This window comes from Spermophilus citellus, assembly GCF_964194105.1.
Source record: "Spermophilus citellus genome assembly, chromosome: 1".
NCBI lineage: Eukaryota > Metazoa > Chordata > Mammalia > Rodentia > Sciuridae > Spermophilus > Spermophilus citellus.
The window spans coordinates 195,771,881-195,843,969 of NC_138182.1; positions in this window are offsets into that span (position 1 = coordinate 195,771,881).

The following is a 72,089-nucleotide window of genomic DNA, read 5'->3' on the forward strand; positions in this document are numbered from 1 at the left end:
TTTTTGTAGAATTAGCATAACTTCATCCTTTAAAGTTTGGTAGACATAACCAATGAAGTCGACTAGACTAAAGATTTGGGTGAGGGGGGAGACTATGGAGGAAGTTGTTAACTACTGGATCTATTTCTTTAATAAACATATGGCTGTGCAGTTTATTCTATTTCTTCTAATGTGAAATATTATCTGTTTTCAAGGAATTTGCCAATCTAAGGTTTTTAATTTAGTTGACATCAAGGTTTTTTATCATATTCCCTTATTGTTCTTTTGAAGAATTTGTAATGATGTCAATTCCTATACTTCTGATACTGGTAAATGATACTTATTAATTACTCTCTTTAACCTGATTAGTCAGATTAGAGGTTTACCAATTTTATTGATTCTCTCTAAGATCTAGATTATTATTTGGGCAATTTTAACTTGTACTTTGGGTTTTTAGTTCATTGATTTCTATTCTGATCTTTATTATTTTCTTTCTTCTGCTTATTTTTTCCATATTTTATTTGTGCATTTTATTATACATAATGGTGGGATTTGTTGTTATGTATTCAGACATGCACAGAGTATAACAATGTAATTTCCTCCAATAATATTCCCCACTATTTCCTCATTATTTTGGGTTTTAGTCACTCTTTCTAGTTTTTTAAATATAGAATTTGAGAACTTTCCTTTTTTTAAATAGATATTTAGTCATATAAATCCCTCCCCCCAGTACTGCTCTGGTGGCATTATACAAATTAAAATAATTTTGTTTTATTTCAATTCAAAATATTACCTAAATTACCTTTTATTTCTTCTTTGATCCACAGTTATTTAGAAGTGTCTTATTCAATTTCCACATATTTGGGGATTTTCCAGAGATATTTCTATCGTTCTCTTCTAATTTAATTACACTGTGGTTAGAGAATATCCTTAATATGACTTGAATATTTTATTTTGTGGTCCAGAAACTGGTCTAAATGCCCCCTGTGTATTTGAAAAGAATGTTCTGTTGTTATACAAATGTCAATCAGGTCAGTTTGGTTAACATTGCTTTTCAAATCTTCTGAATACTCAATGGATTTTTGCATCTTGTTCTATCAATTACTGAGAGAATGGTATTAAAATCTCTACTATAACCATGGATTTTTTTTCTATTTTCCCTAGCAGATCTACTAATTTTGTTTCATGTATTTTGAGGCTTTTTTTATTAAGTGAATTAATGTTTAGGATTGTTTTGTCACTTCAACAAATTGAACCCTTTGTTATTATGAAATAATCTTTATCCCTCATAGTGTTTTATAGTTCTGAAGTTTGCTTCACTGGATAGCCATATACGAGTAGAATATTACTAGTTTAGTAGACAGTTGTCACTCAAACTTACCTTTAAGTAGTTTTATCTTGGCATGTCTTTTTCCATACTTCTAAATGAATCCCTGTATGTATTTATAATTAAAATAAGTTTTTTTTGTAAAGATAATTTATTTAGGTCCAACAATTTTTACCTTTTAATCTGGTATTTATGTCATTTGAAGTTAATATGATTATTGGTATGCTTAGATTTATATCTGTCATGTTGCTATTTGTTTTCTATTTATATCCATTCTCTTTTCTTCTTTTCTGCCTTATTATTTTTAGAAATAATTTAATTTATTAAACTAATTTTTTATTATTTCAATTTACCTCAGTTGTATTGAGTTATTTATAACTCTCTTTTGTTATTTCAGAGGTTGTTTTAGGATCTATAGTATGCAATTTTGACTTATCACAGTAGTCTTATTCCATTTGGGGCTGTTTTAACACTATTATAAACTGGATACCTTATAAACAACAGAAGTTTATTTCTTACAGTTCTGAAGATCAAGGTGCTGGCAAGTTTGGTGTTTGGTGAAACCCCATTTTCTGGTTCACACATGGCACCCTCTTGCTTTCTCTGCCTCTTTTGTAAAAGCAGGACCCCACCCCCCCAATTCATGAGGGAAAATCCTTCACAATCATTACCACCCAAAGGCACCATTTTCTAATACTATCAACGTGGTGATTACGATTCATTATATGGGGGTGGGTGGGGTGGGGCAAAAACACTCAGCCCATAGAATACTCCACTTCCAAGTGTCTTCTTCCCACTTTGAATAGAGCATGAGAACCTTATAGCCACACATTTCCTTTTTGCTTCAACTGCTATGAGAAAATCCCACAGATTGGGTGGCTTGACAAACAGATGGTAATTTCTCATGGTTTTGGAGGCTATTAGGTTCAAGATCAAGATGTTGGCAGATTCAGTTCCTGGTCAGGCCCTCTTCCATAGCTGCCTTCTTGCTCCATCCACACATGGTACAGACAGGAACCTATAATGTCGGTTCCTCTTTTTATAAATTGGTAATCCCATCACAGGGAACCCACTCTCATGACCTCGTTTAAACCTAAATGTCTCCCAAGGGCCCACTTGCCAATACCATCACACGGACGACTAAGACTCCACACACAAGGTTGGGGAGACACAAACACTCAGTTCAATACCACTCCCACTTCTTCACCCCCAGTCCTTGTGCCATGGTATTCACACGTTTTGTTTCTTACACGTTGAAAGGTACACACTACATGACTTTAAGTTTTGCTTTAACATTCAGCTATCTTTTAAAGGGATTTAAATAATAAATGAATTTTGTATACTTTTCCAGTTAGTCACAATTTCTGGTGTTCCTCAACCCTTTTTGTACATCTTCATTCCATCGGCTATTATTTTCTTTCTGTCTGAAGACTACCTTTAGATATTTTTTTGGTTGGTGAGTCTGTTGGTGATTCCTTTCAGATCGTGTGTGTCTGAAAACAATATCATGCCCTTGTTTGAAAGACGTTTTCAGTGGCATAAAATTCTAGATTGACAGAGGGGTTTTTTTTCTCCCCAGTACTTTAAAGATATCATGCCTTGTCTGCATTGTTTCCAGTGAGAACTGTGTCGTCTACTTACATAATGTAACTTCTTTTTCTGGTCATTTTTAATATTTTCTTTTTATCATGGATTTTGAGGTATTCAATTATTAAGTTCTTTGATGTTCTTTATGTTTCTTGTGTTTGAGGTTCATTGAGTTTCTTGGATCTATGGAGTGACAGTCTTCATCAAATTTTCAGTCATATTTCCTCAAATACTTTTGTCCTCTCTGCTTCAGAACTTCAATTACACCTATATCAGTCTGCTGTAAATTTTTTCATAGATCCCTAAAGCTCTGCTTATTTTTTTAAAAAAGGAAAGAAACAACTTTTCTCTATTTCATTTTGTACAGTTTCTATGGTTATATCTTCAAGTTCACTAATCCTTTCTTCTGTAATATCTAATGTGCTGATAATTCTATCTAGTATATTTTCCATGTCACACATTGTAACTATAATTTCTAGAAACTTTATTTCAGTCTTTTTATATCTTTTGAACATATGAAAGCAGCTATAACTGTTTTAATATCCTTGCCTGATAATTCTAACATCTGTGCTGGTTCTGCGTCAGTTTGGGTGGATTGATTTTCCTCTTTATTATAGGTCAGATTTTCCTGTTTCTTTACGTGCCAGGTAATTTTTGCTATATGCTAGACCTTGTGAATTTACCTTGTGGGGTGCTGGATATTTCTGTATGCCTATAAATATCCCCAAGCTTTATTCTGAAATGAAGTTATTTGGAAAATTATTTGATTTTTCATATGAGCCGGCTTTTAAAATTTGTTGGACAAAATTAGAGCAATGTTCAATCTAGGAGTATTTATTCCTTAATACTGAGGCAAGATTTTGTGTGTGCTTTTCTCAGTTCCCCATGAATCCTGACATTTTCTGTTCTGGCTTGTAGGAATACACTCTATTCCCAGACTTACATCAACCAGGCACTGGGTGGCTGATACCTCTAATGCTCTTTGAGTTTTTTTTCCCTTGAGTCAGATGGTTTCCTCACATATATTCTCCATTCAGCAATCACTAGAAGCAGACTCAGCTGATATCTGGAATTTTCACTCTGTGTAGTCACCTCCTCTCAAGTATCTCCGTTCAGTGACCCCTAGTCATCTTGATGTCTTTGGACACCTAGTTTTAGTCTTCAACTCAAGTAAACTAACTGGGTTAGTTAGGAGCTCACTGAGTTCCTCTTCCATGTACCACACCCTGCAAACCTCTTAATATATAAACTGGGGTCAAGCCTAGGGCTTACCTCATTTGTTTCCCAGCTCCTAAGGATGCCCACCATTTCTTTTTAGTTGTACCCTGATATTTCTGTTTATTTGACAAATTATCTAGCCTCTCACCATTGGGATTTTGTCTTTGATATCTAGCTAGGCTTCATATAAATCTCATCAAGTTACTTTCTAAATTGATCTAGAATGTATATTATTTCCCTAAGGTCTTTATTTCCTTCCTTTACCACTTAGCTAATGCTTTTCTTCTAATGGGTTCCTCCCTTACATTTGTTACATGTATGTCAACTGGGCTAATTGTTCATAGCACCCGAGCTTTTAAGTTGTAATTGATTTTTTTCATCATTTAAATAAGAAATATATGTTTCAACCATTTATTTGGTTAAGTGCATTATAGCTAATGTCCTTGTTTTATTGACAAGGATATCTAGTGGGTTCAAATACAAAAATTTCAGAATCATATGTAATATAATGATAAACATGGTAAATATAACCAAAGCCAGTACAGTCATGAATTGCTTAACAACAGATATGTTCTGAAAAAAATGTGTCCTGAGGTGATTTCATCATTGTTTAAACATCATAGAGTATATTTACATAAACGTAGAGGGTATCACATACCAAGGCTTTATTGTGTGTGCTGCACAAACACACACAATATAACTGTAGGACCATGAAGAACAAAACAACATGAAATCAATCAAGCACAAGAGAAATAAAGCAATCAAGAGATGTGATAAACACAAGATGTATTATATTAGGTTGCTGCTGATGTAACACAGCATACTAATTTGAAGGGAGTAGTTAAAAAAAAAAAAAGCCTTTAAAAAAAGCCTCGGGGCTGGGGATGTGGCTCAAGCGGTAGCGCGCTCGCCTTGCATGAGTGCGGCCCGGGTTCGATCCTCAGCACCACATACCAACAAAGATGTTGTGTCCGCCGAGTACTAAAAAATAAATATTAAAAAAAATTCTCTCTCTCTCTCTCTCTCTCTCTCTCTCTCTCTCTCTCTCCTCTCTCACTCTCTCTTTAAAAAAAAAAAAGCCTCCCTTTAAATCAGCAAAGGAAACAATCAATAACATGAAGAGAGATCCTCCAGAGTTGGGGAAAATCTTTACACATGCACCTCATATAGAGCGTTAATTTCCAAGATATATAAAGAGCTCAAAAAACTTAACACCAAAAAAAATCATCTAATCAATAAATAGGGAAAGGAACTGAACAGACACTTCACAGAAGAAGAAATACAATTAATCAGTCAAAAAATACATTAAAAAATGTTCAACATCTCTAGTAATTAGAGAAATGCAAATCAAAACTACACTAACATTTCATCTCACTCCAGTCAAAATGACAATCATCAAAAATACAGGCAACAATAAATGTTGGCAAGGATGTGGGGGAAAAGGTATACTCATACATTGGGACTGCAAATTGGTGCAACCATTATGGAGAGTGGTATGGAGATTCCTCAGAAAACTGGGAATGGAACCACCATTTGACCCAGCTATCTCACTTCTCAGTTTATACCCAAAGGACTTAAAATCAGCATACTACAGTGACGCAGCAACATCAATGTTTATAGCAGCTCAACTCACAATAGCTAAACTATGGAACAAACCTAGGTGTTCTTCAACAGATGAATGGATAAAGAAACTATAGTATATATGTACAATGCAATGTTACTCAGTCTTGAAGAAGAATGAAATTATGGCATTTGACAGTAAATGGATGGATCTGGAGAATATCATGCTAAATGAAATAAGTCAATCCCCAAAACCAAAGGCGGAATGTTTTCTCTGATATATTGTTGCTAATCCACAATAAAGGTGGGGGTGGAGGGATTAAGGAAGAATAGAGTTACTTTGGGAGTAAAGGGAATGTAGGGGAGGGGGTAAAGGGGTAGGAAGGATAGTAGAAAGAATTGGACATTATTACCCTATGTGTATATACAACTATACCACCAATGTGATTCTGTATCATGTACAACCAGAAGAATGAGAAGTTATACTCCATTTATGTATGATGTGTCAAAGTGCCTTCTACTGTCGTGTATAACTAATTAGAACAAATTTTTTAAAAAAAATTTAAAGTAAGCCTTTTTTAATAAGTAGGAGTACTCCCTAAAATAATGATAAAAAGTAAAATATAGTAAATACATAAGCCAGTAACAGTCATCTGTTAACATTGCCAAGTATGTGCTGTAGATATATGCAATACTTTTTAAAAAAATTTTTTTAGTTGTTGATGAATCTTTATTTAATTTATTTGTATGTGATGCTGAGAATTGAACCCAGTGCCTCACACATACTAGGCAAGTGCGCTACCACTGAACTACAACCCCAGCCCCAATATGCAATATTTTTGTGACTGACAGCACAGTAGCATTCTGTACAACTGTATCTCCCCAAACACATGAGTAATTCAGTGTGTCAATACATTATACACACTGGACATTGGAAAATGGAGAATGAGGGAAGTGAGGTTTAACCAACAGAGTGGCAATCACATGCCAATAGGAGACCTTCTCTTTTGCTCCACTTACCATTCATACAAGGGAATTGACAAAGAATATTGAATACTCTTAGCTCTGTCTTGTGAAAAAAAGAAAAGTTTGAGTTGTGGATATCTGTAAGATAGAATGGAAAGTAGTGAACTTAAGATTTTGACTGCATAGTCATTTCAGGAAGATTTTTCTATTATTTTATGGAAACATAGCAAAAAAAGTTACCCTTATAACTGCCTTAATTTTGGCATCTCTCCAAGCCTCAATCATTTTTTTTCTTTTTTAAGCAATGGAGTGATGTTCTGTCCCTAGGTTAGCATCTAACAAAAACAAAACATTTCAGTAGTTACAAATCGAAAGTAGAATATAGGTTCTGATTTTTGCCTATTTGATAAATGTTTCTGGTCAAACAAAAACATTTGTTGAATAATCATATTTTAGACATTACCCCTCCAATTGTGCAAACTATTAGAATTTGGATACCATTAATAGTGCTGGCATGAAAAATGGGCAAAATAGAGACTGGAATGAAATCACCTATTACAATAGTGGTTGAAAATCTACTTTTATTCTGACAATGGCTGGAGTGTCCATTTGGAACTTAATGACTTCCCCCAATAGCAGTACAGAGAAGTACATATCCCTATAAAGTCTGCTGTCAACTCATTCAAAAATGGTGGTTGATAACGAAGTTTTTAAAAAGGAAGAGCAGGAAGATAAAATGAAAGTCTGTTTTATTCTGCTGGAAAATTTTAACTGCTTCATATACAAACCATTTCTGACAACCCTGACTCTCACAATGGTAATAACATGCAGATACTGTACTCTTACCAGTAACCACGTGTCTACATTATGCCTAAGACTGTTTACTGTCCTTTAGCCAAAGATTGAATAAAGACTAATAAAATCACAAATAAACTAATACTAACAAAAAAACACTAGGTTTCTTTCTAAAAATAATAGAATATAACAGAAATCTATAATGGACTAGCCATGCCTAAACCCTTGCCTATTTCTTATCTAAGATATTGACTTTGAGAATTGCAGAGTTCAGATTTAACAGTTGTCTAATTTACAACATCTCAGTTCTCAACAATCTAACAGTCAGGTAAGAGATGACGACATGTAACTGGACAATGAGACAGAGGATGAATATAGGCCTCCTCTATCCCTGACTGCCTATATAGACTTTTGTGCCATGGCAAAGATGTAGTTTATTGTTACCTTGAACTCAAAGCCAGTCCTCTGGTTCACACTTCACCAACCCTCAATCCTGCCCTGCAAACTGAAGGAGATGAAATACATTTGTGTGTCTATCTGTTTATAAAGTGCCTAGGGCTCTGGGGTTTCTTTTCCTTGAGTTTAGGAATAAATCCCATGAATAGAAAAGAGTGTAGCAGGAGTTGGGAAGGCCAGAAGATGCTGGGTGGTGCTCAAGCACTATTATTTGAAAAATCTGTCTTTAGAATGATGTGTCTGCCTCGATTCTGACTCCCTTGAACTGAACTGCCTCCCATGAGCTTCTCTATTCTTAGTCTCGATGAATTAATTACCCTAAAACTTCTATATTCTTTCTGGAAAACTCTACCTATCTCCTCCTAATGTCTAAATCTCCCAGGTTTATAGTCTAGGCTCTTACACTTGGATCTCAGACAAACAATAAAAACCATATCCTATGCTTGAATTATACAGAGGAGAATAATTGAGGATGGTAATAGCATTAAAAGAAAAATTTTAGACAAAATGAAATTTAGCAGACTTCATTTGAGCGGAGAATGATTCATGAATCAGACAACACTCAAAACAAGGGGTAATTCAAGAGAGCACAATCCAGCAATCTCACAAGGCAGTATTTAAAGACAGAAAAATGGACTAAGTATAGAAACAACTCGACTGGTTACAGCTGGACATTTGCTTCATACAAACATGGTCTGGTCTGTTGATAGCCAATGATTGGCTGAAATGCAGCTGCTGCAGTTGGCTGACACTCTGATGCTTGTTACAAGAACATACTCTAAGTTAGGTTGCAGTTTGCTATATACAGGGATAGTATCAGGCCAAATTCAGTTCAATTTAACACTGGCTACTTTTTTTTCCCCAAAAAGATTTGAGAATTTAGTGTCCCCCTTAGTCAACTTGCCTCAATGTTCTGAATCTACTGAAGATATATCAAACCTGTTCTCATTTCTCCAAATAGAAGAATTTATTTCTTCTTCTATTTCCCCAGTTGTGTTTCAAACACATTTCATCTTCCAATGGTGCCCAGGACTGACCAGTTAAGTTCCCCAATGCTAACAACAGTGCTCCATTCAGAATAAAAGAGAAAGACACAGCCATCTTTTTTACCAAAAGGAGTCTTAGGAAAAGGACATGAAAAACAAAACTCCAATGACTGTTTTCTGAACTTAAGATTTTATTTATTTCTGTTCCATCACCAAATGACTTCAATTTACTGTACTATTTTAATACAGAAAAAATTAAAACACTGGCATATTTGGCATTTGAATTTATGCTGATTGGCTGGCATATTTTAAAACATCAAATAAGGCAGGCATCAGTGTTTGACAAATTTTTACACAAAATATACTGTAAGTAACAAATGAAAGGAAAAGTGTCAACAAATTTCTTTATAAAATTTAAAAGACAAATGCATAGAATTGCAGTAGGTGTATTAACTCCATGTAGAATTTAGAATGACTTTTGTGGTTTATAATCCTTTTAAGATTCAATCTGGAAAATTGCTTTGGAACAATGAAAACCTGAAATCAAATCATAAAGCAGACTAACGGATAAAGACTGTAATATAAATGGACATATTTTATCCTGCCTCCTCAAAGTGAGAGCAATTTCTGTTCCCTTTATAAGCACAAAGAAGGGCCCACATTAATTTGTCTTATAATAGTCATTATTTTCTTTGCAAATTTTAAAGTTATTTTTAAAACTCTAATCTGATTTTTTTTAATCTTCACTAATACTTACTGATTCAATTTCAGTGTATATATATCACAAAAAGTCAAAATCACCTAGTCATTGGTGGGTATAAAATCATGGGTGATATAAAACAGATGTTGCAAGGACTGGATTGTATGTGGGGGTTTAAGGACATAGACTTTACTTTGAAAAGATCATCTTTGGGTTTGAATATCAGTGTCTGCCAGGGAGAGACTAGATAGAACAAGATCAAAAGCCACATCTTCTTGGTGGACTTTATTCCTTTACTATTTCTGTGCAACTTTTCAGAGCACATTAAAATTCTCTGCCATACTCTCCATGTGACTAGGTTTTAATGTATGGCAGCATGTCCCAAGGGCAGAGCAAATTATGCTACCTGAACCCTTTATCTGCAAGCAGCAATACAACAGGGCGATGTAAAATAGAAGACAGATTTATTTAGACATAAACAATGTAAAAAATATTATTCGATACAAGAAACATAAATCCAATATCCCAATAAATCTAGCTGGCAAGCCTTACCTTATTGCTAAATGATTGCACAAAAGAACAAACTTTCTTTAATGTTTCCATGTTGACAAATGCAATCTGTTCTGTACACAGCTTCCTAACTTTGTCAGGAGCTATAAAGTCCTCTCTTGGGTGCCAATGTTTCTGAGGAAGTTTAGAGGATTTCAGAGTCTATCCTATTGCAGTTTACTGAGGCCCTTCCCATGCTTTTTGTCCTCTGGTGTTTAAGAAAACAGGGACACTATTGGTAGGTAGCATTATAGACTTGTTCATATTTTGTCAACATTACTAATCAGTCATAAAAATTATATGATCTGGTGTGTCTTAAATATTACTGTGCATACAAAGGGTCTTATAAAATGTAGACTCACCTGAGATTCTCCAGGTGTAGCCAATACCATGCATCTATGGACCACATTGTGTTGCAAGGATCTATATGACTTCAGATTCAGAAGAAAAATATAACCCAAATGGTTTGACTTAAATTAAATTTCAACAGATACTTAAGATCATTATGTTGGAACATTTATTAAATTATTTCCACATACCAGGCCTGAGCCAAACAATAGGGATACACTGAAAATGTCATAGTCCTACCCTTATGGAGTTTAGACTGTAGTGGGAAGCCAGAGAATTTATAGAGATCTCACAGTTCAAGCCAGAACTCATGATTTCCTGAATTCTAGTCCACAGTCCTGTGAAGTCTTTACCCCTATGCCACCTTTATAGCTGTCTCATGTCCTACCTATCTTTTCCCATCATTTCAAGCCTTCTATTTCCAGCACCTTCTCCAAATTACATGATAATCCCTCCATTACCAAGACCCACTCAATAATAGCTAATTGTTCTCTGCTAATGGGTATGAATACTATTCTGTAAGTCATGGGGAATCCTTGAAGGGCACTAGTGGGAAGGTGTCACTGAGGAGGTGGAGTTCAATCTGTATGTTGACTGTTATATCAGGATCATCTAGGACATATCTGGCAGTAAGAATTGGATATTGTGTGGTTCCATTTCAAGTTTTCTAAGGAATCTCCATACTGCTTCCAGATTGGTTGTACCAATTTGTAGTCCCACCAGAAATGAATGAGAGTGCCTTTTCCCCCACATCCTCATCAACATTTATGTTGTCTGTATTCTTGATAACTGCCATTCTGACTGGTGTGAGATGAAGTCTTAGAGTAGTTTTGATTTGCATTTCTCTAATTACTAGAGATGTTGAACATTTTTTCATATATTTGTTGATTGAATGTATATCTTCTTCTGAGAAGTATCTGTTCAGCTCCTTAGCCCATTTATTGATTGGGTTGTTTGTTTTTCTGGTGTTAGGTTTTTTGAGTTCTTTATATATCCTAGAGATTAGTGCTCTATCTGTGGCAAAAATCTGTTTCCATTCTGTAGGCTTTTTCATCATGGTATTGATTGTTTCCTTTGCTGAGAAGAAGCTTTTTAGTTTAAGTCCATCCCATTTATTGATTCTTGGTTTTATTTCTTACACTTTAGGAGTCTTGTTAAGGAAGTCTGGGACTAATCTGACATGATGAAGATTTGGGCCTACTTTTTCCTCTATTAGGCGCAGGGTCTTTGGTCTAATTCCTAGGTCCTTGATCTACATTGAGTTGAGTTTTGTGTAGGGTGAGAGGGGCTTATTTTCATTTTACTGCATATGGATTTCCAGTTTCCCCAGGACCATTTGTTAAAGAGGTATCTTTTCTCTAACATATGCTTTTGGCACCTTTGTCTATTATGAGATAACTGTATTTCTGTGGGTTTGTCTCTGTGTCTTCTACTCTGTCCCATTGGTCTAAATGTCTACTTTGGTGCCGATACCATGCCACTTTTGTTACTATAACTTGTAGTATAGTTTAAGTCTGGTAGGACTTAAAATCAGCATACTATTCCCCTCACCTTTATAAGCCACATCAATGTTTATAGCAGCTCAATTCACAATAGCTAAATTGTGGAAGCAACCTAGATGCCCTTCAATAGATGAATGGATAAAGAAACTGTGGTATATATACACAATAGAATATTACTCAGCATTAAAAGAGAATAAAATAATGGCATTTGCAGGTAAATTTATGGAGTTAAAGAATATCATGCTAAGTGAAGTAAGCTATCCTCAAAACCAAAGGCCGAATGTTCCCTCTGATAAGTGGATGCTGATCTTTATAGATCAGCATAAACTACAAGGGGGGATATGGGAAAAATGGAGGAACTTTGATGGGGGAAAGGGGAGGGAGGGGTGAGGATGGGGTATGGGGGTAAGAGAGATGGTGGAATGAGATGGATATCACTACCCTAGGTACATGTATGACTGCACATATGGTGTGACACTACATTGTATACAACCGTAGAAATGTAAAAATCTAAAGTTGTTCTACAATTGTGTACAATGAATCAAAATGCATTCTATTGTTGTATATACCATATTAAAATAAATTTTAAAAATTAAAAAAAATAAGTATGCATTTGTTTTGTTTTTTAAATTAAATTTAATTTTTTTTATTGTAGATAGCTAGCATGCCTTAATTTTATTTGTTTTGAACCTAGTGCTTCATGTGTGCTAAGCAAGTGCTCTGCCACTGAGCTATAGTCCCCAGCCCTTTGAGTATGCATTTGTTGAATGAATGAAGACTTGTATTTTTAGATAGACTGACTCCTCTAAATAAGGAGGCTGGATTGAGTGAAAACAACTATATGTGAGTTAGGGAAAATGGGCTGACCACTGATTCTATACTCTGAGGCTGCCATTGTCATTTAATCTCAGGAAATCCTTTAAATAATTGGAGAGAGTTGTAGTTATAAATGGAACTATCTGTATTTGAATTCAAGACTTGCCAACCCCGGGATTTTTTTTTTTTTTTTTTTTTTTTTGTCCACTACTACTTCACACACACACATTACACGTGTGGTACTCATCATAGTACTATGTAAAACAAATGCATGTTGGATGCAAATATAACATAGCAGCAGAAAGTATAGCAAAATGATTAAACATTCAGGCTTCAGTGTCAGACTGACCTCATTTCAAATTCTGCTTCTGTCATTTAATAGTGAACTTGAGCAAATGAGTAAATCTCTGTGTCCAGTGTCTCTTTTGTAAATGGCACTAACAACACCTACTTCACAGAATTGTTGTGAGAGAAAATGTAAGAAAAAAGTTTAGCATAGTACTTAGCTCATATTCAGTGTTCAATAGTTAGAAATCTTATTGTTTATTATTATTGTTGAGCAACATGCTCAGATTTTTCTTTGAGAGATGTAAATGGAATAATGAAGGAAAATTCCCCATTTCCATTGGGAGGTAGATTTCTCAGAATAAAATGCAGGACAGTTTAATCCGGATGACTTAATGAGGGTCTTACTAAAGAACTATGCCCTGAAAAAGCTTTCTGAACCCATAATCCTTTGTTTTCTCAGCTGAAAAAAGAGGGGAATCATAATACTGACCTGCTTATAAACTTTTTGAAGAATACCAAACTCAGATGTCAAAGATAGTTTGAAAAAATGCAAAGAAACTTATGCATTCTAATAATTATTATTTTCTCTGAGGTCCAGTTCAAAACTACTCTAGTAATTCACTGACTGAACAGTCTTTCTCTATCAGCCACTTGTCAATTGGCACAATTGAAATGCCCCCAAATGGTGTAGGAATACATTTTGGGGCGTTGCCATGGCAACCTACAGACTGCCTTAGCATGCCTTAAATCTGCAAGCCTCAGTTCTGTTACAGTCAAGATAATCAATCACAATATTAGGCCAACTTGAAGTGTAATTCAAACCAATTTCCATTTTTATTGAGTACATCATACTTTATATAATAATTTTTCCTCATAGTACGTCTTTTACCTTATGTAAAAATACAAATAACCTGCTCCATCTGGCAAGTCTTCCACCATTTATATCCAACCATATCTCATAGATAAATATTTATCTCTTAAATATCTCTTTTCCTCCAAAATATTTCCTGAAAGATAACTACCAGACTGAAATTTTGAAATACTGTTAAATATCTCTGAGTATTATTATACAGACCCAGTGGAAAACCTGTCTTACTACCACAATTTTTGCAGGAAACACTGGATAATCATTTGATGATAGTTGCAAATTTCCTTTGAACTCAATTTTTAGTTAACCTGATTGATAGTTTCTATTCGGAGATCTACTTATATAGAGAGAAAACCAAGACAATAAAATATTAAACATATTAACAATGCAGTACAATTAAATTGTTCTGATGAATCACATGACAAAAAGAAAAGAGTATGTACATAGTAGAATGAGTGCTGACAGTCTCTGTCCCATGCAATTAATTTAAAATCACTATTTAACTTCTAGGACAATCTTTCCTTCCTTTAATGAATTATGCTTTTAGAATGCAATTCACTTACTTGCATGTCTCAGTCCACCTTGAACAAACAATGGAGCCCCTGGGGCAGCTATAAGTATATTTGCCTACAGTTTGTGTATTAACTTTAGAATCCTTCCTTTGTCCCCACTGAAAAGTCTGATAATGATAGTTGACAGATTTTCTTTTCTTCTCCTCTTACTCTTAATAAAAAACCAACTAGATTTGATTACCATGGACATTTTCTTAATTGGAGCTACAACAAAAGAATCCTGAATGATACCAAAATGTTTTATATTTTCTTGCTTTAACTGCTTTGGAAAAAAAAACACATTTTTTCTGGAATTCTAGCAAATGAAATTTTTTATTTTGATATTTAAATATTAAGAAATATTATGATATGATCCCATACCTTTTCATTGCTGTATAGTAGTAGGATCTCATAATAGAGATGGGACTTTCTTGGGGGCATTTTGGCAACTTTTATGGACACATTTGGCTGTCACAATGATTGGAAGTGAAGTTGACGTGTACTGGCAGAGGGTAGTGCTGCTAAATTTCCTGCAGTACTTAGGGAATGACAAAAAAGGAAGATTTGGTTCACATCTTGCATGACTTTCAAATGCTCCACCAGAATTTCATGTAGGTAAACAATAACAAAAAAGTATTTATCTAAAAGAAGAGGGGGGGTCAGTATAGCTAAGAAAATTGAAAGAAAGGCTTTAGAGAAGGAGGAATAAGTGCATCTAATAGTTCCTTTGGGTGTGAGTGGGGCGGGGGCGGGGGGGCGGGGATTGCAACTCTCTGGATGAATCAGCTACAACTGATAACTTTTCAAATGTTAAAAGAGAACATTTGGTTGACCCAGCTTTGGCAATGAGAGCTTTTCACAGGGAACCTTGATTGGCAGTTTGTCCAAAGTGTCATATGAGTGTGGGAAGCAAAGTCAGGCACTATTAAGTAAAGAAATGGGTATGAATTATAAAAAGTAAAACAGGCCTATCTGTTGTTTTAAAAAGTTAAAACAACTGTCTCAGGGGCTTCAGCAAGACAAAGAGTATTGGATTGCAGGAGCCCAGGCTTTGGGAAGGTAGCAGGTAACACTAGATGGCATCTGAGAGAGCAGAAGTAAGCAGTGTGCCAGAAGGATGGCCCCAAAATCCCATGCAGTGCACAATGTGACACTTTCTTTAGACCCCCCACAAATCTTCAGGAAATATTATTTACTGACTGGAAGAGGTCCAGAGACATCCAAGTCATTCAAGATCCAGGGCAAATTATCCAGGTACGCAGAGTCTGGAAACAATGTTTGCACAGGAACACTTACATTTAAATTTACAGAAAGGAAAGCTTTGAAATATATGGGCAATATTTCATTTTAGAGATAAGGAAAGAAGTCTTGAGTTTGCATTTGATAGTAGTTCATAATCTTTGAACGAATGTTATGTGTACACAACTCTGATCTTGTTAAGGAAGTCAGGGCCTAATACAACATGATGAAGATTTGGGCCTACTTTTTCTTCTATTAGGTGTAGGATCTTTGATCTGATTCCTAGGTCCTTCATTCACTTTGAGTTGAGTTTTGTGCATGGTGAGAGATAGGGGCTTAATTTCATTTTGCTGCATATGGATTTCCAGTTTTCCCAGGATCATTTGTTGAAGAGGCTATCTTTTTTCCAATATATGTTTTTTGGCACCTTTGTCTACTATGAGATAAGTGTATTTATGTGGGTTTGTCTCTGTGTCCTCTATTCTGTACCATTGGTCTACAAGTCTATTTTGGTGCCAATACCATGCCATTTTTGTTACTCTTGCTCTATAGTATAGTTTAAGGTCTGGAATTGTGATGCCACCTGCTTCACTCTTCTTGCTAAAGATTGCTTTAGCTATTGTGGGTCTCTTATTTTTCCAGATGAATTATTTTTAAGTCTTTATAAGCAAAGGAAATAAGTGCATGAATAGAGAGCCTACAGAATGGGAGAAAATCTTTGCCAGCTACTTCTCTAACAGGTGATTAATATCTAGAACATATAAAGAAATCAAAGAGCTTAACACCAAAACAACAAATATCTCAAAAGAACTAACTAGACATTTATCAAAAGAAGAAATACAAATGACCAACAAATATATGAAAAAGAATGTTAAGTGTTCCTAGCAATCAGGAAAATGCCAATCAAACTACACTGAGATTTTATCTCACTCCAGTTAGAATGGCAATCATCAAGAATACAAATAATAATAAATGCTGATGAGGATGTGAGGTAAAAGGTACACTCATACATTGTTGTGGGACTTCAAATTATTACAACCACTTTGGAAAGTAATATGGAGATTTCTGAAAAGACTAAGAATTGAATCATCTTATGACTGAACTATCCCACTCCTTGATATTTATCCATTAGAACTAAAAGTCATCATACTATAGTGATACAAGCACATGAATATTTATAGTAGCACAATTCACAACAGCCAAGTTATGGAACCAGCCCAGGTGTCCTTCAACAGATGAATGGATAATAAAATGTGGTACATACACACAAAGGAGTTTTACTCAGCCATAAAGAAGGATGAAATTATGGCATTTACTGGTAAATGAATGGAAATGGAGAAAATCATGCTAAGGGAAATAAGTTGGACTCAAAAAGTCAAGGATTGAGTGTTCTCTCTTATATGTGGAAGCTAGAGCAATTAAGGGAAAAAATAGAGTAAGAGGTCCCATTAAAATATAAGGGAATCAATGAAGTAGGGGAAGGGACTAAAGGGAAAGGGAAGAGGGGTAGGAAAAGGGAAGAACTGTGGAATGAAGTTGACCAAATTATTCTATATATATATCATACTGAATTTCACCTGTATGTGTATATCTATCAAGCATCAATTTAAAAAGTGATAAATAAAGAAACAACCAGTAGAGTAGAGAGAAGGAAAAAAAATTTGTGGTAGGAAGGAGGGAAAAAGGCAATACAACAGACTAAAATGGAAACAACATATTCCATGCATGTATGATTAGGTCAAAACAAACCTCACTATTATGTATAGCCATAAAAAATATTTAAAATCTCCTTGTGAATCCCTGAACTATATGTGTGATATCACAAAAGTAAAAGAAAATTTTTTCTGGAGCATTCTCTTAGCCAACAGACTCAACAAATGATTTAAGGTTCTTTTTAGTTCAACCATTCCATAAAATTTGAGCTCTAACATTAAGCTTACATTTGATCAGGGTTGTATTAGTCTTGGCATTTAGAAAACAATGGTTGACTATTTATGTTGGCTATGTGAAATGAAAAAAAAAATTCTGATTGGCTGTTAAGATAATAAGATCTTAGAAACTCTTAAGCATTATTTTTAGCAGCCTAATGCTCTAGTTCTCTAGCAGCCGTGAATCATCCAATGATGTTTACCTTGGGACAAGTTTCTCCAAAGCTAGGCATCATTGAATGGGGCCTGATTATAACAAATTGTCCTCCCTGTTAAAAAGAAATTATCTTTTGAAAGCATGCTAACTCTATCTTATGAAACCTGTAGATATATGAAAAAATTGTTTCATTTCCCTCAAGCACTGAAACTTACTGGATATCATGTATCTTAATTATAAAATGTAAATCACTTCTGTATTAGAACTGTAACCTATCCAGTTAAGACAGTCAGATTATCTGATGATTTTTTAAAAAATATCTGTCATTTTTAAATTGACACATGATGCTTTTACTTATTTATTCTCTGATGAATTTTTAAAATCCAAGTGAATTGTCCATAAAGACAGCCAGGTCTGAGAAAAAAAGTGTCCTCCCTCCTCTTACTCCATATCTATTCTGCTTAGAGTTATCTCCAACCTGATTCTTAGTCTAGCCAGGAGACAAAATCTCAGACCAGAATTGGACCAAATGATATGCTGCTGCACATGAATGGCACTCCCCCACCTATTTACCTTAAGCATTTTTAAAATATTTATTTAAAGGGAGTGGTGGAAGTTCAAAAAGTTGGAGCTGAGGGCAGGCTCAGTCTTTCCTTAATGTCCATAGGCCATTCAACTCCAACTCAAACTTGCATAATCCACTCAGCAAAAGGAAATCTGTCTCGCTGTAGAGACAGTTTCTCAAAGTCTCTATTCCTTAGGCACACTCCTTGATAAGACCTTGATGTTTAAGGGGGAAAAAAAAAAGTAAAGCCCAAAAGGAAACAAGGAGAAACCATGTTATTCTTTTCCTTACTGGTCCTTAAATCCTTTCAATGGGTTTTAGTTCTTTTCCTGTTAATAGGTGAAATTTTAGTTTTTATGTTCACTTGTAAATAATGTTTTAAAAGTCCTTCAGGAACTTCTGTTAAAACATCAATATCAGTAGTTAAAAATGTTAATTCCAATGGAATAGTCAAAACTGCACATTTTCAAATGTAAAGCTTCTCTCTTCCTTCAGATTGGACTCATTACAGCTGAAAATTTATAACAATAAAAAGGATACACGATCGACCTCTACTCTCCAGCTTATACTTCTTGTGGAGGACTCTTTTCCCCTTAGACAGATTCTGACTACCCAGCTTCAGATCATTTGTAAGCAGTTGGTCCCCACTTTTGGGGATCCCAACAACTCTGCAGGCTGTCTGCAAAGACAAAATCCAAAGCAACCACTTGCCCATGCAGCCTTCTCTTATCAGTCATGCCAAGGTGAGCTTTGGGAGACAGCTTCACCACAGCACCCTCATAACCCTGAGGTCTCTACAGGGACCTCATAGCCATGGCTTGATCATTGACTGATTCAAGTCTTGGCTGAAAACATGTGAGTCCTTCCAGAACAAGGGGGAGATAAGAAGCCCCTTGTGAAACACTGCCACCAGGAAGCTTCTTGTCTGCCTTTCCATCTGGAGAGAGACAATCTCAAGATTATTTCTTATCCATCTCCCTAATTTCAGCTGAGCACAGGGCTCTCCCCTTCTCTTAGGATATAGCTATAGGCTTCTGTGTACATCTATAAAACTGCTTGGCTATCACTTAAAACTGGGTACTCACCAGAAGAATGGCTACTACTCCATCACCCCCTATTCTTATTCAGTGTCACCACCCCTAACCATCCTCTGGGACTAGAGTGTGGGGATGACGCCGTGTTGATATTACCGTTACTGTAGTATGAACCCATCTGAAACCCATTGTGCTCATGGTCAGCTTACCAGCTGAATCTCTGAAAGTATGACAAGCCAAGCTAGTGATTTCCCCGGTGGCCTTTTCCCACGGTGATGCTTCTTAGAAATGCCTAATCAATAGCCAGCAGCCAGCAGCCATGATCTCTCATCTTCATATTAATCCAGTCATTGTTCCCTACAAACATCAGGGGCTTAAATCAAGCTTTGGAAGTAATTTTCCTTAAGCTCTTCTTCCTGGAAGTAGAGGTAAATACACTCTACCACTCCAACATGGCTGAGCATGGGAGAGTTGCAACATTCCAATAACATTGCACAGGAAGCACTATCCCAACAGCTTCAACTCAAACCTGTTTTCATTTGCAAATGGATTTTTGCCTAAACCTGCAGAATTGGTTGACCTTCTTTGCATGACAATTTAGCACTTTATTTTGGGAATAGGAGCATAACTTGACATCTATAACCTATTGTGTTATTCTTAACTTTTGAAGCCTCAGCTGAAATGAGGACAAAGAGTTCTAAGCAAACTCTTTGGCTGGTTGATCATCAACCCTAAATAGCCTATTCAATTTTTTTCCTCCCAGTCATAGAACAATCTTCCTGGAAGAAATTCTGATGAATTTGTTATATTATTAGTGAGTCTTTATTACCCTTTACAGAGTGCAATTCTAGGTAATGTTCTAACTGGCCACCAGTAACTTGGCACCTGTGCCAACCATGAACAGGTTGCCATGATGTGTTTTAGACCAATAAGCAGGCAGATTTAATTTAGAGAATTTTTGAGGCCTACTGCTCTCTTGTCAGTTGCCTGTGAAGGCAAGAGTTAAACTTCTGAGCACATAAATCTCAATCACAAAGTTGTTGAGTTTATAACCCTTTTGCTTGCTTTGATTAAACAACTGCATAGTTTGAAAATTGCACAGAGCTTTTTAAAAACTTGAAGCCTTGCGAGATTTCATATATTTTATTTGTCTTCAGCTAAATATGGAGGAACAAATCCTCTAAAGTGTCTGGCCCTGGAGGAATAAAACTATACAACAGCTGCTTTGATATTGGCACCTCTTGTGCCCACTTTTGTTGCTTTCTGTCCCCATCCTGAGCAGCTAAGGCTCATATATATTTTTCCAAAGATCTCCATTCTCATGCCTGAGTTCTGGCTCTGAACTATACTCTTCCTACTTCCTACTAAAATTCAACTATTATGTCTCTCACTTGTTCTGATGAGTATTTGCTCTGAGTTTATAAGGAAAGTTTTGGTTTTCCTTGCTTGTTTTCTCTCTTCTACCCAAACTAAGAAATTCCCACTTTTCCATTTAGATTATTTGGTATTTTTACATTGTGTATTCAAAAAGAGGAGGAGGAGTGGGAGTGGAGGTAACAAATTAAGGAATTTAATTTAAAGCCACAATTGCCCATAGCAATAATGTATTATTAAGTTCCATCATTTTTCAACAATTATACCCTAAGGGTAAAATTTCAGACACTAAAGCAGAATGTAAGAAGCAAACTTTCATATTGAACCAAAAAAGGTATATTCTTTTATTTATTTATTTATTTATTTATTTATTTTTAATTTGTTTTAATTAGTTACATATGACAGTACAATGATCTTGACATATACATTTGAATCAGATGGAATATCATTTCTCATTTTTCTGAGTGTACAGGTTGCAGAATCACATTGGACATGCAGTCACGTATATACACACAACAATAACAATGTCTATTTTATTCTGCTGTCCTTCCATTTCCTCCTTCCCCTCCCCTCCCCTCCCATCACTTCTCTCTACCCAATCTAATGTGACACAATTCTTTTTTTTTCCTCCTCACATCACCATACACGTGTTCTGTATAACGATGAGGGTCTCCTTCCATCTTCCATGCAATTCCCCTTCTCCCTCCCATTCCCTCCCACCTCTCTTCCCTATCTAGAGGTAATTTTCTTCTCATGCTCTTCCTCTCTACCCCATTTTGAGTCACCTCCCTTACATCAGAGAAGACATTCGGCATTTGAAAAAAAGGTATATTCTTACCAATTTTTTCCCTCCACTTAAGACTAGCTTTGCTGAAAAGCTCTCTCATAAGAACTTTCTATAAACCTTTTTATTTATTTGACAAAACATATACTTTTGAATTATCATTCACATTCTAAAATAGATAATGATTACTGAACATCTATGAATTAGCAGGTACAATTCTAGGTATTTAACACACATTGATAGACATTTTAACTCTGATAAAATGATAGTTGGCTTTTCAATGTATTTTCTTCTTCTGGGATAATAATAGATGATTAGCCAAGCACATGGTTTTTCTACTTTGAGAATATTTCTCATCCGACCTTATAGGTAGGTGGCCATATGGCTAAGTTCTTCTCAAGAGAATGTGAACAGAGCGACATCACTTGAATAAATAGTTTTTTGTGGTTTTGTTTGTTTGTTTGTTTTGTTTGCCCTGGACTGTCTCTCTTTTCCTTTTTCCACTGTATGTAATACAGGTGTGTCCATAAGCTGGTTTGGTCATTCACAGAGAATAAGCATCTAGGGAATGGGAAAATCATGCAATGAAGAGTACCTGGGCTCCTGACTCTCTGGAGCAGAAATGTCCATCTTGTGTGAACTGACATAATATTTTTCTCATTCTTGTAACAGTTGATCCTATATTCTAACTGACATCGAAACACAATTCTCCTTCTAAATACTGATATATATACTATATCACTGTTTCACAACAAGGAAATTATAGTTGAGATTAAGTGAAAGTATATTTAAATATAAAAGAAGCTACAGTTAGGAAGTGGGTGAACAGGATTCAAGTTTATATTTAGTTCCAAAAAAAAATCACGTAGTTTTCCACTCTTTGTATATTTCTAATTAATTTCTGTATGCAGCATGACCTAATTTATTTTTCTTAAGTCATAGTATTTTAAAGTATTCTCAAGTTTTATGCCAACATATGTGTATAACACAAATTTACATAAGGAAATAATTTATACACAAATTTTTCTCAATATTTTACATATTTATTATATGATGTGACATAACCCATGTGGTTTTGTTGTAGAATGGTGTCATGAGAACTCATGATTCTCAGACATTTTAGTCTCAGGACTTCTTTATGTGTGAATTTATTGAGCACCCCCTCACTGCACACACTTACCAACTTTGTACAAATATGAGGCTGAAAGGAAATAAATATTTTAACAGTCTTTTCAGATAATTGTGGATATTCGAATTGTGGGATATTCGATCTCACACCAAAACTCAACAAGTGGTTGCTACTTAAAGGGGAGTCGCAATGGAGTTCTGAAACTATATCAGTGGATTCTTGGGATTCTGTTGCATTAAAATGCATTGGTCTATCTTGCACTTTCGTGGGATCTTTAACCCACGTGTCATTTTGTGACCCATGTACTGGTCATTTGGAAAATACTGATCCACTGAAGTATGAAGACACATTTCATTATCTAATTTTAAAAAATCACATATTTATTATCACAACCAATTTCATCAGAAAAGTCTTTTAAGTATTGGGAGGCTGGCAAGCTCAAGGTTCAAATACTTCAAATACGAATTTTCCAAAATGTTAAATTTCACTTGAAAGCTTGAATTTTATCACTGGCAACATGTAGCATAAATTATTCTCCTTCAAGTGATAAGTCCATTTTGTTCAGTTTGGAGACCATGTCTGCCAAATGCCCGAGTCTGAAAAAGGACAGTTTACCTGTTAATTGTTTTTTCAAGCGAAATGGTGTTCTGTGAAAAAAAAACGCTGGCTAGTTCAGCTCAAAATTCAGCCACAGGAGTGTTTTTCCACCAATCATCATACATTGGTGTGCAGCAATAGCACTTTACATACATTCTTGACATTTTGTCACATGGGACACTCAAATGACATATACCAAAGGATTAAGATTTCATAAAATAATTCTTACTACTTCATCAAGGACATTATTAAGTGAAACTGAGGGTTGAGAATATAGCTCAGTGGTAGAGTATTTGCTAGCATGAGTACAGCCCTGGGTTCAATCCCCACCAATACACACACACACACACACACACACACACACACACACACAAAGTCTGACTTAAGTAAAAATTTATAATTTCTTTTATAATGTGAGTGTTTGGTGTTGGAGAGCATACTGACTTAAGCTAGTACAGCTTGGTGTCATTGCTTGAATTCTTACTGAATTGCACATCAGCAAAAACTCAATCATGGTGTAAAACAATGTCTTTGTATTACTACAAAAATAATTTTGACCTCACACAACTCCTAAAAGACTCAGGAACACCTTGAATCTGTGGACCATACTTGAACAATCTCTGCTATAAAACAAACAAAAACATACAAACCCCAGTCAACAAAAAGAAATTAAATCTTTTGTGTATTTTTCTTCAGCACCATGCAAGAAACATATAAGTCAGAACAATGCATCTAAAATCATTTTCCCTTCAACCCAAAGCTTTTCTTCTGTAACAACTAAACTCTGGTACCTTTCTCTCCAACACCCCCTACAAGCTCTTCCCTAAGATCCTTTAGTCCTTCTCCATCTCCATCTTACCTATGTTGTCATGTTACAGACTCAAAACTTGGTCAAACAGGAGAACAAGAAGCAGCAGATCATAACACTATAATACCTGACTTGTCAAAAATGCAAAAGAAAAAAGTTAAATTATATATATATATATATATGTATATATACATATATATATATATAATCAAATACAGTATATATAGCATTATATATATAATATCAAATACTATATGTGTGTATATATTATTAAATATAATATCTATAGCATTATATATAAAATATCAAATATTATATATATATATATATATATATATATATATATATATATATATATCACATTTGTAGTATATATTACAGGAATTCCAGTTGTAACGCCATGTACTGATCATTTGGAAAATATTGGTCCATTGAGATATGAAGACACATTTCATTATCTAATTTTAAAAAATCATATACTTATTATCACAACCAATTTCATCAGAAAAGTCTTTTAAGTATTGGGAGGCTGGCAAGCTCAAGGTTCAAATATATATATTACACACACACACACACACACACACACACACTGCCACATTAAAAAAAAAACTTTTGAGAAGCTGAGAGTTACATACTGTATTGAGTATTAACTGTCCGTACTCAGCATAATCCCCACCCATCCAAACTTTCTTCGTTACCACACTGCCTCATCTAGATTCTTCTAGCACAAGTCATCCCAGGTACTATTTGGGAAACAGAAGAGAGAACAGCCATTATTCTTCCCCAGCACTGGCTGGTAGATGCCAGAGTAAATAGCAAGCATGAAGTTTACAGCTCTTTCTAGGTGAATTTTCTACATTTGGTCTTCAAGCTGCTGTTATCACCAGTTGCTATGGTTCCTGGATTTTCAAATTTCCTCAAAGCCAGCAATATGTTTTCATGAACTTTAATTGTCGCAAAATTGCTTTTTTAAGTTAGTAATTCCCTTTGCATTTGATCATCCCTTCCTGCCACAGTCTAGAGAGGTAAGTGCTTTCCTGGAAAAGTCCTGATAGCCATTTAGTTCCAGAAGTTGTTCTGGGATGCAGACACCCAGGATTTAGTGATCTGACTTTGTTAGATTGAAGAACAATTACAATGTCAGTGCAATATGGAATAGCTGAGTCTGGAAATTAGTGGCAAGTTTATAATCTATTGCTTTCTGGAGTGAAGGGTTTATTGTAGAAAAGACTTAGAAAGAGTATTAACTATTACAATAGGATTTTAAGAGGAAATAAGGACCAAAAGGATGATGGAATGGGTTGTCTGCCTCTAAATAAAAGGTTAGGATTTCACATTCTCTGCTCAAAGAGACAGAGAACTTCTAGGACTTCTCTAAAAATATCTCTTATAGCCATATGGCTAATGTAAAAAGTTTTTTTCATCTTGTACGTTGTATAATTATAACCCAAATGGAATTCACAGACTTGCCAGGTCTCTTATGTAAAAGTTAGGGCATTGATTGGGAATGAGCAAAAATTAGAACAAGGACATTTGGGTGGATTCCAATAACTCTGAGAATCACAAAGTTCTAAATCTCACCGAGCTTCCTCTCTTCCCTCTTTTGGAATTTTTGCCCTTGCATAAAGACCCTGAAACAATTACCTTGCCCATGATATAATCATGATCTACCTCCACCACTTCTTATTGCTCCCAGACTATTAACTAGAGTCAGAGAACAACAGACCCTGAGAGAATAAGTACAGAGTCTAATCCAGGAGGCTATAATGTTTACATTGGAGAATTCAAAGATTTATATTACCAAAACCCAGAAAATATTTTTTAAGAGTGCAAGTTAATGGTTTTAGACATGAGAGGAATTAACATAATTTTGGATATGGCCAAGTGTGTTACTGTGTGCAGTTATCATAGATTCGATATGCAATATTTAGTTTAAGTGCCTGAAAAAACTATTAAGAGAAAATTTTCCAATTGGCTGACTAAAACCAAGGCTCAACAATGGCCTTCATTAAGTGAAATTGACAAAAAGAAGTAAAATTTGTAAAAGAATAAATTCAAAAGATTTTATCTAAAATTGTTGGTGTGTGTCAATCACATATGACCTGCTCATCCATTCTAGACTATGATCCTAAAGACAGCCCAGAAGGCAATTCTATCATAAAGGCATTGAGGAATCACTAGAAGAGGGAGTGCTAGATTCTTGAAAATCTCAGAGGTGTTCTTTTGCAGATTAGATATGGTTGTGCAATATAACACTATTCAGATATGCTACCAGAGTTGGAGAGGCCAGTTGACAGTAGTTGGCGACCATAGACAAGACAGCTCAGATTATTGCACTGGATAACAGGCCAGAGTCCTGATCCAAATGATTTTACTCAGAGAGATCTTTGGCAGTGGCTTTTTTTTTAATCAAAATATTTCTAGGACTAATATCTTCAAAGTCTTAGTTCATTTATAAAATTTTAAATAATGTCCACCTTAAATAGCCACAGTGGAGAATCATGAACTCTCAGTTCTCTAAAATGAGATAGTTAGTAGGATCTCTTAAGAGAAAAAGAGTCTGGTACCGCTTAAGGAAGGACTCTGTGATATTGCAACAAGAACATACTACAAAATTTTCTCCTGGCTTTCTCCAAAAGGAAATACACCAATTTATTAGGGTGACAATACTTTGAGGAAAGGAAAATATCCAGGCATTTCTAGGTTTTTGGTCACTGGCTCTAAAATGAAAATCTTTAGATGGCCCTCTCAATTGTAAATTCTACCAATTTACTTATTTCTTTTTTTTCTTTTTTTTTATTGGTTGTTTGAAACATTACAAAGCTCATGATATATCATCTTTCATACATTTGACTCAATTGGGTTATGAACTCCCATTTTTACCCCAAATACAAATTGCAGAATCACATCGGTTACACACTCACATTTTTACATAATGGCATATTAGTGACTGTTGTATTCTGCTACCTTTCCTATCCCCTACTATCCCCCCTCCCCTCCCCTCCCATCTTCCCTCTCTACCTCATCTGCTGTCATTCAATTCTCTCCCTTGTTTCCCTCCCCCTTTCCCCTCACAACCTCTTATATGTAATTTTGTGTAACATTGAGGGTCTCCTACCATTTCTCTCTCCCTTTCTCTCCCCCGACTCGTCTTTGTTTAATGTTAATCTTTTCCTCCTGCTCTTCCTCCCTGTTCTGTTCTTAGTTGCTCTCTTTATATCAAAGAAGACATTTGGTATTTGTTTTTTAAGGATTGGCTAGCTTCGCTTAGCATAATCTGCTCTAATGCCATCCATTTCCCTCCAAATTCTATGATTTTGTCATTTTTTAGTGTTGCATAATACTCCATTGTGTATAGATGCCACATTTTTTTATCCATTTATCTATTGAAGGGCATCTAGGTTGGTTCCACAGTCTAGCTATTGTGAATTGTGCTGCTATGATCATTGATGTGGCAGTATCCCTATAGTACGCTCTTTTAAGATCCTCAGGGAATAGTCTGAGAAGGGCGATAGCTGGGTCAAATGGTGGATCCATTCCCAGCTTTCCCAGGAATCTCCATACTGCTTTCCAAATTGGCCTCACCAATTTGCAGTCCCACCAGCAGTGTACAAGTGTACCCTTTTCCCCACATCCTCGCCAACACTTATTGTTGTTTGACTTCATAATGGCTGCCAATCTTACTGGAGTGAGATGGTATCTTAGGGTGGTTTTGATTTGCATTTCTCTGATTGCTAGAGATGGTGAGCATTTTTTCATGTACTTGTTGATTGATTGTATGTCCTCCTCTGTGAAGTGTCTGTTCAGGTCCTTGGCCCATTTGTTGATTGGGTTATTTGTTATCTTATTGTTTAATTTTTTGAGTTCTTTGTATATTCTGGATATTAGGGCTCTATCTGAAGTCTGAGGGGTAAAAATTTGTTCCCAGGATGTAGGCTCTCTATTTACCTCTCTTATTGTTTCTCTTGCTGAGAAAAAACTTTTTAGTTTAAGTAAGTCCCATTTGTTTATTCTTGTTATTAACTCTTGTGCTATGGGCGTCCTATTAAGGAATTTGGAGCCCGACCCCACAGTATGTAGATCGTAGCCAACTTTTTCTTCTATCAGATGCAGAGTCTCTGATTTGATATCAAGCTCCTTGATCCATTTTGAGTTAACTTTTGTGCATGGTGAGAGAAAGGGATTCAGTTTCATTTTGTTGCATATGGATTTCCAATTTTCCCAGCACCATTTGTTGAAGATGCTATCCTTCCTCCATTGCATGCTTTTAGCCCCTTTATCAAATATAAGAAAGTTGTAATTTTGTGGATTGGTTTCTGTGTCCTCTATTCTGTACCATTGGTCCACCCACCTGTTTTGGTACCAGTACCATGCTGTTTTTGTTACTATTGCTTTGTAGTACAGTTTGAACTCTGGTATCACTATACCTCCAGATTCACACTTCCTGCTTAGAGTTGCTTTTGCTATTCTGGGCCTTTTGTTTTTCCATATGAATTTCATGATTGCTTTATCTATTTCTACAAGAAATGCCGTTGGGATTTTGATTGGCATGGCATTAAACCTGTAGAAAACTTTGGGTAATATCGCCATTTTGATGATGTTAGTTCTGCCTATCCATGAACAGGGTATATTTTTCCATCTTCTGAGATCTTCTTCTATCTCTCTCTTTAGCCGCGGGGCGGGCTGCGCAGATCAGTCAGCCCGGATCTCTGGTCGCACAGTTGGCTATCAAATTCTACCAATTTAAGTGGAAACTTAAGACTTTCAGAGAGTAAGTGGAATTCTAGCTTGGATCTATTTCCCAATGGATCTATAAAACTTGTCTTGTTATTTTCCCAGTTTCCCCAAAACATGTTTGCTAACTGGCAAATCCTTATTTATAGCCTTTAAGAGAGGGCTATTGTAATGGGAAAGACTAAGAGGAACTCCTAGAATTGCTCCCTTTCTATTTAAGTATTAAATAATAATTTATAATCCTGGGGACTTTCAGAGATTAATAACATCACCAAAAACTTGAAAGTTGCAAGGATGGTGGTTTCTATCACATTTGTACAAATCTCCCCCTAACTGTCTTGTGGCAGAAGAAATATGTGTTTTGGGAAATAACAGTGGATTATTAAACTCAATCAGGTTGTGATACTAATTATACCTACTGACTTTACTACTGCTGTCTTTTTCTAGGGCATATCAATGCATCCTTCAGCATTAGGTATACCACTATTGATCTGGAGATACTTTCTTGTCTATACTTTAATTCATGAAGACCACTTGTTGCCAATGGAAATGCTGTGTTAAATCTCTGAAAAATCCAGATAAGAGAATTATATCCAGACTCTTGGATTTTAGGAGCAAAAATATGCTGTCTTTCATAGTTCTCCTTTTGGGCAATAACTTCCTGAGCACAACTGGATCCACATAGAGACTGAACATGGCCCATTAAACAACCATGATGAACTAGAAGTTATATAATGTCACAGACTTGGGTATGGGCGTCAGAACTGTATAATCAAGTAGAAAAAGCAGTATAAACAAGATCAGGCTCAAATAGACATCAAATATATGAATACGCTACCCAAGCAGGTACTCCTGCAGGTACTCCTGCTGCTTTAGTACCTCTTCTCCCTTTATTTGCACCTGTAGCCCTATGGTCAGCTGACAGAGAAAGAAACAACTTGGTCCTGTTTCTGCCAGTGCACTACCCCAAAATGGAGTGGTATTACATTTCAGTCATATTTGTGGTTGGTCTAGAAGTGCAAATGAAAATGGAATAAGATGGCTATAGAAAGGTGCTATTAAAAGGATGGGAACATTGGAAGTGGTGGTATGTGTCTGTAGTTCCAGTTACTTGGGAGGCAAAAGTGGAAAGATTGCTTGAGTCCAGGAGTTCAATACAGCTTGGACAACATAGTGAGAGCCTGTCTCAAAAAAAAAAAAAAAAATGGGAGGGGGAGACACTTATATTAGTCTTCCTGATGCATATACAAAATAAACAAATTATATTTTATTTATCAGAGGTTAAGATTCCAGCATTATCACCCACTCATCACCACCCCCTTCCATGGCACTAATTCTGGATACCATTTATTCATTAATAGTCACTAATGTTCTCTCACCTGAGGACTTGTCTCAATATGGTTCTTCTAGCTGACATTTATAACCCTACCCATTGATTGACTGGATTTTCCACTAATTATCATTTTCATCCTTTTTTTTGCCTATAAAATTTAACCTATTTCTCCTCCGCATCCTGCTTTTTACACCTATACCCTCTAAACAGAGAGCCTAAAATTCAAATGCTAAGAGATTACACAAGTGACCCAAATGAATGACAAAGGCTTAATGGTTGCATTTTTAATTACATAATATTATTTTTACTTCTTTAAATAAATATGCTCTCATTTTTTCTAAAACATGATCCTTTGGATGCTTCTTTTCCTACTTCTGATACAGACATGGGCACAAAAATATTTCTCTAGTATATTTTGAACTATGTAAATGGCCATTAAGATGCATCCTCAGCTGTCAGCAACAAAGAAGAACTGTTAAGGACTATGGCAACTGAAAATCTCATACCCCCTTAAAATGAAGAAGCTGCCACTCCGTGCCAGGTGACTGCGGAATGAGGGACTCATAGGGTCAGAAGTGATTTTTCTGTAGAAACTGGAAATTCAGATTTCTATGTAAAAGTCTCACATTCCAAGTTTAGTCTTAAATTTGCTAATACAATGTGCCAATCAGAAATTAAAGAAATCTATAGGAAAGGTGGGCATCCAGTCAATAACCTGCAATTTCTGTTGGTGGTACCCTGAGTCTTTGAGGGCAAGGTGTAAGTCTTACTTGTGTACATAAGCTCAGGATAATTTATGGCTCACAATACCATCTCATTAAATATTTTTTTTACCTTTAGTTAAGTTTTAAAAATCTAAAATTGTGTATTGTCTAATTCTACAGCTAGAAATTCTTAAAAAGAAGATTTCCACCTTGATTTATGAACACCCCAGAGCCTAGCATATTATTTACACATAATAGAGACTCAAACACATTTTGAATTGTTGAAAGGAAACACATCTAATGTCCATAAGACAGAAGATTTTAATAAGGAGAGTTGAATGAAGAGAGATATTAAATGCTGCCCTCAGGAGGTATAATGGAGCATCTCAGTGATTTGGGAACAGTGTGAGAACCCTGAGACTTTAAGGGAGGTGGTGACTCAGTAAACCCTGTATACATGCCATCTGTGACCAAGGGTCACTGTGAGGCTGTGCTTCTGTGACACAGGTAGCACCGTGGCTGCCACTGCTAGACATGAGTTTTCAGGAAGTCTGCTAATTTATGATGGTCACTGGAAACACAGCTTTAAGCATCCAAACAGAACAATAATATATGAAGAGTTTTGTAGAAAAGGCTAAAGAAATAGATTAGCTTTATGAATTTTGCTAGTTGAAAAAAAAAAGTCTAGAGCTATACTTGTTTTCAGTGATTAATAATCCAAAACCAATTGTTTTAAAATCATGATTAGCAAACAGTACATTTATAAGGGAAATCAGATAATTAATAGCTACATAGCCATTCTTGTACATTACTGCTGTATGATGTGACTTAAAAAATGAAGACAAGAACTATTTTATATGAACTAAAAAAGACTAATAATTTGCTGAGTCAATATTAAGTTGTACCCAATTTATTTTTAAAAAGATCAATTGTAAATACTTCCTATTAAATTATTATGCCATATATCGAGTTATATGTTTGCTTTGTCTAGTATGTAATAAAATTATTTTGAAAATTTAGTTCCAAATGTCATTTTATAGGACTTTAGATCTTATTTATTTCAAATATAGAGCACCCTACACCCTCCAAGGTGCATTCCTAATTTTACACTGAACAAGAAAATATTCATCTGTACACAGAATTAGGCAATAGTTTCTAGCATATAAAATTAGAGTAAAATATTTAATAATCCACAATTAGTGGTATTATAAATTGACCTATATATCCAATAAAACTTATTTAATAAATAAATATTTACAGAGTGCCTACTATGAGTTGAATATCAGTGAATATTCACTGTATCAGTGAATAGACCAAAAAAGTTGGAGCTTAAATTCTAAACACTTGTGCTATTAACATCCCCATTTTGCATTTTTTACGTATCACATATTCTGAATTGATAATCATTTTATTGCTTTTAAACATGTATAATTATGATTATAAAACATAGTTCTTCTTAAAGTACTTTCAAATACATTCTCAGTTATTTTTCATACTTCCCTGGTCTTGACGTAAGTTTGGCATATGTTATTATCTCAACATTGCAGATGAAGAAGCCATAGATAATCTATTCTACAGACAGAGGTCAATGTCCTGGGACAGTTCCATCTCTCCAAACTACACAATTTGTGAAAGTACGAGGAGACAGAGTCAGAGGCTGAATAAAGGAAGCTTGAAATAGTTGTCTTGGAGAGAGAAAGACAGAAAGTGCTAAGTGTAGAAACATTAAGAATGCAGTAGCGGCTAAGATTGAGGTTGTAACAGTCACTGGCACTCTGTTCTTTTCTTTCCTAGGACCTAATAAGAGTGCACTTCTCCAGCCCCTTGAACTTGGATAGATTTAGCAACTTGAATTCCTTTGGCCATCAATGGAGGAACAGCAGCCTTTTGCTGGCTGCAGTGACTGTGGATAGTGAGTTGAAGCAGAGCCTTTATCACCATGAGTCGCTGTGATGAGCAGGGTCCCTGTCAACCCATTCGGGACTTATAGTATAAATAAGAAATAAACGTGTATTTTGTCAAGCCCTTGATATTTGAGATTTATTGTGTTTATGTATTTATTTGTTTCAACTTGATTGTTACCACAGTATAACCTGGTCCACTTTGATTAATGAAAATCACAGACTTATACTGATGTCAGTTTATCTTTTTCTTCAACTGTGTTCAGAATCTCTAATACAGGCACAGAAAGAAGAAATTGAATTCATCTGGGTCTGAGATTTTTGTCAGGTTATTGCAATAAAATGGATTTTAAGATTTTGTCAAGAGAATGATTAAAACTGTAAACCATAAATCTAAGTTTGTGGGAGCTGGTTAAAGCAAGGAAAGGCCAGGAAGTAAAGAGAAAGTAGACGGGTCAGAGACTGGATATTTCAATAAGGTGGATTATCATTTATAGAGGAGCAAGTTAAGGATCAAGTTTTTAAAAATAAGGAACTGTGAATGAAGCATAGAGTGATTTCATTGTAGATTTTGGAAGGTTCTGAGAAAACACCAGGTCATGACAAGTACAAGATATGAAAATGGAGCTAAATGGATCAGCCAGAGAGATGTATGAATAAACAGTGGTCATGAAACTTGAGAGGCCATGGGCTGGACAGGGAAGCCAAAGGCACGAATTCACCAGAATGGTGGCACGAATTGGGTTAGAAAAGGAGTTATCTGCCAAATTCATCAGTTAATGAATAGGGATGAGCCACGGATGGGGACTGTATGTAGGTGTCAGAAGCTAGAAGAAATTTTCCCTTACAAGAGATTATAAGCAGAAATATGTGAGCTATAGACTCTGCCTTCCAATTCTGAGTTTCACAGGATGTGGGAGAGAAAAAGCATCTTCTACCCAAGAAGGTTGTTGGCCAAGTGTTTTTTAAGGTGACAACATATTACTGTGGAGGTGAAAAGACTGAAGGAGAGTTGCTTGAAAAAGTTCAGGATGAAGATATGATCTAGGGCCTTGGAGTAAGACTAAAAGGCTCAAGAAAAGAGTTTGGTGGATGTGAGGAAGAATAGAAGATTGCATTAGGGAGAAGAAGGAAAAAGCATTATTATGATGAAAGTTAAGGAGTAAACCATGGCCAGAAATTTGTTCTTGGGCAGTGACTAAGGAAAATGGATACTAGTTCTTAGGGATGTGAAGAGATTGCAGCCAGTGAGGACAGCATACATTCAGGGTCTCTTATACCCAATTACAGGCTGGTTGAGAGGACTAGTAGTTATGCTCTAGAAATGCACATTTCTTTTTTTGCAAGTATGGGTCTCATACAGGCTTGAAGTCTCTATCTGTCAAGGGTTGCTCCCAGAACACTGATCAGTGTTTCATCCAAACTCATAGAAAATATTCAGAAAAGTGTTGAGGACTTTTTAAAAATATATTAATTAATTAATTTGTTTGTTTGTTTATTTATTTATTTATTTATTTATTTTTGCACTGGTTGCTAGAAGACATTCTCCAAAACCATTCAGGTTGAAGATGATTCATCTAAATCCCTCATTTATTAGATGAAAAAACTGAGGCCCTAAGAATTGTGTAGACTGAATCCATCATTTGTCACACTGTTGAGTATAGATCCCAGGTCTCCTATCCCTTATTCTCTCTCCACCTAAATATCCAGCCTCCTAGAAGAGCGATTGCTGGTCATTGTCACATAGCAATGAATATTCACAGCTAATGCTCATTGAGAACTTATCAAAAACCAAGTCTTGTACAATGCATTTAATTCTTCCATAAACCTTATGATACAGTACTATCATTATCCCCATTCTACATATGTAGACACTAAGGATCAGAAAAGTTACATAACCAATATCACACAGTTACAAAGTGTCAGATCTGGGGTTTGAACTTGGATTATTCTATTCCAGAGTCCTCACTCTTAGCCAATATAATATGCTTTATCATCATCATCATATATGTTATGACTTGCCCATCTCATTTTCTTTACTAGTATTAGAAAACTAACAGCCTGTTACCCCCTTGGTAAATAATTCCATGTGCTCATACCTGGTCTGCTCTGATACCTATCTTCCTTGAGTATACAAACACCTATTTTAGGACTGGCTCTTTCTGATCATCCCTTGGCTCTCAGTTTCTGGATCTATCCACCTTCAGGAAATGGTGCATGAAAGAAGAAGGTGCATGAAAGTACTACAAATGTGAAACACTAGGTTTGTAAAATTGTTTTGATTTCTGACATTACCAACATCATCTGAGAAAGGCATCTGCCTTCGCTTTCATTGTAAGAAAGTGGAGGGTGGTTTTAGAGCTACTTGCACTGGGGAAATTTTAGGTAGCCATCTCAATTTACAAGTTTTGAGAATAGTCATATTGAAATTAGTTTAAGGGTGAAACTTGGAGATGGTGGAACAGGCAGGCACACACCGAAGATGCATGTTCTTCCCTAACGTCTCTACAGAGATGGAGAACCTAAGACCAGCAAAAGAGAAGGGCTCTCAGTTGAAGACTTGGCCTGCTTCTTGGAACCCAGTAGTGCTTACTCGGCAAACTTTAATGATTCCTTCTGTGTTCCAGGCAGATCCTAGCTGCCCTTCAGCAAATCATGTTCTCAGTGGACATACCAAAAGTGGGTAAACAGAAACTTCTGATGCCATGTGGTAATTTCTGCAAGGTGCACACCTCTAGGATGCTAGGGCAACCCAGAGGAGGAATTTGAGCATCCTTATAAGCTTCCTTTCTAGAAATGTCATGAAATCATAATAACACTGAAGCCACCATTTTCCTTGAGAGAAGTAGAATAGCCACAACCATTGGGCAATGTGTTACGTTTTATTCTCTGGGATAGGCAAGGTCACATTTCTTTCTTTCTTTTTTTTTTCTTTAATCACAAATCAGTGTTTGCACGCAGATCTGGGTACTTATAGAACACAGTAGAGGAAAATTGGTAAGGCAAGGTGCTAAATCCATTCCTCTGGCCTTGTGATGATTAATAAAGTTACTCTCTTTTGTTTCCCTGTGGCTCGGAAGCAGTGCAGGATTACCTGTGAATTGTTTTAATGATGTGCTGTTTTGTTCTTTTGGAGTACTCCATACTTTAGGTGTCAATTCACCTTTTCCTTTCATAAAGGAGAGTCAGGAAAAAGAACAAGGAGAATGGCTGAACAATTGAAAAACCAGCATATTGAAAAGGTCATGGTACCACCACATCCTATTTTAATTCCTAAATGTTTTAGACATTGTAAGTCCTTTTTGACACTCTATGCTACTGAAAAATAATAAAAAGGGGGTGGGAAAGGGCACACATTATTAATCTGCTTGTAAAACATGATGATAGGAGTAGGAAATGGTACCCAATCAATCCATTATTTTTTTCCCATTTTCATTTGGAGGCCTGCTTTGGAATTGTTTTTCTGTGAGAAAAGGTAATGGTTATAATCTAGTGATATCTACCACAGTGATACAGAAGTAACTATGCATCCCTCTAAGTAAGCTGATGTTTTAATCTTCATTTTTTTCTTCTTCCTAGTTCTCATCCAGCATGTGCTTTATAAGGGGTTTAGTTTCAGGAAATTTTAAACTAGCACACTGATAATTAACATTTGGCCAGTGTTGTCACTATACAAAATTATCATGGCAGACACTTTTGCTTATGCAGCCTCCTCTCCCTTGCTTTCTCCACCAGAGGCTGCAAAACCAGTAATCATTCAACTGCCCTTGGAGGGAGGGATAGTAATGTCCTCCAGTTTTGGGCTACAAGATGCAAGTGAATAATACCAGGATAGTTCTAGGAAGAAGGAAGCAGGAAAAGCCAGTGTGTTCTTCTCCTTTCTCTCTGCAATGGAACTTAGGAATGATTTCTAGAGGCCTAGTAGCTATGTTGTAATCAATAGCCATGGTTGTGAAGCAATTAGCCAACTCACTAAGGAAGATGGGATGAGAGATAAGAAAATCCTGAGCGGGAACATGGCCGCCGAGGAGGAAGCAGCGACTCTGATGTCTCCGCACTAACGGGATCAAAAAGACCCTTTGGAACAGCGGCAGTCTTCACACTGAGGAACTTCTAGCAGAATTCCATGAAGAGGGGTCCTGCAGGGATCTGGTAGGTCTATTAGAAGTGTCGGTGTGTGGCCGCCGGGACTCGGGGCCTGGGGACTGTGATACTTGCCGGAGTCAGGCCGTCGCCTCCCCGGGCCCGAGCGCCGCGAGCCATAAAGACACGGACCGGGCCGCGGTGCGGCTAGAAGCCGGGAACGCCGGGGGCGGAAAGAGCGAACAGGGCAGCGCAGGCTGTAGAAACGGCGGCGGAGAGAGGCGTGGGAGCTCGAGGCAGAGACACACCGGAGAGAGTGAGCCAGCACCCCGCCATCATCCCGAAATAGCGAGAGGAGAAAGATGGCGGCGGGAAGTGAGTAAGCCCCTCCTGTTCCGTGCCCCGCACCACCGCGTCTGAAAAGCTAAGACAGACAGCTGCGACTCAGCATTAAGCTATCCGGCTGAGGCGGCTGGTCAGCGCTTCTCATTCCCCGGAGGTGGATGCCTGCCGGGCCTTCGTGGGTAGTGGCCGCAGGGTCCAGGCGGGGCTTGGGAGACAGTGGGGACCCGCCCGAGGCGTTGGTCGCCCGGCAGGGGGAGGCGAACTGCAGCCGTTTGCTGAGGACACCACTGTGGCAGAGGGCTGGCGTGGCAGGACTGCGGCGGAGGAGATAAATTCATTGAAGCCTGCTGCAGCAGGTGTGTGGTCTCCTGGTTCTCCCTCTCCACGCATCAGGGAAACCTTAAGAGCCCCTCCCAGCTCTCCCGAGAGTGCTACAGCCAGCCCAAGGGAGTCAGAGGTGCTGCGGGACTGCCGCTCCCTCCAGGGCTGGCTGTTGAGGTCTCTTGCACCAGCTACGGGGGTGTGGCTACAGGAGGGCAAGCAAAATTCGCTGAGGATTCTCAGCACCAAGCTCTACAAGCTTAGGGTCTGAGGGAATGGCAATCTGGAGGAGTGAGCCCAGTCGTTCATGAAAACAGGGCTCCCGGGAGCAGCAGACCTGGCCTGTAGCCAGTATTGTGGTGAGAGGGGCCTGGCTAGAGGAAAAGTGGAAGTGTTTGGACACAAGAGGAGGCCCTAGGCACTCAGGATTGGAGACTCGCTCAGTCTGGGAGGAGCTGCTGCACAGTGATTGGTTCCCGCGTACTGACGGGAAAGACTTGACCTGGGGGGCACAGCGCCACCTAGTGGAAGAGAAGTTAATCAAACTCTAAGACGGCATTTATTAGTCTTTTTTATTGTTTTTTTTTTTTTTTGATTGATTGGGGTTTTTCTTTCATCTTCATTTTTCAATCTTGTTTTTTCTTTCTTTTCTCTTTTTTTCTCCTTCTTTCTCTTCTAATCTCAATTTTAATTTTTTTTAATTATTATTAATATTTTTTTAAATTTTTGTTCTTTTTTAGTTCCTATTTCTTTCTTCTTTTGTCTTTTCATTTTTCTTATCCCCCCTTCCTTGAATTCTACCTGCCTACTCTCATTCTCCTTAGTGATTTCTTCCCTTCCCTTCTAATACCTTTCCTCCCTAGCATCAAATAAATTTATAGGAAAATAACAGTAACCCAGCAGTCAACCAGAACAAGAAGCAACATGAGCAGCTTCAAGAAGCAAGGAAGAAGAGGAGTACAAGCAATGCAGGACAGCCTAAATATTCAGGAGGACCTAGAGTCATCAGAAAAATGGTCATATAAAGACCTCAAGGAACACCTTAGACAGATGGAATGGAACCTTAAAGAGGATACGAGACAGCAAATTCAAGCAAGGAAAGAACACATTGAGAATGAATTGCATAAACAGATAAAAGAAGAAGTTAAGCATCTTTATAAGGAGATAGAGATTATAAAAAATAATCAAACAATAATTCTAGAAATGAAGGAAACGATAAACCAAATTTAAAACTCAATCGAGAGTATCACTAACAGAGTGGAGCAAGTAGAAGCCAGAACGTCAGATAATGAAGACAAAATATATCAACTTGAAAAGAGTCTAGCCAACTCAGATAGGCTGGTTAAAAATCACGAGAAAAACATCCAAGAGATTTTGGATAACTTAAAAAAACCAAACTTACGAGTCATCGGGATAGAGGAAGGCACAGAGATTCATGCCAAGGGAATGAATAACCTGCTGAATGAGATAATTACAGAAAACTTTCCAGAAATAAAAAAGGAAACAGATATACAAATTGTAGATGCATACAGGACACCGAGCACACAAAATCACAGTAGACCAACGCCAAGACACATTGTTATGAAGCTATCCAATATACAGAAAAAGGAGAAAATATTAAAAGCTACAAGAGAAAAGAGACAGATTACATTTAGGGGTAAACCAATAAGGTTGACAACGGATTTTTCATCACAGACGCTGAAAGCGAGAAGATCCTGGAACAACGTATTTCAAACACTGAAAGACAATGGATGCCAACCAAGAATTCTGTATCCAGCAAAATTAAGTTTCAGATACGACAACGAAATAAAAATCTTTCATGATAAACAAAAGCTAAAAGAATTTGCAGCCAGAAAACCTGCATTGCAAAGCATTTTGAGCAAAACACTACACGAGGAAGAGATGAAAAACAATAACCAAAACCATCAGTGGGAAGTGCCTCAGTAAAGACAGAGGGCGAGGGGAAAGATAATCACGGAGAAACAAACTAAATATTTTAAAAAAAAAAAAAAAGGATAAACATTCAAACATGGATGGAAGTTCAAACCATATATCAATAGTAACTCTGAATGTTAACGGCCTAAACTCTCCAATAAAGCGACATAGGCTGGTATCATGGATTAAAAAAACAAATCCAACAATATGCTGCCTCCAGGAGACACATCTGATTGGAAGAGACATACACAGGCTGAAGGTGAAAGGATGGGAAAAAATATACCACGCACACAGTTCTCGTAAGCAAGCAGGAGTGGCCATCCTCATATCGAATAAAATCGACTTCAAGACTAAGTTAATCAAAAGGGATAAAGAAGGTCATTATATACTGTTAAAAGGAACCATTCACCAACAAGACATAACAATTATCAATATTTATGCACCAAACAATGGTGCTGCGACATTCATAAAACAAACTCTCCTCAAGTTCAAGAATCAAATAGACCACAACACAATAATTATGGGTGACTTCAACACACCTCTTTCACCGTTGGACAGATCCTCCAAACAAAAATTGAATAAAGAAACTATAGAACTCAATATCACAATCAACAACCTAGACTTAACTGACATATATAGAATATATCAACCATCATCAAATGGATATACTTTTTTCTCAGCAGCACATGGATCCTTCTCAAAAATAGACCATATATTATGCCATAGGGCAACCCTCAGTAAATATAAAGGGGTGGAGATAATACCATGCATTTTATCTGATCATAATGGAATGAAACTGGAAATCAATGATAAAAGAAGGAAGGAAAAATCCTACATCACATGGAAAATGAACAATATGTTACTGAATGATCAATGGGTTACAGAAGACATAAAGGAGGAAATTAAAAAATTCTTAGAGATAAATGAAAATACAGACACAACATATCGGAATCTATGGGACACAATGAAAGCAGTTTTAAGAGGAAAATTCATCGCCTGGTGGTCATTCCTCAAAAAAAGAAAAAACCAACAAATAAATAAGCTCACACTTCACCTCAAAGCCCTAGAAAAGGAAGAGGAAAACAACAGCAAATGTAGCAGAAGGCTAGAAATAATTAAAATTAGAGCGGAAATCAATGAAATTGAAACAAAAGAAACTATTGAAAAAATTAACAAAACTAAAAGTTGGTTCTTCGAAAAAATAAATAAGATCGACAGACCTTTAGCCATGCTAACGAAGAGAAGAAGAGAGAGAACTCAAATTACTAACATACGGGATGAAAAAGGCAATATTACAACAGATCCTACAGAAATACAGAAGACAATTAGAAATTATTTTGAAAACCTATATTCCAACAAAATAGAAGATAGTGAAGACATCGATAAATTTCTTAAGTCATATGATTTGCCCAGACTGAGTCAGGAGGATACACACAATTTGAACAGACCAATATCAATGGATGAAATTGAAGAAGCCATCAAAAGACTACCAACCAAGAAAAGCCCAGGAGCGGATGGATATACAGCGGAGTATTACAAAACCTTTAAAGAAGAATTAAAACCAATACTTTTCAAGTTATTTCAGGAAATAGAAAAAGAGGGAGCTCTTCCAAACTCATTCTATGAGGCCAACATCACCCTGATTCCGAAACCAGACAAAGACACCTCAAAGAAAGAAAACTACAGACCAATATCTCTAATGAACCTAGATGCAAAAATCCTCAATAAAATTCTGGCGAATCGAATACAAAAACACATCAAAAAAATTGTGCACCATGACCAAGTAGGATTCATCCCTGGGATGCAAGGATGGTTCAACATACGGAAATCAATAAATGTTATTCACCACATCAATAGACTTAAAGATAAGAACCATATGATCATCTCGATAGATGCAGAGAAAGCATTTGACAAAGTACAGCATCCCTTTATGTTCAAAACATTAGAAAAATTAGGGATAACAGGAACCTACCTTGACATTGTAAAAGCTATCTATGCTAAGCCTCAGGCCAGCATCATTCTGAATGGACAAAAGTTGAAGGCATTCCCTCTAAAATCTGGAACAAGACAGGGATGCCCTCTATCTCCACTTCTATTCAATATAGTTCTCGAAACACTGGCCAGAGCAATTAGACAGACGAAAGAAATTAAAGGCATAAAAATTAGAAAAGAAGAACTTAAATTATCACTATTTGCAGATGACATGATTCTATACCTAGAAGACCCAAAAGAGTCTACAAAGAAACTACTAGAACTAATAAATGAATTCAGCAAAGTGGCAGGATATAAAATCAACACGCATAAATCAAAGGCATTTCTGTATATCAGCGACAAATCTTCGGAAACGGAAATGAGGAAAAACACTCCATTCAAGATATCCTCAAAAAAAATAAAATACTTGGGAATTAACCTAACAAAAGAGTGAAAGATTTATATAATGAAAACTACAGAACCCTAAAGAGAGAAGTTGATGAAGATCTTAGAAGATGGAAAAACATACCCTGTTCATGGATAGGCAGAACTAACATCATCAAAATGGCGATATTACCAAAAGTTCTCTATAGGTTTAATGCAATGCCAATCAAAATCCCAACGGCATATATTGTAGAAATTGACAAAGCAATCATGAAATTCATATGGAAAAATAAAAGACCCAGAATAGCAAAAGCAATTCTAAACAGGAAGTGTGAATCAGGCGGTATAGCGATACCAGATTTCAAACTATATTACAAAGCAATAGTGACAAAAACAGCATGGTACTGGTACCAAAACAGGCGGATAGACCAATGGTTTAGAATAGAGGACACAGAGACTGATCCACAAAGTTACAACTATCTTATATTTGATAAAGGGGCTAAAAGCATGCAATGGAGGAAGGATAGCATCTTCAACAAATGGTGTTGGGAAAACTGGAAATCCATATGCAACATATTGAAACTGAACCCCTTTCTCTCGCCATGCACAAAAGTTAACTCAAAATGGATCAAGGAACTTGATATCAAACCAGAGACTATGCATCTGATAGAAGACAAAGTTGGATCCGATCTACAAATTGTGGGGTCGGGCTCCAAATTCCTTAATAGGACACCCATAGCACAAGAGTTAACAACAAGAATCAACAAATGGGACTTAATTAAACTTAAAAGTTTTTTCTCAGCAAGAGAAACAATAAGAGAGGTAAACAGGGAGCCTACATCCTGGGAACAAATCTTTACTCCTCACACTTCAGATAGAGCCCTAATATCCAGAATATACAAAGAACTCAAAAAATTAGACAATAAGATAACAAATAACCCAATCAACAAATGGGCCAAGGACCTGAACAGACACTTCTCAGAGGAGGATATACAATCAATCAATAAGTACATGAAAAAATGCTCACCATCTCTAGCAGTCAGAGAAATGCAAATCAAAACCACCCTAAGATACCATTTCACTCCAGTAAGATTGGCAGCCACTATGAAGTCAAACAACAACAAGTGCTGGAGAGGTTGTGGAGAAAAGGGTACACTTGTACATTGCTGGTGGGACTGCAAATTGGTGCGGCCAATTTGGAAAGCAGTTTGGAGATTCCTGGGAAAGATGGGAATGGAACCACCATTTGACCCTGCTATTGCCCTTCTTGGACTATTCCCTGAAGACCTTAAAAGAGCATGCTACAGGGATACTGCCACATCGATGTTCATAGCAGCACAATTCACAATTGCTAGACTGTGGAACCAACCCAGATGCCCCTCAGTAGATGAATGGATAAAAAAAATGTGGCATCTATACACAATGGAGTACTATGCAGCAATAAAAAATGACAAAATCATAGAATTTGCAGGGAAATGGATGGCACTAGAGCAGATTATGCTTAGTGAAGCTAGCCAATCCCTAAAAAACAAATACCAAATGTCGTCTTTGATATAATGAGAGCAACTATGAACAGAGCAGGGAGGAAGAGTAGGAAGAAAAGATTAACATTAAACAGAGACATGAGATGGGAGGGAAAGGGTGAGAAAAGGGAAATTGCATGGAAATGAAGGGAGACCCTCATTGCTATACAAAATTACATACAAGAGGTTGTGAGGGAATGGGAAAATAAACAAGAAGAGAAATGAATTACAGTAGATGGGGTAGAGAGAGAAGATGGGAGGGGAGGGGAGGGGGGATAGTAGGGGATAGGAAAGGTAGCAGAATACAACAATTACCAATAGGACATTATGTAAAAATGTGGAAGTGTAACCGATGTGACTCTGCAAGCTGCATTTGGGGTAAAATTGGGGGTTCATAACCCACTTCAGTCCAATGTATGAAGTGGGTTATGTCAAGAGCTTTGTAATGTTGTGAACAACCAATAAAAAAAATAAATAAATAAATAAATAAATAAATGAGGGTGAAAAAAAAAAAAAGAAAATCCTGAGCTATTGACACTTGAGAGCTGTAATTCTGCCTACCTACCTGTGAGAACTGGATGAACTCCTGTGTGGTTAAGGTATGGGAATTTTGATTTTCTACTACTTGTAGCTGAAAAGTCTTCCTAACAGATAAAGTACTCTCACAAAGAATTTCTTATTTTAGCCTCAGGAGGAGCCTGTGTAGTAGATATTTATTATGTCTGTGTTCTGAGAAAGGGAAATTTGAGGAGTTTCAGTTAACATGACACATCTGGAACAAGGTTGGCCAGAACTTAGTTCTTAGAAAGTTCAAATGCTCTGTACTTTTTCCACCAGTCCCTTGGCCTGATCTGGAATAATAGTTTAAACTTACATTGGAAGGAAACGCAAATGATCAATTAGTAACTTGTTGGGTCCATTTGTGGAGCGACATCAGTTTCTCCTCTTCCTCTTCTGCTGCCTTTTTGGGGTGCCACGTATACATAATATTTATTTTTGCAAAGTTAAACAACATGGCATTAAATTAGGACTAGGAATAGAAAAAATGTCTCTGAATGTAGTAAATGCCAATCAACTCTTCTCATAACCAGGAATGTAGGCATTGTTATGAATATATCTTATTGAAGGTCATCAAAATAAGCAGTCCAATGGAGGAATGTTTCATTCTTTGTTGGACATTACTGGTACCCTGTCTAGATCCTTTTCCTCTCCTCTTGCCTTCAAAGCAAGGGGTCTGAGTGCCCATCTTCTGTGTGAATGAAGAGGGAGGAACTATCTCCCATTCTAGGAACTCTCCATTCCTTCAGCTGCTCCATTTCTTGTGCCAGTGATTGGCCTCAGAGTAGACACATGACCTACTCCTGACTAATAAGACTTGAGAAAAAAAAAAATCTTCTAGAGAAGACAACTTCCTCTTTCTACATCTCTGGCTGTAAATCTTATCCCATTACCAGACAAAGCCAATTTACAATGAATGTCAGAGTAAAAAAAAAAAAAATGAAAAGAACCTGGATGCTTGATGATAATGTTGGGATGAATTCAGCACTGAAGCATCCCCAACTTTGGGCCTCTTTGCTGCAGTCTTGGCTGGGCACAAAATAACCGAGCCACCACACAGCCTTGTAGATTCAAACAGCAACTCTTTATTCCCGAACTCTCACCGACATTCTACCCACACTTCCCGTGAACACCCTGCCTCTACCGGGCTCCTCACACCAATTCTCTCAGAACCCAGCGAGAACTCAACGGGAACTCCAAAGAGCGGGTCCCTGAGGCAGCAGGATATGCCCTAATCCTGGAGCCTCCCCATTCCCAGCAGGATCCACCCTAAACCTGGAGCCACCCTAATCCCTGAGCAGGGTCACCTTTCAACCCAAAAATGCCATGCATCATTCCTACTTGGCTATGGCTCTCAGCACTTCTTATTGGGCCAAGCACCATGTTTTTTTTTTTTTTTTATCATTTAAGCAAAATTGATTCAGCCTATGATATGGTATCTGACTGTACAGTATCCTGTTCTCAGTGGAAATTTGAACCAATTAGGAAGCACAGCAGGTTAACTGCCCCCTAGGACCATCCAGCCTCAGGTGAGACCTGAAGATGTCCCTGGGCACTGGTTCTTCCAGGTGGTCTGAGCAATCATTACTGCTCTACACAATAGCCACAGCATGACCCCTGGCTGGAGAAGTCCAGCAAAGACAAATAGAAAAACAGAACCTAATTAATGGGAAGTAGAATTTCTTAAAATAAAATTTCTTAAATTACTGCTGTTAACTGAATAGTTCTGGAGCCTGTGTCTTGTTGTGCACTAAGTCTAAACAGTTCAGCTTTTTAAGAAAGCACAGTGCTTTGGTCTTTTACTTTCTGGATAAGAGGAAGTATACAGTATGAGTTACAGTATGAGTCTGGTCTTGAGTGCAAGCTGCAGGATTATGATTCCATTTCTATCATTAGCATGATGATAGGGTGATGTTGAGCAAGTTATTGTGCTTTTCTATGCCTCAGTTTTTCTACATGTAGGATGGGAAAACTAATAGTACTTTATATAAGAGGCATAAAAGCAGCAAACACACTGGTATTTTATGAGGATCTAATAATTCTTTATCATGTAGTAGGTGATATGTACTTTTTATCTACTATCATTATTCACAGACTGAATTGCAAGCATCTTCTCCTTCTTCCTTATCCTCTTGGGAGACAATTAGTCTTGCATTCATTAAACCCTAAATTAAGGCTGCTTAAGTTTGGATTTTCCAAGCCTCTATCTGGAAAATTTTGATGATAATATGATTGATTACCTTCTAACGATCTATTTCATGTCAGGAGAAAATAATATCTGAAACTAAATTATTCTATGTCCTGCTTTTATAATTAATACCATTCCTACTAATAGCATTACTACTAAAAATGCTTTCAATCGTAGAATCCTTACAATTTCGACTTGGTAAATAAATCCTGGATTACCTTAATTCTAATTTTTAAGGTTGTATAAATGATAATTGATTTCAGTAAATGACTACAGTAAATTTTCTCACTTTGGCTCATATTTCTCAGTGACTCCCTGTTCTTGTGGTTGCTATCATTCACTGCACGCTGTAATTTTAAATTTTCCCCTCAAAATGCAACCATGACCCTGACGAATGCTTTCTCACTAGGGTGCCTTTCCTCAATACTCTAACAGTTTATTTTTCTTTGCATATAATTAAGTTTTACTCTTTTGAGAAAATTATCTCTAAATATCCTGCAAAGAAAAGAACGAGAAGGAAAATTACAGTGCCTATGTTTTATTAGCCTTTGAGCTGCAGAATTCTAGAGCAGAATAAATGCTTTTATTTGTTACTGGCTCCTTATCAGTAGAAAACAGTGCTCACACTTTCTGATAAGGCCTTTGGATATTTTGGTGTTTAAGCCATAATTACATTGTAAAGATTAATCTCTAATTTTCTTGCTTAGATTTGTTCTTTGATATACCTTCACTTCATTTTTTCCATAGATGCTTAACTATAAATTAACTAGGAACTAAAATTTTTGCCTGTCATGAAAGTTTTTGTTTTATTCATTCAAATTTTACTGACTAGCCTATTATATCACATGGTGACATTAAGCAGAGGTGACATAAAAGTGAAAAGAGTACAGACTCTATTTTCTATAATTTTTATAATTAATAGCAATATTAGTAATGATAATATGTTAACTTATCAGAGTTAAAAACTATAGCTTAAATAATACTTAAATAAAATATAAATTTATTTAAATGAAAGCCTTCTAAAGAAATGTCTTTTTCTAAAGGAAAATAAAGGTGGGGGTGGATTTCATGATACTCAAAGGGAGATCAGTAAAGGAAAAGGACCAAAGGGTAAAAGGTGGGGAAGGAGGGGAGAAGTGCTGGGGAGTGATATTGGCCAAATTATAGTTACATTGTGTGCATGTATGAATATGTAACCACAAATCCTGTCATTATGTATAATATAATGCACCAATAAAAAATGTGGAAAAAAATCCCTAAAATCACACCATAAAAGAAATAAAGTAATACCTTTTCCTAAGTGTTAAAATAAAAATAAAATTGTTACATTTAAACATTCTCAAAGGAAAAGCAGGGACCAATTTAAGAATGATCCTTAGCAGAGCCTGGTGGCACATGCCTATAATCCCAGCATCTTGGGAGGCTGAGGCAAGAGAATAATAACTTCAAATCCAGCCTCAGCAAAAGCAAGTCTCTAAGCAACTCAGTGAGACCCTGTCTCAAATAAAATACAAATTAGGTCTGGGCATGTGGCTCAGTGGCTGAGTGCCCCTGAATTCAATCCTTGGTACCCACCCCACACAACAAAAAAAGAATGATCCTTAAATTTGTGGAGGTGTAAGACTGGTTCCCTCTGTGAAAGGGAGAAATTCCATTCACGTTAAAATGACAAGACTAAAAAGGTGGAATAGCACTAAAATAATGCAACAGACACATGATCACTTGTTGAGAGCCATAGCCAAAGGGGCCCCAGCAAACTTCCAGCTGCCAGCAAACTTCCAGCTGCCGGCTGATGATTGGCTCACAGCAGCCCCAGCAACATCTAGCTGATTGGCTCCTCTGCGGTGATGTTCATTGGGCTGTTTCCCTGCCCTTCAGACTGCCAGCTGATGATTGGCTCACAGCGGCCCCAGCAACATCTAGCTGATTGGCTCCTCCACGGAGCTGCTCATTGGGGGACTTCTTTGGCTCCGCCCATGCGACCCAGCCAATCAGCCTCAAGAACAGGAGGATTGTGGGAGGTGGTGAGGGTTGTGTGGGGGTGAGAGGCTTGGGGGAAGCTGGTGGTGGCAGTTGGGCTCTGAGGGTTTTTTCCTGAGGAGCTGTTTTGTTTGGCGTTTGTAGTTCTAAAAATAAAGTTAGTTTCTTTTGACAAGTGGCTCCTGAATTGTGCCCAGCCAGACTGCGGCAATCACTTGTTTATGACAAGGGGAACTGTGTCATAAATGTTGCAAAGTTCATTGTTTTGCTTCTTTTTTTTTTTTAAGGGAGAGAGCAAAATAGCAACATGTTCCATAAGACAGACCAGGACTGGGGAGACGCAGTAGATAAAACAACATGAGATTATCTTTGAAAGATGTAGAACATTAATTAAATTCATCATCCTGACAGCAAAAGAAAAAGTAGCTTCAGGCACAGGTTTAACCCTGGAATTCTGGAAGGAAAGCAGCCAGGGCATTCAACTTTAGAGGAAGGAAGAGAAAACTGGTTGGCCATGATGGTGAAGAAGAGCTTGTTTGTGGGGCACCTACTTTGTGGCAGGCACTGTGCTCAGTACTTACTTATCACTTCATTCACTGCTCTGACTGGTCCTCAGAGACCATCACTACTAATGTTTTACCATGGGGAAACAGGAACAGAATCGCAGTGACATTTGTGCAAAGTCATCATCAGATCTTAACCTGCAGTTTGGAAACTCCTAAGCATCTCTCATTTGGTACCCTCAGAGCATCTCCCTGCCTTCTTCCCATTTCACATTTCTGTATGCTGTGGCTACCCTTCCAGGTTCAGCCAGAGCCACTAATGAGGCATTTAGGGCATCCAATGCCCTCTCTGGCTGTAGGAATTTATCTCTGCTATGCAATGAACAGATACATCCTAACTCCCATTGAAGCACTATCATGTTTCCTGAAGACAACCAATAATGTTCAGGGGTTGATCACAGTCTGTGAATTGAGAGTTAATGATAAAGCGTTGTCAATAATTTTACTTTGAATTCACAGAGAACCTTTCATCTCAAAGGGCTTTGTAGTTACAAGATGAGTGATTGCCCAGATTTTTAGCAAGCTCTATGTTGGAGTTGAGAAAATAAATTTAGTTATGGATTTCCATACCATATTTTATATGGAGTATGTTTATAATAATTCCTACTTCCCATCCCATACCTTCCCCATACTCTTATTTCAGTACATTTTAAAATGGTCCAGTGATTCTTTCAGTTGTTTGGCATCATATTTCCACACATCTCAAGTTTCTATAAATTAACAACAACAACAAAAATAGTAACAACTAAAGTTTGTAATTTTAATTATAGTTTGTAACTTTTTAATTATAGTTCTCTCTTCCAGGCAGAAAAGAATATTGTTTCATTTTTCAAATGGAAAAACTAAAGTGGAAGAGTTTGGTGAGATATCCAGGTTTCCAAAACCAAGAGTCAAACCTGATCCATCTAACTATGCATCATGAAATCTTTCTCCTGCCCCTCGATGCCCTCACTTTCCATAGTATAATTTATGCGTTAGATCATGAGTTAGCTCCTAAAGTCAGGGATGGTGCCTGGCAATGGATAGGTATTCCAAATTACTCATTTAATGACCAAATAAATGAATAGGAAAGTATTTTTACTTAGATTGTTTCCCTTTAGTTCATTTCCATGTTACATATCATAAGCACTTTCCTGTCATAAGTAGAGGTCTACCTATGTAGAAAGAAAATGAGGTCCACAGAGGTTAATTAAGTGCCTGAAGCCCTACGAGTGATTTAGTAACAGAAATAAAAACACTGAGCTCCAATGCTTCCACATCTGGGCCAATCTTTGTCTTTCTCAGTGTAAGATGTCTTTCCAGGCTGTTCTGATTTTTTAAGGGTCGAACTCTCCTGGTCATGGTAACCAGGATGTGTTTTCTCTCTGGTATGACTAGCTCAAAACACATTTAAAAGAAAAGCATGATACATACTATATATAAGAGGGTAGTATTCATTGTGGACCATTTTCCATTTGGATCTCAACATCTCAACCTAATTGGTTGTCATAAGGATTGTTAATGACCAACTTTCAGGCAAACAACTCCATTTTAAATATTACACTAAAAATTTGATAGTAAAAAGAACATGATAGAGTTTTTTTTTAAAAAGCTGCATAATTTATCTTGTGTAATTACACATCAATAGAGGCAAACATTTAAGTGTGAGACATTATTTAGTTTTGTATAACAAGTAATAAAACAGATAATAAATACTGCTTTAAAAAATGTCCAGTTCTAGAAAGCATAAAAACTCATATGTTACTAACAGTAGAGGAAAAGTGCATCTTTTTTCATAAATAGGTAATAAAATCTTATCTTAATGGAATAAGTAGCAATTGAATGATTCAAATAAATTTCCTGAACAAAAAAGTTGCTTTGGATATATATCCAAGTAGCTCATTGCAGCACTAGTCACAGTAGCCAAGACAAAGAAGCAATCTAAGTGTCCGTGACCAGATGAATGGATAAAGAAAACATGGTACCTATGCATGATAGAGAACCATTCAACCTTTAAAAAGAAGGAAGTTCTTTCATTTATAACAACATGATTGACCCCAGAGCACATTAAGTGAAATAAGCTCATTACAGAAAGAGAAATACCATATGATCTCACGTGTATGAGGAATCTAAAAAAGTCAATTTCATAGAAGTGGTAGAATGGTAGTTACCTAGGACTGGAAAGATGGAGGTTTGGGGGATTGGGAGAAAGTCAAATCATATGAAATTGTATTTGGACATGAAGAATAAGTACAAGAGAGCTTTTGTACAACATGGTGACTGTAATTATTAACAATGCCTCATATACTTGAAAATTGCTAAAAGAATAGATTTTATGTGTTTTCATCACACACACACAATATATATATATATAATATATATATATATATATATATATATATATATATATATATATATATGGTAATACATATATTAGAAATCCTGGATTTAGCAAGTACATAATATATACATATTTTAAAATATCATGTCATATACCATAAGTATACACAATTTAAAATAATCATAAATAGAAGTTAAAAATTTATTCCAAAATTTTATTAAACATAGCATTTTACTTCGTGATGAAGCATAATAAACTTAGCATTTCTTCTTTTCCTTTTATTAGATAATTAGAATTTACAAACAGAATAAATGCGACGTATCTCCCACACTCAATGATTGCTTTCATGCCAGTCATTTTCATGTTCATTTCACTGACATTTCTATTACAAATGGTGTCCTGTAAAAATGGGATTTTACTATTTTATCAAAAGAAAGCAATTTCATTTTCTACCTCGGAGAGAATCCAATGCAAAATAGAGCTAGCATAATTACATACATACTTTTATAACTTCAATATCATAATATTTTGATTTTGCTTTACATCACACACTTTCCCAGCTGGTGGGCAGCTTTTGTTTTAGCTTTGTGGATTATATTAGAAATGGGGGAAAGAGATATCATACACATTGTGAAACTAATGAGACTAACATTCTGGTGTCATTTGAGGATATGATAATACATCTATCTGATAGTCTTTGACTTGATCTGTTGTTGTAACTTCTGTACTTCCAGCACCATGACACTTCTAATTATTTATAGCAACTGGGGCGTGGGCAGCATCTGCTGAATGTAAGAGCAAGGTGGGTATCCATGACAGATGGAGGACTTCAGAAGGACTGATGAAAGAGGATGACACCAAGAAATGAGCCAAAGCAAACAGTAAAATCAGGAGGCTGCATAGGACAGGGGAGCAACAGAGAACACCTGAGGCAGCGAGGTCCCTATCATCAAGGTAAAATAAGACTTAGGAGAAGAGGCAATTTCCTACCTCAGTTTTAGAAGCCCACTGATTCCATGAGAGTTAATTCTTCAATCCATGCTCCTAAAACTCAATATGGATATGAATCCCCCAGAGATCTTCTATTTTTATTTTAAATTTTTTATTTGTTCTTTTTAGTTATGCATAACAGTAGAATATATTTTGACATACCATACATACATGGAGTATAACTTCCCATTCTGGAGGTTGTACGTGATGTGGAGTTATGCTGCTCATATGCTCATATGTGAACATAGGAAAGTTAAGTCCGATTCTTTCTATTGTCTTTTCCCAGAGATCTTTTAAAATGCAGATTCTGATTCAAGAGGTCTGAAATGGGCTACAAAATTCTCTAATGCTAATAAGCTTCTAAATGATATGGATGATAGTACTGGTATAGGAACCATATATTATCTAGCAAAGTCTTCGACCAGTTCAGAGGTAGAGAAAGCAGACAGGTGGAGAGATAGCATGGTGTTGGGGAGCAAGGACAGATCCTAACAAAGGCAAAATTTGCAACTTCAGTGTATTTCAGATGAAAAATCATGCTTGGTTATGGCTTCTTGGTATAGTTTTAATTATGTCACTCCCCTCAAAATGATATGTGAATGTCCTAATTCCTAGTAGTTGAGAATGTGATCCTATCTGGAAATAGGAACTTGGTAGAGACAATCAAGTTAAAATGAGGTCAGTAGAGTGGGTCCTAATTCAATATGATTGGTGTACTTATTGACAGGGGAAATTGGGACATAGACACAGACATGCAGACAAGATGATGAGAAGACACACAGGGAAGATAGCCTGTAACTAGAGTAATCAGCAGCAAGCCAAGGAAGACCAAAGACTGCCTGCAAGCACCAGACGCTAGAGGAGAGGCAAGGAAGGATTCTCTATGATAGCATGACAGCCACCAGACAGAGCATGGCTCTTTGGACACATGGATTTTGGCATTCTAGCCCCCAGAACTGTGAAGCAAGAAATTTCTGTTGTTGTAAGCTACTCGGTTTGTTGTGGTAGCCCTAAGAAATTAATGCACTGCTGAATAATAAGAACGTTGACTTGCCACTTTTTAAACAATGTTCAACAAAGAAGAAAATGCAGAACTGGAAAGATTTAAATAATTAACAACTTCACAGAAAGAAGGCCTGAAAACCAGGTCTCCCCATTGTCAGTCAAAGCTTCTCACATTTAAGAACTTGGCTTACCAAGAACATCCACAAATGGACTAATCAATAAAACACCACTTCCTGAACCAGTGTTCTGCAGATTCTTTTTCAGGGTTTATTAATAGGTGCTTCAAGGGTTCATGGTAAATTAAATTTTAAGACATTTTAAATTCATAGTACACATTAACCTAATTAAAGATCTAGGTAAAACCTACCAAGCTCAGGGGAGGAGGGTAGAAAAACTTGTAAAACTTGTGTTGAACCAACAGGTCCCTAATTTTCACAGCATACTATATATATATATATATATATAAACATTCTGCTTCGCATCCAAAATACTAGTTCAGAAAATGCTGGATGAGAGGATAAACTTCATAGCAACTGAGAAAATTCATGCTAACAAAATGGCTACTTCAAAACTTGATTGTATTTTACTCTAAGCCATCCAGGAGGCCACCTGTTATTTGTTGGTGTTTCCTCAAGGCAGAAAGATGGTGTCCTCCCAGATGAATTTTAAAAGTGAATTTAAAGGCCCATCATAAAAGTGAAGTAAGAGATCCGTCACAGAGGCATGGGGCAAAATGGAATTGAGCAAAACTGATGGGGCCTGAGAGGAAAAAATGAGAACAGAGAAATCAAATATTTAAGGCCTATCGGTGCAGCTACAGTTTTTCTCCAGAAAAATCCCACTGAGCATAAAGAAAGATTTTTGACAGTTACTGTACTTTGCATCACTGTGAAGAAAAACCACTGTGAAAATATGTGGTGGAGGGCACCTTGCCAGCATTGAGTCCACATCTGGTGCTCCTCCCAGTGTGCATGACCGCGGACATTCAGGCAGACGACAGTGGCACCACTCAGCCATCAGTCTTCCCGTTGTGCACAGTATGCATTTGTGTAATGGCTAGGACAGTTTTGTCAGGAAAATTCCAGCAAAATTGGAAGTCTATCAAAATTTGCAACTGTCTTCTTCTAAGCTACCCATGGTATTACATGAGTGAGTAGCAAGCCTGGCAACCTTTCTCACTATCTATAAATCAGAACCCCACTTCAACTAGGAAGACTGTTTGATACCACCATCTGACACCTGGATGACAAAAGAATGCTATAAGAAAACATGTTGGTCCAGCTGGGAAATGTTCCCTTTGTGGTGGGAACCTGGTCGTTGTACCTTCTACTCTGAGGTATCTAGAATATAGCTGACACGAAGAAGGAGTTCCCCATTAGGAGATCTTCGTGAGTTCTTCAAAACTGTTTTTTTCTAGACTTATTAGTAAGAGATGCTGTGCTAGGAAACAACAGCAGCTTTTTCATGGATGAGTTTTAAATGCCATTTTCACATACTGACAGTTTAAAGGTAAAAATTTTAAACACAAAAATCATATTACTTAAGCATAAGAGGAACACTAAAATTAAGTCAGTACCCATCAGACGTTATTTTGCCCATTGGCAACGCAGCGGGAAAAGGCAAGGCTGCCCCTCCATGGGGCTCACAGTCGTACCGGGGAAGACTCACTTTCAACAAATTGTCACACAAGTAATGATAGAACTACACTAATAAAAACCTTAAGAAGTAAAATCACACAGTGCTCTAAGAGTTTACGATAGAAGGTTTCAATTAAGATCAGGGGGTCAGGGAAGCTTTTCTTATAAAAGGCTTCTTTAAGCTGAGATGTGAAAAATAAATCAAAGCTGGATACTTCAGGCATAGGGAGTGAGCGCTGGAGACAACAGTGTAGATGCGAGGCAGGGAAAGGCCCAGAGCATCCAAGAAACAGAATAAACCCAAGTGGCCACTGTGTTGTAAGGAAAAGAAAGCAGATTTGGAGGAGGCAAGTGAATTAGATTGTGCAGTCCTTCAAGGCTTGGTTAACGATCTTAAATCCTTTTCATGATAGCAAAAAGAAGATGGTATTCTTTGGTATGGTTTGTCCCCCCAGGATTCATGTGCTGGAAGCTTGGTCCCTGGCATGGTAGGGTTGAGATGGTGGAAGTTTAAGAAGTGAGGTCCAGGGGGAGGTGACTGGGTCGTAAAGGAGTTACTGCTGGTTCAGAGGGGGAGGGGATTAGTTCCTGGACTCCTGCTCCTTTCTTCCAATATGACACCCCCACCTCCTGCCACACACACAAATTATTATTGTGTTGTGGTCAGAAGTCCCTTGGGCCCTTAGGGGCCAAGCAGATGGGGCTGTTCAAGTTGGACTTTCAGATCCCAAGACTGTGAGTGAAACAAACCTCTTTTATTTATAAAGTGCCCAGCCTCAGGTATTGATTATAACACAGAATGGACTATAGAGAAGCCTTTGAAACTTTTAAGCAGGAGAGAAATATTAGAAATATTAGAGTTTTAGAAGCATGCTCTGGCTTATGTGTGGGGAAAGATTGAGAGGCCAAGAATAAAGCAGGGGGATCAGTTAGAAGCTACTATAATTGACCAGGAGAGAGATGGTAGTTTAGTCTTGAAAGATATCAGTGAAGATGGAGAAAATTGGATCAGTTAGAGGCATTTTAAAGGCAGAATGTATAGGAAATATAATTAGATATAAAGTGACGTATAAAGGGGCATAAGCAAAAATGGGATAATTTAAAAATATGTAGAATTTACACAGTATTATAATATTTCATGTCTCTAGGGTAATGCAGTTTATTAAGCATTTTCTAAGGATGAAAAATATCAAATTAGAACTTGTTATAAGCTAGTGTTGCAGGCACTAAAGATACAGATGCACATGACAGACAAAATCCATGCCCTCAGAAAACTTGCCTTCTGATGGTGGAGACAATCAGTGAAGAAATCTGACAACAAAGACAAACTGTCAGTGGCAGTAAGGATTATTATATGAAGTAGGGAATGGGGGGAGTTGGGAGCAATTGGACAGAGCCCTTCTGGCTTCTGTGCATGCCACAAAAGGCCTCTGTGAAGGCATCATTTGGACAAAGATCTGACAAAAGCAAAGGAGTGTATCATGCTATAATGTGGGGAACTGAGGTGGAATCAAATTCTGTAGAACCCTCTAGTCAGGGAACTTATTTCCTAGTGTCCTTGCGATATCACTCTAAACTGGCTGGGTCCTTCCACCAAAGACCACTGACCTTTCATGTGGTCTAGCCTGTAGAGCTAAAGCTCCCTTCCAGGACTAAAGATGGGGGCAGCCTTGCTGTAACAGTTTGAAGGTAAAAATGTCCCCTTCAGGCCGTAGTGCTAAAGACTTAGTCTCTGGCCTCTGATGCTATTGGGAACTGGTGGAAACTTTGTTGGAAGAGGTATGTCACTGGGTATGTGCCTTTGAAAGGCATATTTTGTCCCTAGCTTGCTCTCTGTTTGCTTCCCTGCTGCTACGAGGTGAACAGCTTTGTTCCACCACATGCTCTCCACCAGGATGTTCTGCCTCAGTACAGGCCCAGAAACAATGGTGCTAGCTGAACATGTTCTAAAACCTCTGGAACCCTGAGCCAAAATAAGTCTTTTCTCCCTTAAGTTGATTTTCTGTTGCTCTTTGTCATAGTACCAGAAAACTCACTAACACAGCTGCTCACACCAGCAGTGTGTCTCTGTGCTGTCCCTATGGTTCTCTTGTACCCTACCCATATCTTTATGATTAGTCCTTTGTGAATAAACTTCCCTCAAATTACAGAAATATGTGTGTTCTCCAGCCAATACAGTGTTTGAATAAATATTTAGATAGGAAGTGGTAGACATGATGGTCCAGATGTACACTTAATTCCAATTACTTTATGGATAAACCCACAAAGTACATTTGTAAAGTATATTTGTTGATTCAAAGTTAAATATGGAATGGAAGACATAAAAGTCACCCATTTTCATTCTATGCACTTTTTTTCTTCTGATTTTAATATAAAACAAATATATTTATGATAACTCCAGATTTCCCAGTAGAAACACTCTAAATTTTGCTTTGGTTCTTAATTTGGAACATGGAATATCAAATCACTTTCACTTCTACTTTAAAATTTAAGGCTTTTTCTCAATTCTTATTCCATAAAAAAAGCAATTTATCTGACAGAAAGAGGCGATTCACTAATTTTTAAAAAAAAAGTTGTTCGGTCTAACTGGTAATCAAAGAAAGGCATATATCAAAATAATGAAATTGGCCAAAATGTTTTGCAACTATAATATTTACCATTATTTGTTGATGATGTAGGAAAACTAGTACTCTCATACTATGCGGGTGCTAAAATACTTTGGAAAAAAACATGTCTGAAGGATAATTTGGCAATCAAAAGGCTTCAGTTAAACTGAACAAGCAATTTTCCTTCTGAGAATTTAATCTTAGGAAATAATCAGGGATGCAGCCACAGATGGGCACTCACCACAGGATCGCAGATAATAACTATATCCTCCCCTTCAAAGAGGGAACGAGATAAATGTCCAATAATAATGGAATAAGTTAAATATATGGTACATGCATATGATAAATAAAAAATGTCGCTGTAGGAAGAGTCTCTATCCTGACTGTGCAGTGTGAGTAGTTGGGTCTAAGGAGAGTCAGATCAGGAAGCCTGGAGAAAAAATCCTCGTTTCTGTATTTTAAAAAATTCAGTTCTATGAGAATTGAGCAGTATGAAATATGGGGCAATTTATAACAGCGTGGGAAAATGTTCCAGAATAATGGTAAGGGTAGAAAACTTGTTCCAATATACGAAAGTCTTCTTAAATACAGGCCCAGAAAAATAAGCTCTAAGAATAGAGTCACACTGGTAAGTTTTTAGCTCTGGGTATTAGGATCATGGGCAATTTTTCTTTTCTTTCTTTATCATTCCCAATACCCAGAGTTTAAATTTTTTTCTACAAAAAAATGTATTTTTAAAAATTAAAACAAAATAGAAAGCATCTCTTCTTAGTTCATTTTGTCTTTTATGCTTCTTCAAGATCCCCTTTCACTGGCTTCACTCCTGGCTCTGTGTCTAATTCTGGTTATCTATTTTTAGCTGGAGAATACTCCTACTGATTCTGGAGGCTTTGAAAGACTAAGTCTAAAATATGACGAATTCATCTTTTTGTTTTGTAACAAAGCAAATACCTTCTACACAGGACACTGTAAAATTTTATCCGCTGCCCCTCTGCATTTAATGACTGAACAGGAAACACTTCAGCTTTCCTTCATTGTTTCAGAACATTGTGTTCACAAGGAAATAGCCACTCCCCAAACACATGGAAGAGACACAATAGAGAACAGGAAGTGCAACCATTATGAATTTTAAAAAGTATTTTCCTATAATGTGATATTAATCTACAATCTGTCTTTCCTCAAAGAGAAATAAAAACTGCTATAAGATTGTCTATTCACATGAATCGATTCTAATTGATGCTACTTACTTTTGGATAACTAAATATTTTATTTTATGGGTTTTTTTCCCTTTATTTGGTGCTGGGGCTCAAACTCAAGGCCTTAGCCTGCCAGGCAAGCACTCAACTACTGATCAATACCTCCAACCCTACATTTTCCTTTTTGAAATAGAAGTAACCTGTTGCTTGGAAGTACTCCTACATAAGTCTCCCCATTATTTTTTCCTAAATTATTTTATTTTACTTTTGAATAGCTGTAGTAATTGTACATACTAATGGGTTCAATGTGATATTTTAGCACATGCTCCTAGCATGCAACTGATCAAATCCAACCTCCATTTTTGTACTGTCTCCTTTACACCCCCTTTTCCCAACCTCTAATAATCACTATTCTACGTTCAAGTCAACTTTCTTTAGCTTCCACATATGAAAGAGAACATGCAGTACTTATTCTTTTGTGTCTGGCTTATTTCACTTAACACCAAATCCTCCAGTTCATCCATTTTGCTACAAATGACAGGATTTCATTCTCATTTATGGCAAATAATATTCCACTACGTGTACACACCACATTTTCTTTATCTACTCATCTGTTGATAGATGCCCCAGTTGATTCCATATTTTAGCTATTGTGAACAGTGCCATAAGAAACACGAGTGTGCAGGCATGTCTTTGGTATGCCCATTTCATTTCCTTTGACTATATACTCTGGAGTAGGAGAGCTCGGATTATATGGTAGTTTTTTGAGGAAGTTTTATACTATTTTCCATAATAGCTGTACTAATTAACAATCCTACAAACAGTACATAAGGGTTCATTTTCTCCCCCCTCACCAGTAATTGCTATTTTTTTTGAGTTGTTGTTGTTGTTTTAAATAATAGCCAGTCTAACTGGAGTGAGGTGATATCTTGTTGTTGTTTTGATTTGCATTTCCCTGATTGCTAATGATATTGAGCTTTTTTAAAAAAAATTTATTTGTGGCCATTTGTATTTCTCAATTTGGAAAGTATTTGTTCAGATCATATGCCCATTTTTTAACTGGATAACTTTTTCATTGTTATTAGGTTTTTTGAGTGTCTTATATATTCTGGCTACTCCTTCATCAAATGAATAGATGACAACTCTTTTTCCGGTTCTTTAGGTTGACTCCATTCTGCTGATCATTTCCTTTGCAATACAGAAGTTTTTCATTTGATGTGATCCCATTTGTCTACTTTTGCTTTTGTTTTTTCAAATACGACAGCATATCAAAATCCTCATTCACTATTGTAAAGTTGGATTTATCCTAGGGATACAAGAATGGTTCTACACATGTGAATCAATATACATAATACATCACATCAACAGAACAAAGAAAGAAAATCTTATGTTCATCTCAATAGATGCATAAAAAACAGTTGGTGCAATCCAACAGCCCTTCATGATAAAAACTCTGAACAAATTGTATAGGAATATTGTACCTCAATACAATAAAGGCTACCTAGGACAATCCTTGTTACTTTGTTTCAAATAAATTTTATCAAAATAATACACATACATGTACATGTGTAAAAATCATAAATGTACAGCTTGATTAATTCCTATAATATAAACAAACCTTTGTAATTGCCACACAAATCAAGAAACAGAACTTTCACTATATAACCACAACCATCTCTGGGCTCCCCATTGCCATTCACTTCATGCCCCAAAGGTAACCACAATTCTAATACCAGACTTCTAATTCCACAGATAAGTTTTAACACCTATTGAAATTTGAATAAGTAGAATTACACAGTAGTCATATTTTTATACCTGTCTTTCCCCTTAATGTTATGCTTATGAGTTTAATCTGTGTTGTTATGCATAGCAGTCATTTGTTCTTTATTGTTGCTGCAGAGTATTTCTTTAAACAGGCATACTATTATGCATTTATCCATTCCACTGTTGATGGACATTTGAATTACCCCCAGGTTTGGGCTACTGTGAATATGCTACTATTAAATATTTGTACATGACTTTAGCATATGTATTTATGCATTTCTGCTAGACACATACCTTTTAGTTGAATTCTCAGGCATAAGATAAACAGCTCTTCATTTTTTATTATATGCTGTAAAAGAGCTTTCCACAGTGACGGTACCAAAATGAAAATTTCAGTTGCCTCCTATCCTTTCCCACTCTCCATATTGTCTGTCTTTTAAAAATTACTGAACCTAGTAGGTATGTAGTGGTATGTCACTATGGTTTTAATATTAATTTCCCTAGTGATAAATGATGTGTATTTTTCTTGAGTTTATTATCAATTTAGTACTCTCTTTTGTGAATTTCCAAGTTTTGCCCTTTTTTTCTATTGATTTTGATTTGTAGAACACGTTTATGTATCTTCTTACAAATTCTTCTTTATTTCTATGTAATGCAAATGTATTTTCCCATTTTGCAAGCTCACTTCATTCCATTAATGACCCCCTGTGATCAACAGAAGTTCATTGTTTTAATGTAGTCCAATGTATCAATCTTTTCATTTATAGGTGATACTATTTCAGTTCTGATTAAGAATGAAAAATCATATTTTCTATATTATTATTATGTATTTATTCTTTATACCAGAGATTGAACCGAGAGGCACTTAACCACTGAGCTACATCACCAGCCCTTTTTAAAAATATTTTTATTTTGAGACAGAGTCTTGCTAAGTTGCTCAGGGCCTTGCTAAGTTGCTGTGGCTGGCTTTGAACGTGAGGTCCTCCTGCCTCAGCTTCCTGAGCTGTGATCTTTTTTTCTATTTAATTATCCTGAAACTTTATTGTTTTAGCTTTCTGATTTAAACCAATAACCAATTTTGAGTTTACTATCTAAGGTATAAGGTAGGAGTAAAGTCTTTTTAAAAGAGTTATCCATTGGCTTACTGTCATTCACTAAAAATAACATTTTCTCCACTGTTCTGCATTAACAATATTGTAATAAAGCAAATGCTCATACATGTGACGATGTTTCTGAATATTATCTTGTTTCATTTTTCCCAGCTGTCTATCCTAGTGTCAATGTCTTGCAATTCTAATTCCTGTCCTGACATCTGCTCCTATAAGTCCTCCAAGTTGGCTTTCTTCAAGATTTCCTTCCTTGGCTATTATGGAGCCTCTACATTTTCATCTACATTTAAGAATGTACCTGTCAATTTTTTTATTTTTTATTTATTATTATTATTTTTTTAGGGCTGGGGGTGTAGCTCAATTGGTAGAGTGCTTGCCTCACATGCACAAGGCCCTGGGTTCAATCCCCAGCACCACAAAAAATAAAAATTAAAAATTAAAAAAAATCTATTTTGGTTGGAATTTTACTGACTCTGCAAATAAGATAGAGAATTTTACGTCTTTATTCTGCGTTTTCTCATGCTTGAATGTGACATATTCCTTTGCTTATTTATGGATAACATTTATATCTTTATAATACTGTGCCTTCCCAAGCTTGAACATGACATATCCATTTATTTATCTATATCATATTTATTTTCTCCAAATAATGTTTTATTGTGTGTGTGTTTACACATGTATGTTCGGAGGTTCTGTGCATTTTGCTTTATATTTATTTTTAGTAATTTGAATGCTTGCTATTCTAAATAGTATTATGGAGAAATTTTTTTAAATAATTTGCCACTAACATATAGAAATACAAATTGTTTTGTGTGTTTCTCTAGTATCAAGAAACAGTTGTATTTACTTATTAATTCTAATAGTGTGGCTGTAGACTCTTTTCATTGCATACCATCATGTTGTTTATGAATAATGACAATTTATTCCCCAACCTTGGCATCTTCTTTTCTTCTTGTCTCATTGCACAGGCTAGAATTACCTTGACAATATTGAATAAAGCTTTTGGTGGCAGATTGTCCTTGTCTCATTACCAAACATAAGGTAATTTTGCTGTTTAATATAGTATGAGCTTTGGACTTTTTTAGTAAACAGACTTCATCAGATTAAGAAAGTCCCTTCTATTCCTATTTTGCTAAGAGGTGTTATCACAAACAGTTAAGTTTCATTGAATGCATTTAATTATTTTATTAAAATATGATTTTTCTCCTCTGTTCTATAAATTTGGTGAGTTAGACCGATTGATTCTTGCATAACCAAACTAAACTTGTATTCTTAGCTGTGTTGTATAGCACCTTTTGTATATCACTGAATTTTGTTTGTTAGCATTTTGTTTAGGATTTTTTTCTGCATCAATGTTCATAAATAAAATTGGATATATTTTTTCTTTTTTGTAATATTCCTATAGGAGCTTGATCTCAACGTTACATTAACCTCAAAAAATAAGCTACCATTTTGTATTCTCTGGAACTGTTCATGTCAGATCCATATCATTCTGTCCTTAAAGGTTTAGATAATTCATTAATGGAGCCATTTGGTCCTGGAATTTTCTTGGAGGATGGCTTTTAAATTAAAAATTAATTAAATTAATGTGGTAACTTAATATTTCACCTTGACTGAGCCATAGGATACTCAGATATTTAATCAAACGTTGTTTTGGATGTTTCTGCACAAGTGTTTTGGATAAGGGCAACATTTTTTTGTGTGTGTGTGTGTGCCACTTTCGACAATTTAGTTAGGTGAATAGTACAGATTTTAGGAGATTGAGACTTGAAGAGATTGCAACTTGCCTCAGAACACTCAGATGAATATGATGAACATTTAAATTGATAGACTGGCAGACTTCAAATTAGGACCTGCATTTTTTCCTACATTTGTAATTGAACTGAAACATGGCTCTTTCTTTACCTCAAGCCTGCTAGCTTTCAGACTGGAATCCATCATTGGCTCTCCAGTTCTCCAGCTTGCTGCCTCACACTGCAAGTCTTGGGCCTTGCCAGCTCCACCCTCCTCTCTCTATATTTCATATACATATATATATGTAAATAATATATATTATTATTTCTGTTTCTCTGAAGAACCATAAATAATGCAATTAGATATAGAGATTTTCAGGCACAAATGTTCCTTTACCTACAGCAGTATTATGTCCTAAAAAGCCTACTTTAAGCTGAAAATATCCTAATTGAAAATACATTTAATATACCTAATCCTCTGAACATCGTGGCTTTGCACCGCAGGACGCTGTAGAGTACCCTGCCGGTTGTAGACCTCACAGGCTAAGTGGTAGCTGCAGTTCACCCACACCACCCAGTATTATGAGAGAAGACCAAACCAAAATCCAGATGTTGAAGAACAGTGACTACTGAGTGCATATCACTTTCACACAATCACAGGGTCAAAAAATTATAAGTCGAACCATTTATAGATTTTTTAAAATATGAACTAAAAGGTATAAACAGCTATGAGCTATATTTCCCTTTGAACATAGACAACTGCATTCCACAGCTTTAACAAGTTCTATTCTTATTATAATTTGTCTAAAATATGTTCTAATTTTTATTGTGATATACTCTTTGAACAATGAAGTATATGTAAACATACTCTTAAATGTCTAGAAATTGATTTTAAATAGATTTTAGCTCAGTTTCACTGTGGTCAGAGCATATACTTTTATTTCTCTTCTTTAAAATTTATAAAGACATGTTTTATGGCCCAGTGTTATTCAATTTGTACGCAATTCAAAAACACTTGGAAGTAATGTATATTCTGCAGTTTCATTGTTGGGTTTCCTACATACATCAATAAGCTCAATTTTCTATCCTCTGTTATTCAATTTATCTATATTCTTGTTAACTTTTGTATGCTTCTTTACCCTGTTATTGAAAGAAATGTTATAAAATTTTTCTGATTGTGGATTTGTCTGTTTTTCCTCTTCTGTTAATTTTTGCTTTATAAACTGTAAAGATACAACGATGAGCGCTTATTTGTATACGAATAGTTGTGGGTTATGTTGAAATTTCAACTGTGGTTGAATTATCCTTTTTTTCTCTTGGAACTATTTAGAATATATCTTTTATATATTTTGGCCTTCTGTTTTTGTTGGGTATACAAATTATAGTCGATATATCTTCCTGAAGTATTAATCAGGAAGACATCATGAAGTGCCTCCTTTGTCTCCAGTTTCAGTTCTTGTCATAAAGCTAGTTTTGTCTGGTTAACCTTAGGTTCCCAGCTTTCTTATGGTTACTCTTTCAAGGCCCTCAGGGCTCTGCTATTTGATGACTTCCTTGTACTGTCTTCTGTTTCCATTAATTCTATTAGAAAGTCAGGTAGGAATTTTTGTTGTTCCTTTGAGAATTTTTTTTTCTCTAACTGCTTTTAAGTTTTCTTCTTTAAACTTGGAATGGAACCACCATTTGACCCATTTATTCTACTCCTCCATATATACCCAAAAGACATAAAATCAGCATACTACAGTGAGACAGCCACAACAACATTTATAGCAGCTCAACTCACAATAGCTAAACTATGGAACCAACCTAGATGCCTACATGAATGGATAAAGAAAATGTGGCACATATATACAGTGGAATATTGCTCAGCCATAAAGAAATATGAAACTGGCATTTGCCAGTAAATGAAACTGGAGATCTCATGCTAAGTGAAATAGGCCAATCCCCCAAAACCAAAAGCTGAATATTTTCTCTGATATGCAGATGCTAACACACAATAATCGAGGTGGAAAGATAAGAATAGAAGTTAATTGGATTAGACAAAGAGGAATGGAAGGGAAGAGAGGGGGTATGGGAATAGCAAAGACAGTAGAATGAATCAGACATAATCTTTCATTGTGATTTTTCTGCATAATTCAATTTTTTAAAATATTTTTGAGATTGTTTTGTGGGCTAGCCTGGGGTATATATTTATATACTCTATAAGTACCTGATAAGAATATACATTTTTTTGTTGGGCAGAGTGTTCTACAAATGTCAGTTACATTCTGTTGTTAATGGTGTTTTTGTTTTTTTATATTCTTCATCTTTTTTTTTTGCGGGGGGGGGGAGGGGTGGCGTCTATCAATTGTTGACAGAAGTGTTGAAAATTCCAACTACCGCTGATTTGTCTATTTCTCCTTTCAGTTCTGTATTGGTCCATTCTCCACTGCTATGATAAAATACCTAAAGCTGGGAACTTACAAAGGAAAGAGGTATATTTAGCTCATGGTTTTGGAGGCTGAAAGTTTAGGCAGTCCTGTCTGTTCAGCCTGTATCTACTCAGATTTCATGGTAAGGGCATGTATGAGAGGAAGAAATAATATAGTTAGATGGGAAACCAGAGAGTAGGAAGGGACAATTCTTGCTATTTAATAGTAATACTCTCATGAGAAATAACCAGGGTCCCATAGGGGCTATGTTAATCCCTTTCAAGGAAACAGAATTAATGTAGGGAATTAACCTGCCTGTATTGTTATTTTTAAAGAAAGGTCTTACAGATAGCATGTAGTTGGGTCACTTTTTAAAAAATATTTTGTTAGTTGTAGATGGACACAATGTCTTTATTTTATTTATTTATTTTTATGTGGTGCTGTGGATCGAACCCAATGCATCACACGCACTAGGCAAGCGCTCTGCCCTGAGCCCCAGCCCCAGCCCCTGGGACATGTTTTTTACTTCACTCTGCCAACTTTTTTCTTTTAATACTTGTACCTATATCATTTATATTTGATGTGATTATTGATCTGATAGATTTTAAATTTGCCTTTGTATTTTTTTTTGTTTTATGTTCATTAAATTTTTTCTTTTTTTCTGTCTCCTTGAACATTGTTTAGAATTTTATTTCTTTTTGATCTAAAGTATTTTAAGTGTATCTCTTTGTATAGCTTTTCTAAAGGTTACATTATTTGTTGCATTACTGCATCATTTATACTTAACTGACTACACTCAACTGGTGGGCCTTCCTTGTGACCCAAAGTGCCTAGCTGCTCTGCCTTTTATTTTCTACATTTAAGAGTCTTCTTTTATTTGTTTTTTATATCTTATCTGGGGTTTTTAGTTACTCCTAGAAAAAAAAAAGTTCCCAGAGGCATAAATCCAGTTCTGAGAGTTTTGAAGAAACCTACAGTCATGTAACAAGCACCACATCTAAATTTAGCAGTTTCAACATCCCTCCAATTTTACCCATTCCCCTGTTTGGTCAATCCTTTCTTTTATCTCCACTAATCTGTTTTCTTTCCCTATAGTGTTGCCTTTTTGAGAATGTCATATAAAATAGAATCCCATCATGTGTGTAGCCATTTGATACTGGCTCCCTCAACTTATCATAACACATTATCTATGTTGTGTATGTATCAGCAGGCTGCTCCTTTTTACTGCAGAATGGTATTCAGTTGAAGGGATTCACTGCATTTGTTTACCCATTCCCCAGGTAAAGAATATATATTTGGGTTGTTTTCAGTTTGGGATGATTACTAATAAAACCATTATACAGGTTTTAGTGTAAACACAAATTTTCATTAAGCTTGGAAAAATAAAAAAGGAATAGTATTATTAGGTCATATTTTAAGTACATACACAACTTTATTTAAAACTGCAAATCTTATTCTCCACCTAAAATAGCTAAACTAATTTCCCACCAGAAGGAATATATGAGAATACTAGCAGCTTCTCATCTTTGTAGCTGGATGCAAAGATTCTTGCAATTATTTGGGTTTGTCTCTTCTTTATCTTTATAACTAGTGTGTTGTAGCATCTCGTGGTTTTAATTTTCATTTCATTATTGACTGACGATACTGAACATTTTCATGTGCCACTTGTCATCTGTATTATTGTTGGTGAATTGTCCTTTCAAATCCTTTGCCCATTTAAAAAAATTAGGTTGTTTGTTTTCTTATTATTGAGTTTTATGTTTTTATATATATATTTTGGATACAAATCATCTATCATAAATATGACTTGCACATTTTCTTATGGTCTGTAGCTTACATTGTCATTATTTTAACAAAGTCTTTCAGGAAACAGAAGGTCTCATTTTTAAGGAAGTCCAGTAGAACAATTTGTTCTTTGATGGATTGCACTTTTGGTGTAATATTTTTTTAAAATAGTTGCCTAATACAAGTTCACAAATATTTTTTCTACATTTTTTCTCTTCTAATTTTTTTTCAATGCCAAACACCATTTTTGAAAAAGTGTAGAGATAATGTCAGGGTCTGGATGATGTCACCTTCCTCCCCGAGAGAAAAGACTTCAGCTTCTGTCAGTCAATTAGGTTAGAAGCAGATCACTGTAATCTAATTGGGGACTGAGATGACTCAAATCTTGGTACCAGTCTTTGTGAGAGCTGTTTTCTTTCTTGCTTACCCTAAGGTTTGAGTCACTGGGGGGAAGGGGTGCATGGAAACCAGGGTTTTTTGACCAGTTCTCCTCTTTGGTGGGTCTTTTACCTCAGTTTTTGTCTCACCAGTCCTGTGAGCCTGCCAAAAGCTCTGCTTAGCTTCTCTTCATTTCAGCCACTACTTATAAATCAGCAAAAGGCTCAAGAGAGACGTTGAGCTAAATGTCAGGTTCTTTCTATGCTTCCCTTCTGTTCAGCATCATAGTCCCTCAAGCACAGAGCAGCAGCTCTTGGATGCCTTCAAACAGTTTTGTTTTTAATCCAGCTTTTATAATTTTATTCAATGTGAGGGCTGATCTGATACAAGCTAGTCAGATATAACCAGAAGCAGAACTCCTCCCCATCAATTTTTCACACTGACTATTCAGGAGGCATATTATTATCTCGGTGTCCCAGAGACTAATTTTCCTTCAGAGCAATTAAGCATATACAGAGAAGTGAGACACTATAAACCTGTAGGTGCACATAGATGTGAGAAATGACTTCATTTCCCCGTGGAAGCTCAGGAAAAGAGTATGTTTCTCTCACTCGTGTATTTCTGAGAGAATGTGTTTTACCACTTTAGAATTGAAAGGCTGATATTTAGCCACCTGCACCAGCTTCATGTAACAACTTTTTTCACCCAGGTAGCATCAGAAATCTAATTACTTTCTCCTTCAGTTATTTTATGTGTTTATTTCCCCACTCTCTAGCCCCTTCTAAAAGGTTACTGCTAGCAAACAAGTCTGTCAGGTAATATCTAGCATTCCATCCCAAACTTAATAGTGTGGTTCCCTAGGATGATCCAGGATGAAGGAATTTGTCTTCAAAGTGTCAGATGAGAGAGATAAAGTTTCCTCAGTCAACATTAAATCTTTGATAGCAGCTCAAAAATAATTGAAGTAAGAAATACCAGATATGCACCAGCTTTCAAAACTGAAAGTAAAATCCTTCTAATGGAGACGCTGTGCAGTTGTCAGGGCTGCACTGCTGGTGGGACCAGGTCCCTTGGGAATAAAAGTAAAGTGAGTGATGGGCAGTTTTATACCATATGTAGAAATAGAAAAAAAGAAAGTAGAAAGTGGAAATTGGTAAAGATAAAGGAATATGTAGGCCATAAGAAGCAATGAGAGATTCCGTTTTGGAATGAGCTTCTTGACTAGGAGAAATGGCTGAGATAAATACCCAAAGTGTGGACATTCTGAGCCTTCTAAACTGAACATCTTTACAAGCTGAGTAGCAGATAGACAGTGTGTATTTGCTCCTCACAGAGTATAAGATCTTTGGGATCAATTGACCGAAGAAGAGAGTTAGAATTCCAGCTTTGCTATTAATTCATGGAATGCCCTTGGAAAGGTCATTTATTTTTTCTCTAGACTTACATATGATGGCAAATTTTTAATGAGTCATCTTTTATGTTTTTTTTAAAATTTGGAGTATCACCCAATTTTAAATATTCATTCAAGTATTGGGCACCTGTAATATACTTCCCTGGACATTTTTGCATTCAATAAAATGTACTGTGAGGGGCTGGGGATACAGCTCAGTTGGTAGAGTGCTTGCCTAGCATGCACAAGGCCCTGTGTTCAATCCCCAGAACCACCACAAAACAAAACAAAACAAAACAAAACAAAACAAAAACTGTGATAGGATTTATACAGTTTGGGGGTTTTTTGGTTTAGAAATGTGGCCTGTGCATTATATGTTTATATTTTTCCTTTACCTTCAGTCATTTAATATGTACAAAACAAATTGTAAACACAAATACGTACAATTTTCAGAGAACCTGATCCCTAAACCTAATTATGTATGGAAGTCATTACTTCAGACTCAGACTGAGCTAAATTTTGTGGATAATTTTACCCCCTGTGTAGTCATTTTGGATGAGTGGCATATTTACCTCTCTCAGAAAGAAAAGAGACTTTGTCACCAAATATTTATCTAAAAACTAAAATGTTTTATCAGCAGCTTTAAAATACCCAGTGTTAACTCCATGCAGTACCTAATGCTGTCTTAACATTTTCCATTAGTATATTCTAGTTTGAAAACAAAAATCCAAACACGGAGATTATAATTTAGGAACAATATACAAAATTTATTCTAGAAAACTTCATGCTGCTTTCAGAAGTGGTATGTTGGTTTAGTTAAAAAATAGTCTACTCTCTCACTTAAAAAACATTTGAAGCCAGATGTGGTGGTGCATGCCTATAATCCCAGAGGCTCAGGAGGCTGAGGCAAGAGGATTTCAAGTTCAAAGCCAGCCTCAGCAACTTAACAAGGCCCTAAGGAACTCAGTGAGACTGTGTCTCTAAATAAAATACAAAAAAAAAGGGGGGGGGCTGGGGATGTGACTCACTGGTTAAGTGTCTCTGGGTTCAATCCCTAGTACCGAAAAAACAAAAAACATTTGATACCAATGTACCTGCCTGCAATTATCACAACCACTATTTAGAGGAAGCTGGAATCTTTGAAGACAGCATAGGCTGACCCTATCATCATACAGGTAAAAAAACAAACAAACAAAGGGACACTGTCATATTCTGGTTTTCTGTTAATTGCTCTTAAAGTCTAACAAGTTTATCAAATATCTATTTGCATGTAATCGATTGTAACAGGTGATTAGAGGAAGTTACAGAACAAAGAAAAACATGGTTCCCACTCTCAAAATTCAAAGCTGCAGGACAATGGCGTCTGTGTCTGTCTTGTCCATTACTTAGCTTAGTTCTTGGTGCATGGCGAGTGCTCCATCAGAGCCCAAACTGAGCTATACTCACTGTCCCTTCATTTGAATCATCACTTTTTAAGCACATATCTTGTTTAAGATGCAAGCGCTTGCCTATAGGAACCATTTTATTTCATGAACACTATACTGGTAACAGAAGCTGTCCCCTTTCCTGACTGACATTGGATAAGGGACCTAGAGTTCTCCATGGAGAGCCCGAGGAAGCTTGGCTGATGTGTGTGGTAAATGAGTTTTTAGGAGCTAAGTTGGTAAATTGTTCAGGTGCACAAGTATAGAGATTAGCTAATTAGAATAAGAGACTGGGAAGGGAAGAAGATGCTAGCTAATGTGTATTGGGCATAATTATGTGGCAAGGATTTTACCTACTGTAACTCATAATCCTCATAACAATCAGGTGAATTAAAAGAAAAAAAAAAAAAGAACACTATTATCCCCTTCGAAGTGGAGAGCTTAGAGACTGAAAGTATTAAGTGTTCTGTCCACGGTTGCACAACTTCTGTAAACAGCAAAGTTAGGACCAGAACTTGCCTTCCTACCTCACTATTCCAAATGCTGGGTCAGGACAACTGACAGAGCAGAGTTAGAGGCAGATGTGGCGTGGACTGTGGTACAATGAATAGGGAACACACGATGTGCTCTTTCCCTGGGACAGGCAGGACCAGAAAAGGAAGCAAGCAGCTAGATGACTAAGACCACAATGACTCCTAAGCCTTGGCTCAGAGTAGAGAAGTTACAAAGCCGTGAACAGGCACATGGCCAAAGCCAAAGGCTGCGGCTAGGATTCCTGCCAGACAGAACAACTGGACTCGCTGGGCCCCTTGAAGGCTGCAGACTGTTTCTGAAAAAGGCAGTTGAGTTCATCTTGGGCAGGCCCTCATGGAGGGAAGCCCAGTAAACAGAGCTGAACTTGAAGGGCCCAGTGAAATCATAGTTGAAAGCACTGCCCAGATCTGTAACAGCTTTTACCACTTGGACCGTGTGTGAGCAGAAGAGGTGAAGTGGGAATTTAGTGATTTTGTGCTGCAAGTTTTTAGAATAACATTGTTTTTATGTTGTATACTCCAAGTAACTTCCATATAGCCTTGAAGGTGGAGAGTGAGTCTTCAATAAGTCTCATCGCCTTATTTTGGTGCTTTTCTTACAGTAAAGGTTTAATAAATGTAGAATGATTGAATAGTTCTATTATATCTTGCATATATTAGAATTTTAATTATCAACCAAAATCAAACTCGGAATCTATAACTTTGTTCAGCCTGGTTCCTATCTTTCCTTCCATCTTGAACAGTGATCTGAAGCTCAGTTCACATTTAATATTTGTTCAGTGGATGGATGGGTGCCCAATCTAGCTGCATTTATGATATTTGCTATTCATGGTGAGCCTGATGAGAGTGATTTTCAGTTCCTTGCCTTATTTGTCACATTGTACATAGGTACAACTTTACAATAAACAGGAGCCTTCTCTGGATGTTAGAATAACAAACTGAATTTGAGATGTCTGGAGGCTTACAAAAGCATTTCTTTTTATCTGTTTAGTAACCAGAGTCCTCGTTTTGTTTAAGATAAGTTTTATATATGTATGTGTATATATATATGAACATATCTCAAAGCAAATTTAATTTATGAAAAGTTACAACTTATGAGATGGCTACTGTCATACTACAAGCTCCTTTGAAAAGCAGAATTCATCAGGGAACAACAGCAAGCACAGCCCCAGTA